A 72,089-nucleotide genomic window follows, 5' to 3' on the forward strand; every position below is an offset into this window, starting at 1 on the left:
ATTATATATTGTTGAAAACAACCACAAGTGTTGTTAGTTTAACGTTTAACTTTTACAAAATACTGGTCCCATAGTTGTCATCTGAGAAAAAAAGGATTCGGTGAATCCAAATGGATGATCTGTGATAGGAAATCCAACCTTCTACTTTCTTGTCAAACATTCAGATTTGAAGATAAAGGAGACTTGAATGCAAATGGTACACTTCAAAACATTTCCTGCACTACAGAGGTCCTTTCACTGACACCTGGCTTTAATTACAGTTTTCCTTCTTGCTAAGAACTGGGGGTGGTTAGCCTAGCTTAGCATACATTTAATTAATGTGTACACAAACAAAAATGTAAAAATGGACATTGCCAAGTTAGCTGTTCCCTTCAGCTTCAAGTCTTCGTGCTAATAGCTGAGCTAATCATCCATGGCTCTAGCTCCACACTTAACAAACCAACATGTCATATCAATCTTCTCATCAAATTCTCAGAAAGGAAAAAAAAAATCATACTATTCATTTCATTTAATAGTAGTGTTGTTTTTATCTATAACATTTTGTCTGATACAGTGCCTTGGTTGCAAAACTATGGAATAAGGAACCTATTCCTTTTTGTCCCAACATGCACATTCGTTGTCTTTGTTCTTAATTCAAAGTATAGATCCAGTATAATCCTCTGTCATTCCTGATGATACGGAGATTTTGGAAATCACTGACTCATGCCGGAGGATGTGTGCACATTACAGAGCTCTTTGTGAGCACTTTTCCCAGGGACACAAAGACTTTAGTGTATGTGAGGAGGAATATCAGACAGGGGGAGTACGTGTAGAAAGCATGAACCTCACACAGTGGTTTATAAAAGTAATGAGTTGGTTTAACAGCTCAACTCAAGGGTCGAGACAAAACCTGGAATTTGTGGATCCCATGACTAAGACCAGTTCTATCAGTGTCGAAGGCACTGGATAAAGAAGAGAAAATAAGCTGAGAGGCTTATACAAGATGTTCATGCAGCCATTCAGCTTCAGGGTGGTAGGAGGGTAGAGTGGTAGAGGAGGCAAACACGTGTCTGAGAGTCTCAGATGGCAGAAGATGGTACAAGCCTTCTTTGTCAAGGCCCAGTCCCAGTCCACGGTGTCCCTGACCACCCCTCACCTTGAAACATAACACGGCCGCATGGAGGAGGGGTTGTTCACGCCAAGGAGGCAAGTATGGCCACATTCGCAGGAAATCCAGCAGTTAGGTTGGCCCGAGTGCATGCATTTGGGTTTGTGAGTATGTGTTTGTGTGTGAGAGAGAGACTGATCCTCTGTACAGAAGAAGCAGGACTCAGTTATTACCATATCTGCACTTGCTGTCTATTTAGGAAACCAGATACAAGAGCACTGACCTCATATATCAGATAAAGTTACTGAGAGTTTTGGATGTGTTGAAACTTATGCAAATCATCACTGTTAAATCCTTTACTGGAAGTTAGAGGCAAAAAATTGACAAATGATCAGATCTGGAAGGTCTCGCAGATTGGTGATAATTCTTTAGTCTCATGATCAGCTGAATTATTGAAAGCCAGTAATGACTTTGAATTATTTTAAATTGGATTTTTATTACATTCCATGCAGAGGTCACAGAGTCACATATGAATTTAAATGGATGAAACTGATTTAATTAACTACTGGGAAAAAAACTGCCTTGAATGCCTTTAGGACAGGTTCAGTCACTACTGTATATATTCAAGATACCAGTTAATAAAAGTACTCAAATTTTTTCCAGACAGTTTTCATTGAACCACTCATGCTCATAGATGCTATTGGTGGGCATCCAGACAGCATCATAAAAACTCTGCATAAATCTCATCCTGGTTTACATGGACGTCTGGCCTGGTCACAAGTCCACAAGTCCAGCTCTTAATAATGTGCTTAAGTTGAAAACACAGCTACAGACACTTTTCACCAGACACCAAATACTCTCAACATTAAAACATAGAGAAACATGGACAAACACTTACACAAAAGCTCACAAGTCCTCAGCACACAAGAAGCTTTGTGGGGGCAAGCACATGCTGCAGCACCGTTGGGGGCGTGGGGGGGCATACAGTGTACATACAAGCCTCTTATTTGTCTTTTAATACTGGTCAAATTTATAGCTTGATGCTGATTGTTCTTTGGTGCAGTGCCAGAGGGAGTCTTTGCGAACAACCCCACCACCACCTCCTCAGGGAACAAGCCAGACAAACCCTAGACCTGTTTGATTCAGTACCAACTTCACCTCCAGAGATGTATATCGCTCCGAGCAACAAATCCAATCAAAACCATACACAGAAAGCACATGTGAGACAGACACAAAGAGAAAAGAGGGAGACACTGAGGGGGGGGAAAGCTATAGCGATAGCTGAACATCCTTTGTGTCAGAGAATAAAGCACTAAGCGTGGCAGCGCAGACTCCATCTGTAGCAGCACAGGAAAAAGAGGAAAAAAATCTTGATTTCCTCCTCTATCTGAAAACAAGGACCGCTTCTGAAAGCTAGACTGATCATCCAAAAGCCTGATAAATAAGGTTCACTTCACCGTGTGCAAATGTGTGTGAAACAGAGAGTGAGCAAGAGCTCCTGTCTCCTTTGTGTCTATCAGGAGTCGTCTCAGACTGCCAGACGTAAGCCTGTCTGCGCTGGTGTAGCACGCGTTCGCTTGCCGGCATCCACTCATCCATTCTACAAGCAGCAGCAGCAGAAGCAGCAGCAGCAGAGCACAGCCTCTTTCTTTCACTGTCCTCTCTTTACCTTAAGACACGCAAATTCTCAACTTGGCTCAAGATGGGAAAAAAAAAAAATCCAGACAATACTGTTTAGTCCTAAAATCTGGCAACAAAGCAAAATTGCCAGATGCTCAGCCTGGCACACTTTAGGCAGAATAAGGTAAAAAAAATAAAAATAAAAATAAAAAAGATCCACAAACAAAGAGCCATCCGCAGGGCGAAGGCATAGTCCCCTCACCTTGAAGTTGTTCTGACCTGGAGGAGGCCAGTAATCCAAAGGTGACCCCCAAGAGAAGCGTCCACATTCTGGGTAAACCGTCTGGCAAAGGCTGGGTGAGTATCTGGTAGTAAAGGTGTGTTACAGTTCTCCTGTGGTCCTGTCTTCTCTCTGCCAGGAGTGACGGGTGGTGTGCGTGTGTATATGTGTGTGTGTGTGTGTGTGTGTGTGTGAGAGAGAGAGAGAGAGAGATTGAGTGATAGAGCAGTCTAAAAAAAAAAGAGAGAGAGAAAAACTGGTACTGTGGTGGGAGTTGCTGTGAGTGTCTGCTAGCTGCTGGAGGTGACTCAGACTTTGCCCCAACTTTTCTGTCCTCTGCCTGAGAGACACTGAGGCTAGTGGCACACACGTAGGAGGAGGGGAAGAGTGGCTCATGTGAGCACACACCCTTCTGCCTCTCCCACACTTGCCCCACCTCCCCTCCCGCCCCACCTCATACAGCCTCTTTTTCTCTCTTGCCCCCCCGCCCCCCCACCCTCTCTCTTCCAGCCTCTACAGTTTGTAATAGCTAAGAAGAAGGTGATCTCTCCCCCCCCCCCCCGTTTCCTCATGTTTCTGACAGCAACAGTTTCTGAGAGCCCATCTGGTCTTTTGTTCAGTCCTCACTCTATTTTCAATTCATCCGATTTTCTTGTCTCTGCTCCCTCGCATACTTTGTCTTCCTCTCTTGCTGTATGTCTCAGTGTGAGCCTCTGTCACCAATTGAAAGAGGTCACATCCTCTTTCGGTTGGTACTGTCAGGAGAGGTCACATTCTCTTTCAGGAGGATGAGACATACCTCATCCTCAAGCTTTTATAGATTCAGAGGGCATTGATAGAAATCTCCAAAATGTTGCAGACATTTCTGTCAGCTTTTACCGGTCTTGATCTCATCACACTGACTGACCAAAGTAAATAAATTCATCAGAAGATATATGTTTGAGATGCAAAAGCAAGCACCAGTCCAGAGCTACTTATTCAAACCTTTGTTTGAATCAGGTTTAACTTTTCACTTCATCAGATGATGGCAGGAGTCATCTCAGGTTTCGGGAATCTCCCCAGCAACAACATGTCTACTGTTGTTTGCATGTGATTGTACAATACACAAACAACTGTGATAAGAAAGCATGACTGGTCTCTAATTGTGCGACTTCCTCACCAACCAACCATAAAGAATGTCAAATGGCTCAGCATGGCCAGTAACTTTGTAGTCATGGGAACAGCACTCAAATAAACTGATGTGACCTGGCTCTTTTTTTTTTCTTTTTTTTTTTTTTTTTTAGCAACATGCTGAACCTACTCCACTACTTTAGTGACATGACAGCATTACAGCTTATCTATGATACAGATAAAAGATCACATTTGATATTTTTTCTGGCTGCTATTTTTAGTTCTGCTTTAAAGACCACATTAATGAGCAATCATATGGGAAAGTGTTGATTTTGGGAACACAGATGCTGAAAGGTCTATATGTAGCTCAAATGGAAACTTACACACATAAGCAGTGAAGCACAGGAAGTGTGCATTGACAAGACTAAGAGTGTCATGTCAGTGAATATATGAGGCTGCACTGAAGCACAATAGTGCCATGAGCTAAATGCTAACAAGAACATGTTCAACATGCTCAAAATGACAATGCTAACAAGCTAATATTAAGCAAGTGTAATGTTAATTATGTTCACCACCTTCATTTAGTGTTTGGTATTTAGCGCTATACACAGCTGAGATGAGAGTAGTTCAGCAGGGATAGTTAAAAATCAAAGTAGCCTACTGATTTTGTTTTGGGCTTTGGAATTGACCTGGCAAAGTCGCCACATGAAAAGTTAAGGGTTTACTAAAATGATTGCAAGTCATCCAGAGTGGACCATGAATAACTGCATCACCTTTTATAGCAATCCATCCAGTAGTTGCTGAGATATTCGATACCACAAATGCCAGTACTACGGTAGTACAAGAGGAAAAATCAGGGGATTACCAAAACCTTTGGGATAAATTTCATAAACATTCGTAACAGATGTTGAGATATTTCAGTGTGGACCAAAGTGGTGGACCTAACATATACCAACCGATGGATGCTGCCATCCCCAGAGCCAGTCTGTTAGTATGGATAAAAATGTCAGAATAAACCTGAACACTGCCTGAATACTGCCATCAGAGCTGTAAACATAATCCTCATCACAAAGTTAATAATGATCTGTAAATAAACATGCAGGAAAAGGGATAAGTATACCTAAAACAATGCTAACACCACTGAGAACAATGCATTCCCAGTGGACAACTGGGACTAGCCCCTCAATTTCCTTTAGCCTTCACTGACCTCTGGTTTCGCAAACCACTGATTAGACTGGTCAAGTGGTCTCACAAGTGACTACGAAAAGCAGACAGATTGATGATCTTTGGCAAAATGCAAAGACCAAAATTTAATTGGAGAAATTTTTAGATTTAGTTGGCAGCCTATTATTACATAATGCAATTCATAATGTCACACCAGCTTTCTCACACTGATTCTAACAAATATATTTTCCTATGGCTGAAATCATCAACCCAGAGTTCACCCAAGAAATAAAGGTCATAAAGAGAAGAGAGCATCAAAATGATTCACACTTCCTGTCCTACAGATACAAGTCACTTCCTGTTTTAGCTGTTGCCATAGTGAAATTTGTTTACAGTTCATCTGAAGCAATAACAGCATGTTTACATCATATAGGAAAAAACATGTAAGACTGTATATAGTTCATGGTTTTGTTTTTCTCTGGTAAACCACGCTGAACTTTTGCCCAGCATATGAAATGTGTGACATGAAGTTTTCCTTGCCTTGCCAAGGTTGATTAATACATTTTCCATGATTTGAAGATGCATGTAAATGTGTAGAGATTAAAATGATTTATAGTCCAATCTAATAAGGTAATACTGAAAGTAAAAGAGTGAAACAGTGACAGTCAAATCCAGACAGATAAGGAAATGAAAAATGGAGGGTAAGAGACAGAGAATGAAACAGAGTGACAGACACACTCTGAAGACAAATGATTATCCAGCCTTCATTTCCCTCTCAGAACAATGTCTGTCCTAATTTCTCTCTCTGGAGAATCAACACTGACACAAACTACAAAGACAATCCACTCCTGTAATGAATGGTTGAGTCAATGCGTAACATTTGCTGTGATTGATAAATCACTTTTCAAACAGCTGAACATACACACACTGTCCCATGCAGGCTAAAAAAGACTAACTTGGTCAACACTTCAGCGCGATGGAATGCACAAAACTCTCAATCACTGTCAATCACACACACAATACACAAGTAAAATAAACTTCTTCACCCTAGCTGAACTCATGTTGTCATGTTTAACAGCTTGAACATGAATGTGCCCCAAAGTGGGTCATATAACTGTGGAGTGGCTTTGAAAGAAGATGGGGGAAAAAAAGACAGGAGGGATAAGGTCTATTTCTAACCAGACCAGTTACCAGCTTGAAGGTTGGTTAGAAAAATAAATAGTTAACCAAGGCTCCAGGGTTATTCTCTGGCTATCTTTGCTGTATGACGTCAGAGAAGGACAAAAAAGAAAAAACACCGGAGGTGAACAGCTGTATATGGAGCAGGACTGAACCCTAAATTAAACATCAGACTGCTGAGTCAGCGAGCACGCATCCAGCAATGAAAACAAAATTTCCATGATGGTTACTCAACGAGGACACACGTTCACTCTCATCAGACGCCCTTGTGGTCGGGAATCCTTGTGGTACTGGCTGACTAATGGCACCTCCTCAGCATTCCTCTCAGGCAACGTGCCTTTTTCCCCCAGACCAGTGCAGGAACTGGAATGTGAGTAGAAGAGATTTCCAGATGTCCATACACGTACAGAGCAGCGAGATGAAATCCTCCATTCACTGTCTAAACATGCACTGAATATGAGGGTTTCGACAGATGTGGTGTAATGATAAGAATTACATGGTGCACTGTAACTGGTGATTGGTATTATTTGTGTAAAATATCAGCTGGTGTCAAAGTTTCACAATTTTCAGTCTGATCCATCCAAAGAACATGTGAACCCTTGGGATTAATCAGACAGTTTTTCCTCTAACTACTTCCTGTTAAGTGAAGCTACTGAAGGCAATCAGAAGTCTGTCCATGTTGCAGCCTATGCTGGAGGTCTCTGAGGAGGTGAGAAAGGCTGTCAGCAGTGTGTCCTTACTGTGTATCTTTGGCCAATAGATGAGCACTGCAGTGTCTCTGACTGAATGAGCTACCCCGGCGTCATGGGAGCATGACTGGACTGCTTCAAAAGGCCAGGCTTTGTACAACAACAACAAAGCAAGGGCCTCGCTTGTGTTTGGGTGCCGGGACTGCAGCGCTGGCGTGTTTGGACAGTGAGCGTCACAGAGTACTGTATAGCCAACTGGAATGTCCTGTGTCATCCCCCATCTGGGTCGTACTTTCAGTCAGCACGGTGATGATAAGCCTCAGTAATCTCACAGGTAATATGTTTGCAGATGGCGCTCTGTTTGTGGGTAAATCACATGCCTTAACCTTCCAGAGCACACCGTACCCACCCATGGGACACTTTGACGTTGGTAGTTCTACTTTAGTTGTGTTTTGGTCTGTACCGGACTCCGTCTTCACACAACCTTGACAAATTATACATTGTTTAAAAGATCTGAGTCTCCTGATTCTATCTGTGCAAATCATTTTAGGATCCCCATATCACTGCCACAGCTGTTCACACAGAGTTGGGTCAGACTTGTGGCTATGGCTTTTAAGTGTTTTTCACACAAAAGGTACCAGAGTTATGACAGTAATCAAAAGGGTTGGACAACAGTAAGCTTATAATTTTTAGTGATTCTGCACAAAAGTAGGGGTTTTGGGTAACAGGATGGGCAAGGACCTTTTCCAAGAAATGACATAAAGGTGTAAATGTAGCAGACATTGAACTCAGACAGAAGAAGGAAGTGGAAGTGCAAGGTGGCCATTTTACGGTGGGCTTTGAAAGCAAAGTGTACAACCCAGTTAAAAGACGACTGAATAGGGAAGTGCTGGTAGTAAGGGAAAATGGAGAGACGAGAGGAAATCCTGTCAACAATGGTTGAACAAACTTGAGCGTGAGATAATGTGGATGAGAGCAAGCCACTCCCTAACCCTGGTGATCATTCACAAAGCCTATTCACACACAGAAATATGTGTCTCTGTGTGAGAGAGACCATAGAAAGAGAGGGATGGATTCCTGACTAGAATGGTTTATTATTGGATGATGCAGCCATCAAGAAGTATAATTGATCCTTATAATAATCCTCCAAAACACTACCTTCCTTGAGTATCCATTAAAAATCCATTTGATTTAATCTGAAAGCCTTAGAACTTTTAATAAATAAACAGTTCCAAGCTTTGATACAGCTCAGGACGACTGGGAGGGGCTGAGAAGAGGATTAAGGAAAAGGGAGGTTACAGACTTCGGCACTGCACCACTCCCTCCCACCCTGTGTTATTTTATTGTTAATCAAGAGGTGCTTCCAGCCCCTCATTGGATGTGCAGTTGAAACCCCTCAGACATGGAATTCAGTCATTCAGACCACTTCTGCTGTCTGGACCATCACATTCATCAGACAACATATCAGAAGGACGTCCAAATATCAGCACGACAGAAGTGCACACGGACCCACTTTGGTCTCCATAGCAACTGCCTCCATCACTCTGCACCATGTTGTGTGAGTCTGACCTACACGCCAGCCCAAACCCCCTCGCTATCTTTAAGACCCTGCATGCAGTTCATCAAAACCTCGGCGGGAACAAATCTGATTCCTTCTGTCTGGTGGCTCTCTCATCCAGCTGTTACACATAACCAGATTGGTGGGCAGCAGTCAGAGGAGTAAATGTCAGACTGTGACAGGAAAGCCAAAGAAATGTCAGAATCTGTTTTGCTGCATTTGCAGAGCTGATATTTGGAAGGGTACTGTTCAACTGCTCTGCTTAACAGCTCCAGCAGCTGTCAGGCTGACAGTAAAATGTGACATAGCACAAAGGTCTAATAAAGGAACATGATTTCATCGTCGGGACATGCAGTATTGTGCTAATAAAGGGCAAATAATAACAAAAAAAGGATAAAGCTTCAACAGCAAGAACAGCCAACTTCATCAAAAATATTAGATCTGAATAATATTGCATACCAGTGACACGGTGAGGCTTTGTCCCAACAAAAACATCTCATCAGGCTGGGACGTTTGGTAGTGCAAGAACATGAGACCATAGCATTTCAGAAAACATTAATCTGTGGTTATCAATAACTCTTTTTCATTTTTAACATGGTTTCCCTGTGGGCTGCTGGGGAAAGATCTGATATTCTATGGGTAAAAAAAACAAAACAAAATACCCTCTCACCACATTGGTTACACACTGGTTTCACTTGTTACAGAGCTGTGCATTTGACTTCTGATCTTGACTTACACAATACAGCGTTTAGATTATGAGCACTGCCTTATTTGACATTGTTTATAGTGATATTTCATGCTCAACAAATCACAACTATCACAAGAAAGATGATATAAAAAGCAAAAAATGTGTGCACATCAGCTGTGAGTCATAATCACCATTGTTGTATGGTGATTATGACTCAAGCTTAAATGTCAAAGGGCACCGTTTTTGTCCTCTCACTTTTTATTTGAGTGCACCTTCCATCGCCGTGGTAACTGGCACTGTGGAAGGTGTATGTGTGCGTGTCTGTAGAACAGTAGGCATGCTGTAGAAAACAGCTGGGTTGTGCCAATTGCCTGAGTGCCCCCTCCGTCCCCGTGCACCCTGCCTGTATGTCTCCACCAGAATGCACACATTTCTATCTGATACCACAGCAACCACAGAACAAAATGTTCTCGCTTCAGTCATTAAAAAGAGGTTATTACGTGTGTGAAGAGTTTCAGGAAAAGCAGAGTAGTAGAGAAAATGCTGTATTTAGAATTACTGTCACAGCTGTAACAGAATCATATAGGATATTAATACAGTTCCTGTGTCTGTTTTATTGCTGCCTGTATTGTCCACAACTCTTCTTAGGTAATGTGTAAACTAGTTAATGCTGTGCATAAAAAAAAAAAAAAAAACATGAATTCAGAGGTGTGTTTAGATCAGCGTCTCTCTCAAATGTCACACACCACCCATACTCTCATTTTTAGACACTTTGCTTAGAGCAATATGTGGTGTGTAAAATGGAAACCTAAGCTGGAGAAATAGAAAGTCTGTGATCACAGCTTTGCCCACTTCAGTACCTTTTTGTATAATCTCTAAAAGAAACCAGACTCTGCTTATGCATATCTAGGATAAGCTCTGCCTGACTGCTGCTGACACATATGTAAACAGCTGTTCTGCTCACGCTTACAGCAAAGATACACATCTGCCAATAGAGGCTGACCTGTATACTCACCCCAGCAAATTATCCTAATTGGCGTCTTTGAAATAATTATTATGTAATCTCTTTAGATTTTAATTAGATAGCAACACACACACACAGACACACATCTGTGGTTTCCCTGGTAGCTGTGCTACACCGTGTGGGTGGGGAGAAACATGTTTTAATGAGGCGCTCAGACATCTGAAGGTTGAATGGTGTGTTTTATTGGCATCTAAAGACACCAAAACCCAAATGATTTTATCTATTCCGTATACACATGGACTTGAACGTTTTCAGGGATGGCATGGCATCTATTTTAAATAAGTTAAAACATATTAACATGAAGAATTAATTAAGTGCTTTAGTTGTGTTAAAATTTCATAACAACAGGTACCAGTATGTGGGTCTAACCTTATTGTACGCTGTCTTGCCAATGATGTTCAGTAATAAATATCTCTGACAAATGTACATATGGGGGTTTTACAGTTCCATGGACTATTGCATGTGTGTTAATGAGACTGAATAGATGCAGTGGTACTGAAAAATAGAACTTGAACAGGAATTAAGAGTTCATATTTATATATAAACAATGGTGTGATAGAACGACCGTCCCTATTACAGTGCGTAGGAGGCACCCTGCTATGCCACTTCTGCCTTAGTAATATTTGGCACCACTGCTAGAATCCTGTACCACTCTAGCAGAAGCCCTCTTTAACTCCTCCATTACAAAGTCTGGTAATTATCTGTCAGAAGCAAGCAACAAACTGAAGTTTACAATATGTACAGGACTTCTTTGTCAGCCTTAATCCAAGCACCAACAGGAATCACCTTTTTAGCAGCGCTCTGCTTGCAAAAGCATGGGACAGGCTTTGTCATGGAGGTATTTCTTGCTTTGTCTTTCCGATTAATTTCATACCGCTATGTCTTTGTTTTTCAGGCGAGGGCCATGCGTTGGGGCTGTTCCAGGTTGGCGCGGAATTTATCAAGAAACCGTGAGGCTAATTCGTCATCCACTAGCCGTCCGTCACTGGACAATGTAACTGTCATCAGGTGCTGAGTGTGCAGGGTCTCATCATCCTCGCGTAGTCGCAGCTCGGCCCTGGAGGTCCCAACGGCGAGGATACAAGCCTGAGGAGGGTTGATCACAGCACTGAAGCCACTGATACCGAACATCCCTAGGTTAGATATACTGCCAAAGGAAGGGGGAAGAAAGAAGAGACAGGACACATATTACATCATTAGTCTCGAGCTCAAGCTCACAGGGGGGAAAATGCATAAAGATGAACTAAGTGGACATAATGGTGGTTCTAAAACCAGCTCCATGATGCAAAAAAAGAACATTACCACTCAGAGTGAGTCAATAAAAAATGAGAGGGTGAATTAAGTGTATAAATATAATTGGCTGTGAACATCTTATTACATAAAATGGAACACTGATCAGTAAAGATTAATACACCAGAGCCAGCCTCCAAATCTCTCCCTAAATGCTGTGTATGGTGAGTAAGACTGACCCGAGGGCAGTTTGCTGTTTGCCTTAATGAGAATTCTAGCTCAGGGGGAATGGAAAAATGAATAGAGGAAGGGCGTACACACATATCCTCAGGAGGACAAAGAGGGCTGCATCTCCATAGGAATTCATCGCTCCTGCCTGACACAGAAACCCCATTTATGTCTCAATGACACCATTAATTCTAATGAGCTGAAAAGCCTGCCTTCCACTTTTCTGCAGTTGATGGCACAGTAACTAATGGTCCCAGGACCACATTCAGTTCAGGACCACGTGAAATGCAGAATATGCATAATATATTGACTCTTTGTGAAACCAGATTTAAGCCATAATAGTGGAAATTTATGATGGCTATCTTATCACTGAGCTAGAGAGGAAACTGTGAGATAGAATTAGGCGTTACAGATAAAAGGGCCTTTGTTCCCACACATAAAGAAAAAGAATTCTGTTTATTGAATTTAGAAAATTGATAGTTACACAATAGAGGAAGGACTGGAGAATAACATTGAGTTTTATAATGTCATGACTTTCCATCCGCCTGTTCTTTACCTAAGAGATGATGTGTGTTTACCTGAATGAGCCTCCCTGGTACTCCTCAGGCAAAAGTTTCCCATCTCGAGCCTTCTGGGCCAATGCCTACAGAAAAAACACATCACTCATTTCTCATGTAAGACATCACCAGAGGTCCTGACTCTGAAAACTTATCAAAGAAGCAGAGATATTTCACAGGTTAAGTGAAAACCTTGACCTGGTGGTGACTCTACGGGAAAAACTAAGCAATCACCAAATTTATTAGAATTCACCCTCTGAGGACCATGGATATCTGTACATTATTTTATGGCAATTCAACTAATAGCTGTTTTGATGTGTTTGAAGTGAAAAGTTAAAAACTTTTTCCATGATATTCTATTGGTCCTGCTGTACTGACAGTGCATCAGATGTTGTCTGTTCCAACTAGTCAACAAGCCACAACAGACTTGTATTTTAGATAAATTTGTTACCCACACACATGAAAAAAGGGAACTGACAACACCCAGAAGGAAGATGAGGCATCTGATGAGGAAAACTAACACATTACCACAGGTCCATGTTCTATCAGAGCAGGGAAGAGAGTGAGTGACAGCCTCGGAAAGAACACAAGATATCTGTCAGATTAGTGTGATGATGATTTAGTGAATGTGTGCCTGCACTTGGTCCACTATACCTTCAACAATAATGATTCCTGTGATCCAAGAAACATTTACAGCATATCACAGATCAAGAATTATCTTTTGAATCTGATCAGGCTTGGTGAAAAGGTGTCGTCAAACTCTTTCAAGCTATTGCTGGGCTGAAACTGCTGGATGGCCCCCACATCTTTAATCAGCATGAACTTTCTTCAAGAGGAAGTGAACTTAAAGGTTAATGCAGGGATTCAACCAACACAGAATGTCAAGAATGAGTCACAGGATCTTTGAGACACAGAGGGATATGGTGGGCACGTTTGCGATAAGTGCTCTTAGTACAAAAAAGCAGACTGATGTTCCACTCCATCATCAATAGCTAGCAGCGGCCCCTCCATACTTCATCCAAACCACATGTTGATTTTAATTTGAGACCAATAAGGGCTTGTAAATGTAAACTGAACTCAAGGCAGCAGCATAACTAAACTGAATAGCAGTGGGTGGCACAGTACATTTTGAAAGCTTAAGTGGACTGAAATGGCTGTGGAGCTGTTGTGTGTGCGCACTTAGGATGTAACATTTCACACAGTGATTTGATCGGTAAGTACTAACAGACATTACATTATTTGACTTGAATCAGTCAAAACTGTTTAATAAAGACAACATACAAAAAGAAAAAAAGAAGAACCCTATTCACAGCTAGTTTTGCTAATAGTTGCAGTATAGTATAGCATTAATGTGCAAAAATATCTGTTCAGACAAACAGACAACACCTCGCGGACTGAAGTAATCACATCCATTGCAAAACCTGACTGCATGGACTTACACCATTACAACATGGTCATGCTGGAATTTGGTAATAGTATGTCTAAAACCTAATTACACACCCACCCACTCGCCCTCTCAACCCAACCTGCATCAACTCTCACTGATAGTCACAGACAAACTGTGTATTGGGCAAAAACCACCACACATATTCTCACCACTGCCAAGTTGAAATTGGTATTGTCACAACTACAAATACTCCTGTACTAATTCTACTTCAGCCACTGTCAGCATAATTACCACTGCAGCTACTACTGCTACTATTATTATGGCTGACACTGAAATGTGATGTCAACACTGTTCAGATAACACTGTGTCATTAGATTAAAAAAGAAAAAGTCTTCCAGTTTGACAACATTTTTTAATATGTTATGGAAGCAGTCAAGGGCCTTCCATGCTTTGTTGCAGATTAAAAGAATATGTTTACAGAGACATAACGTGTGGACATAGGCCCTGAACAGTTGGGGATTATTAGACCAGGTCACTGCTGGTGAGAAACATTGCCTTCATAACCCTCATCTTCAGAAATGCATCTATTTCATGTGTGTGTGTCTCTTTAATGAGAAAGACAGAGAAACTCAAATCATCAAGAGTGTTGTGTGCACATGTATATCAAATTGCGAGAGCATATTTGTGTGTGCTCATGAATAAATGTCTGTCCCCAGCTGCTCTCTGTGAGAAGGAGAAATAGCTGACCATTGTTGTTTTCTACCCCACCTGTGGCCACTGACAGCTGAGACCTGCAACCTAACAGCCCCAAAATCAAACTCTCAAACCTAATGATCTATCACGCTGATTTGAAACGACCATTTCTACAAAAAACATGATCATCCTAGATGAGCACAACTCTACAGATGCCCACAGAGTTCATTTTCCCATATAGCTGAGCCACAGTCAAACCTTAACTCCCTTATCTGTTCCCACATACAAACCAACAGCAAACCTCCATGTCTTCACCTTAAGTGGTACAGTGAACGCCCCCACAGCTTGAAGTTATGATCAACCCACAGCAAAGAATAATGAGGAACATTTCCATCCAAGAAGGCATTAGGAGACAACTCTCACAAGGTTACATGGGAACATACTGTAACAGAATGGTTTATAGTGCTGCCTTCTTTAATTCCTCTTACCCTTGCGATTTTTACCTTAGCGCTAGCTGAGATTTCCTGGACTCCTTTGTTCGCAGCGTCCTTGATGATGGGGGTAATGAGGCCTCTGTCAGTCGCCACAGCGATTGCAATGTGGATTGAATCGAGCGCACAAGGACCATCACCAGACCAGATCACGTTTACTTCTGGCATCTCCTAAGATAAAACGTCAGAGGTCAGCCCAGGTCCTGACAGGGAACAATAACTAAACAAAGAAAGATAAAAAGACTTCCTGCTTTGGCTCCATGGTGTTTCCATGCAGTTCGTAAGTATGGAAAAACGAATCTGATACAATACCAAAAAGAGAAAAATTTCCTCTGCATACAAAAAAATACAGGAGAACCTGTGCCAATGCACACCAATTTGTTAAAAAGTGACACAAAACTGGCCTCAGATGCCACTTGCTGATGTGCTTAGGTCAAATCAGGAGACAGCACGGTTGCTTTTTCCAATTTTCTGATGTTCCAGCATTACATAAGCGAATCACATAGTTTAGCGCAGAAGTCAAAGACTTCTGGGCCGTTCATGTACACATTTATGTGCCACATTCCTCACATTTAGTGTAACACCCACTCTCAGCTGCTGCTTCATATGACAGTGCTTCATACATGTCTTTCTACAGTCTGTATGGTGTAATGCAAAGTGCCCATGACGTCTGGTACTTGAAAATGCTTAAAGTTGACACATTCACTGAAGCAGATATAATATTCTATGATAAGTGATTAAAATAAATAGGTTGATAAGCAATGCTGTTCTTATCAACATTCCTTGCTGGAATAACTAAATTACCAGAGGAACGCATCTATTTTTAACCTGCATTTTCCTCCACACATTCCTCAAATAAAACCACAGCAGAGTTCATTCAGGAAAAAAAAAGTCAATGTAAACATGCATTTTTGAGATTTCTGTCTTTCACTTTGTGTTTTCTTAAACTACCCAGGAAGATGAATGGTTTAATAATTTCCTCAGAATTTCCATGATACTGGCAAGGCTACTGCTACCAGTTCCTGTTGCTAACTTACTCACTACCTGAATAAGCTAGCAACAGGGACAACAGTGACCGGTGTTGCCTAGGAAATTATTTACAGTATGCTCTGTGTCCACAGGCTCTGTTAAACACTGAAAGACATAAAATATCAGACGCTTGAAGGCACACAGTCATTTGAAAAGGATATTTAAATATACGCAGCATTAGGGGAAAAAAAAAAAGCTTGACTTGAAAATTACACAGGTTTATGGAACAAATGACAGCAAAAAAAGGAATCCAAACAGTACTTACTTTAAGTGTAACAGCAGCTGCCTTGATAATGAAATCATTAACAGACACTTTGATTTGCTCTGAAATGACAAAGAAGACACGATACGTGAGTCTGATTCAACCTTTAATGAGAATCAACACCAGAGTATTCCATCTTATTACCACGGACAGCTATAAAAGAGCTGGTGTGGGACGTACTGCCTTGGTAGGGCCACAGACAGATACGGGCAACAAAATGAACATCTGGGCATGTATTCTGTACAAGAACTGTGAGGTGTGATATTGCCCAAAGCAGCTTGTTTAGGGGTAAGGTTCTAATGGAGAATATAACCACAGCACTGATATAGGCCTCCATTTCACACACACTTTTGTAAATGAAGGATACTACGCTTGCATAGCACATTTTCTCATGTGGAAAAACCCCCCACAAAAACACAGATCCCATATCGTGCAGACCTGTGCTCCAGTTGATCAGGATCAGTCCCCGTCTATTTGACTCAGGCACTAGCATTTGCTCTGGTCCCCTCTCTGTGTGTGACACCAGCGGACCAAGCGGGTTTGGCCTGGCATCGCTGCCAACTTTTACTCGAGTCCATTAGTGCTGTACCAGACAGTTATGAATGCTGTGAGCGGGATGATTAACGAGCTAACCGTGAAATCGTGCTGCCCCGGAACAATGAGAGTCCGCAAAAACAACCGGAGAGTGAATCCCTCATACACACAACCTCGCTAATAGGTCTGGAATGGGCGTCCCATTTCCTCCATCAAAGTGACAGGACCCAGAGAGATTTACTGTTTGTTTGACAGCTAAGCAAAGTTAAGCTAAATAAACCCAATTATTTGTGTGTTGATCTAAATGTTTAAAAATAGGAAACTGATGAAGCACTCTTGCTATATCAACATGAAAAACGGTCCAAAGTAAGCATGGGTTATTTTTAAGGAATCTGTGAAAGGCAGCAGTGAAGGATAAATATAATCTTGGCTGAATAAGGCAAAATGCTGAACAGTAACTATTGTGACACACCTTAATCTTAAAAACAGCAAAAAAAACCCCCCAAAAGACACACATCCTGATGGGTGTAGCACAAGAAGTTGTGGTTTGCCCAATAACAGTTGCCAGAGGAGGATGTGAGGCTGAGAAAGTAAGAGAGCTGCTTATCAAAACATGGAGAAAACACTGCTAGGTTCAGGTAATATTTTATTTATTACTGAAGCCCTACCAGGCTCAGTCTATGCATATTGACAGTGTATGAATGGACAGAGCTATTTTCCTCTAGCACACATTGCCCTAAAGCATATCACTTTCTTTCTCCAGAGTCTTTTGATGCTCTTCTATATTATGAATTCTGTTGTTCATCATACAGGGTGCACCAAAGAGCCAAAACTCTAAAGAATCCATTTGAAATACTTTGAACCAGAGAGAAATGATTACTCTGGTAGAATACTTTACTCTCCTGTAAGCACAAAGAACATCTATAATGAATGAAACCTTATTCTCATGAATGAAAACAGCTTCCATTTCTACCATTTTATCAACTTGTTTTGTTGATATAATTTGCTTTGTCAGCTGGAGTGAGCCATTTCATGCTAGCAGAGGCAGCCACCCCGTTAGTCAAATTTGAGAAATTATGTATTAGAGCTATGTTCTATGACTAACAGTGGGCGTCTTATCAAGATATGATCAGCCTTACATTTTGATGTGTGTTATGAAAAAAAGAGCAGATCTGATCGGTGTCAGATATGGATGTTTCCAAGATCTCACAATGCACTTTTCAGTCCTCTGGAGGTGTTGGGCTTCTAGGTCTGATTCAGCCATTTACGCCCCATTTTTTTCACTTGATAACCCGTAAAGCATGTGAACTGTAAGCCACTGATACCGTGCAGGGTTGCTCTTAGACATAGGGGATATTATATGTATACATGTGCATCAATTTCCTCTGTATGAGAAAAAGAAAAGTCACAATTCTCTGTGGAAAGGGGAATGTGTTGTTTTGAACCAGAGGAACATGACTAACCTGACTCACGTACCACAGGTTCTTGCAATGACTGTCGTCTTTGTCGAACAAGTAGTCATGTGAAAACCCTGAAATCCACATCTTCATGGAAATGTTTCCTTACAAATTTTACACTAACATGTGCATGTACAGAATGGTGCTAATGCGTAAACACTCTAAAAGTCTCGTAAAAGTCTTGTGTTTTTACCTTTGGCCAAGTCTTTGCGGAGCTGCATGACGGCAGCCACGTCACAGTCCACTGAAGCATACGCATGGGGGATGGTGGTCTTCGATTGTGTTAGTCTTTGAGCAATCACACGGCGGACATTTGAGGCGGGGATCTCTGTGAAAGTGCCCTGAGGAAGATAAGTGGAGGGAAGGGGAAGCAAATAATTAAATGAGAAGAAGAGGGTGCTTGCTATTGACTAACTTGCTACAGTGAGTTTATGATTGGTTATGACTGACTGATGTTGTAAAAAGAAAATGTGTCCATCTGGTTATTTTTAGACCCTGTGTACTATAAGTCAAGCCACAAGGCTTGTGGAGCTCCATGAGAATACTAAAAGAAACTGAACCATCATTTACTAACAACCTCACTCTATGTGAACACAGGCAAACAAACACATACAGAGGCAAGACTACAAGAGTAAAGATGCCAGGTGTGCTCAAGATGATCATTCAACAATCCCTTTGCGGCCCTGACACAAAGCCAAAAGTTGGAAGATGGGTTGTTATTGAGCGCATGTTGCTGATTATATATAGTAGTTTCGCAGAACTACCACAAAACCGACACTGTGATGTGAAATTGTTTTGTGCGAGAGAGGAAGAGAGATGGTGCAAGAAGTACTCACAGGTGCTCCTGGTTTCCCTGGTATAGAGAGAGGAGGTATGTTGGGTCTGCTGCCTGGGGGTGGAGGGGTAGCTACGGGAGTAGGAACAGGACTCGGGGCAGCCGGAGCAGCCATAACTGGTGCTGCTTTGGGGGCAGGAGATGTCTTCAAAAGATTCAATGCATCTCTGTTAAACAAACAAAATAATAATACTGAGTAAATAACTTTGATATTTTTATACAATAAAATGTATAAAGTAATTTGGGTCCATCTCTGTTGACCTGCGCATGTACGCAGGCTGATTCCCAGGCAAACTTTTTCCTTTCATCATGTTTTTCTTGTTTCTGATCATTATTAATGGAAGCCTAATATTTACTGTGGAAAAACTAAATCAAACTATTTCCTTTTGTTTGACAAGTCCTGTCATTTCTTTATTGTCTTTTTCACTATTAAATGAAACTGCAAGAGTACAAAACATCACTGGCATAGCTAATGATGTACAATGATACATTATTAACCCATATGCTCCCACTTGGCAAGCTTATATGTAGCTCTCTTCCAGTTTTGTCTGGTTTCTATTTGAGTCAGGCTTGTAGAAAGAGAGGTAACTTTCGGTTATCCTCAAGCGGATGGGCGTCATGAGAATCATTTGCAAGTCACAAACAAACCCCATCAGGCCAGGAAGGATCAGGTGACAGCTGCAGCAAGGGACAGGGTTATTCAAAACCTTGGCTTCATTGTACTTTCCCAATGGTATGGTGAGCCATGAACATCACTTCTTTCCATACAGCATCTTTTTCCAAAATAAAATAGCACTGACTTTTTTGGTGCAGACACCTCAGGTAGAAGTGCATGTCTGTTTCATAACAGTTGTATGTATGATTATGTAGTGTATGTTTCAAGAGATCTGCCCCAGATTTCTTTTTTCACCCATTAATTTTAGTCTTAGCAGTGAAAGTAGTGGGAGGGGCAGGTATCAGGTGTGTCCACTTGAAGCCTCTGTGGTTCCAGTTCAATGCACTGGGGTCCACCTACCCACATGCATCCACTCTTTTGTCTGGACCAGCTGCCTCTGACCTAATCATGTAGTCTGGGCCCCACAGCTATTTTCTTCTTGTCTGTCTTTTGTTCTTTTATTTCCTCTATCATGCTAGTTGCTACTTCTCTCTCACAGATAGGACTATTTGTTTGTGGAAGGATTGAGGCAACTTGGAAATCCCCCACCTAACCTGAGAGGGCCATACTGAGTGTTAAATTAATATTTACAGACATCTATAAGACAAATTAATTAAACAACACAGAAGCTGTATATGACTTAAAATCTGAAAAAAGACAGTGCAAACAAATTAAAGATGATCCATATGAGGAAAAATGTGCAAGAATTGTGAGAATGCATAGGCAGATCATGTATATAAACTCACACAATGTTACTGTTATGACATGAGAGCAAGTCAAGTCAACAGCAGCCTACTGCGGTGGTCGCTGTTGGTGATGACACCATAGATAGCTTTTGTGTAGCTGGCTGGCATCTGCTTTTTACACCGACCATTTACAAATCTACTGACAGCCAAGGCAATGGAGCCTCTGAAAGGATGGGAGAGGGTGACTGGAATATTAAAAAGGGGACGAGGCATCACTCACTTGCACAAGGGCACACACACATACATAAATGAGCACCAAATGTACACAGAAACACATGGATAAACTTTGTCTTCTATTGCCACCTGACAGGCTGAGGTAGGAGAAAGGGTGCTGTAGTCATGAAACCTGCTCCACTTGACTGATGTTCAGCCAGACACGTTTTTTCATCCACATTAAAAAACACAATGAGTGAACCATCTTAAATAGAAAAATTGTGAAATTTAAACAACAACCTGAATGTTATGGCTAAAGTTGAGCCCAGTGTAGTAGAAGACTACTCTGTAGTCTGATGTTAACTTATTACTTCAGCATTAACACTAGAGAACCATCTCTCTCTCACACACACAAACATTTAGTAAAATTATAACTTTTTTGCACAGCAAGAAACAAAAGAAAGAGAAATGGGTCCAAATCAACACTTTCTCTTGAGGAAGGTCGCACAAAATGGGAGTTTTGCCACAGGAAGCGGAAGTGTTTTTGAAACGATGGAAAACTAAAGAGGCTATCATTGACATGCCACAAGGCAGTAACATTCTTTTATTAAGACTCCTTGTTTTTAAAACTAGGCCTTAGGAATAAGTCAATATTGCTACTTTGTGTTTTACCTACTGTGTCTCTGCTGTTGTGGTGGGTTTTTTGTGTTTTCTGAATAATGCAAAGTAAAGTTTTAGCCAGCCAGAGAACAAGCAGACCTCTCACTGTTAATGAATACCTGTGTTGGTCAAGGTCAAACATGTCCTTTAAAAAAAAAAAAAAAACTACTCTTTTGGCCAGCCCTCATTGCTATTAACCCCTTTTTGTGAGTGTTATGCTACCGGGAAGCAAAAAGTGAAATAAACAGAGACATCACAAGTGAGAGCTAAAGGACATCATTATATTTTAGAAATGGGCCCAAGCAGTCGACCAGTTGATACTTAACCTCTGAAAACTTAAACTACAGATGGACTATTTTAAACTGACTAGCACAGCGAAAACAATAGATTACAAAAACTTGTAAGCGAGGGAGCTGAGAGTTTGAATGTGCATGTGTGTCCTTTTGAATTAACATTCTGTGAAATCATAAGTGTTAAGACAAATGTACACTTCTACTAAAATGTGATATAAAAAAAGTTGTTCATAAAGTAACAGCTTCCTCTAACTGTAAGTAATAGTGTTCTTCCTGCATTTACACAGTGTATAGTCTTACAGTCATTCTGCCTATAGGAAAGTACAAACAAAGACCGGTATGGCCCATTACTGTGTTGCCTCTTGGCTAACTGCCATTTATGTCTATGATGACAGATAAGGGGAGAAAAGGTAGTGATACACATGTCTGTCTTTGCACACAATCTGTTTTTAAACCTTGCTGTGGATTATGTAACATGCTATGATCTCATCCCTGGGTTGCATGACCTCTCTTATTCATGCCCACTATAGGGGGCCTTCACTAGAGCAGTGGGTGGAATTGGAGGGGTACATTTCCCTGGTTTCAGTCTTATCTGATGTGCCAAAGGACAAAGGAAAGGAAATCGGGTCCATTCTGCCCTCTCCTGAAGGAGCTAAGCCGATGTGAAACTATTTGCACAAGGAGATTTGGTTTCTGACAAGAAGAGAACTGTTCAGTCTCACGACATACCTAGCTTATAGCCCATACTGCATACCTAGGTTCAGCCATTTTCACCTAAATTTTAAAGATACTGGCCAGAGAGAAAAAAGGAAAGAGAAAAGGAAGAAAAATTGACTTTCCATGCTTGAGCGAGCAGCCATCAGATACTGACCAATGATCAATGCATCCACAATTTGTGAATTATATATACCTATAATTACCCCTATACCCCTAGACTTGTCATCTGCAGAACAACTGTACAAAGGATGTTTGTTTTCTGTAATTATACTGGACGTCCTCCACATATCAAATTTGTGTTCCTAAAATTATGTTTTCAACAACCTGTTTCTCAAACAAAAAAAACTCATAAAAAAAGAGAATCAAATGCGCCATTCCAAGATAGGTAGTGCTTTAAAAGTGAGACTTTGTAGATTTCTTTTTTTTTTCTGTGGTTTGGCCAGCAAACTGTTTGGAGCAGCCCATCATTCAATTCAGGAAGGCTTCTTAGCTTCAGGAAGGCTTCTTACCAAACTTCAAAACACATTGTTTTTTTTCTTAAACCCCTTTACTTGCAGAGTCTCTACGCTCCTGCAGACCCTCTTCCTTTCTGAAGACTTTCTGAGCTAATTAGCCATCTTGGGTATCAATAAGTGAATAGGCAAGCCATTCATGCAAGTTTCAGCACACGGTTTAAGGAGAGAGAACAGACAAATCACGTCAGAGCAAATCATTGGAATATAATTAAAACCGCATAACTAAAACAATCCAAACTTCAAAACCTAGAAATCATGTTGACACCACAATAGCAAAGAGCATGCTAACCTAGAGAGTTAATTACAGCTATATACTGATGCGACTGCCTTCTCTCAAGTTTCCTTCTTGCTACTTGGTAAAGTTTGTTGCATAAGTTTTGATTTGTAATTTTCTGTTGGTAGAAAGGGGTAAAAACCTGGCACCAGACGTATGAATAAAAGACTAAATTGGCTAAATAAAAGGGCATATGATACACTCAACACATTTTGTTATTGATCAGACTGGTGTTTTTAAACATTTAAATTCGTTGTGAATGCACCATTACTCCAGCTTTAAAATAGCCTTTTTTTTGCTACATTTACACCTAGGTATGCATTAAGAGGAAAGGCTTTGCTGAATTTCTATGAGCTATCATTCTTCACAGTGTTTGGTTTATTAAGCTTCACGTGTACTTCTCTTTTACTGTAGACACATTTTCCCAAAAACATATGGTCTGTGTTTCTATGGGCACCGGTGGGTCCTGGAGAATAGGTTGCTATGACGACAGAAGTTGCTTAATGAGATTCCCCAGCAGGGTGTTAGGCGGGTAACGAGAGCATTCAATCAGGTCCCCACTGACAGCAGGTAGCCATTAGAGCTCTGGGTCTGCGTCTGTGTGTTCACAGCTTTCTTTAGTCTGAATTCACCACTCAACAGGATTAAAGCACCTTATATCTTAGTCACAGTTTTTTCACTCACCTAGACTCTCCCATGGTTTCATTTTCATTCACACTGCCCACACTGTGGCTGTGACCTGCCTTGCTCTGCCTGACATCCTTTCCCTTGATGACCACAAGGGGACCCTTCCAATCTGTTAGGCCCACTAAAATGCCAAACAAGCACCTACTCCTGACACATGGATCCAGTTTAAACAAACGACATAGTGTGTTGGCAAAATATGACACTCATTTCTTCATACTGAATTCTTTGACCTATTAAATGGATCTTCATCACTCATTATACTCTTATTAAAGCTGATTTTGTTTTTGCAGCAACAGAGAATTTATGTTAATAAAATCGATGATTCCACAGCCTACATTATAACGGGTTTGTTTGAGATTACTTCAATGTCACCAGGAATATAGACAAAACATTCACTTATACTCACTCCTTGGTGATAAGTCCTCTTGGTCCAGTAGGTGTGGCCAGTTTTGGGTCTAAACCATGGGTGTCCAGAATGTGTCTTGCTGCTGGACTCAGACGTAAGCTGGAGTAAGCATACGAAAGCATGAGACAACTGTACAAAATTTCTTGTGCACATTTCAAACTTTAAGACTTAACTTTGATCCAAAAGTTCTTAATTATGAAAAAAATCGCTTTATTTCTTAACTTTTAGAAATAACAGTAGATGACATGATATACATACTTGTATACAACATATAGCAATCTGTCACTGTTGTTTCTTTTCCTGTCTACAGTGAACAAAGTTAGTGTCAAACTGTCCATTTGTGGTATTAGTAGAGATTGAAAGCCTTAAATAGCTCATTTCTGCATCTGTTTCCTACTAATCATTCTTGCTCCACAAAACTTCCACCTTTTCATCTCTCACCCATCTCCCACCATGTAGACGGCCTCAGCGTAAAATGTTTGCATAACAAATAGGCCCTGTTTGTTCTGTGGCAGTTCCTTTGAGAATTTATTGTGTAAACAGGGACAGGTAGGATCTCACACATTTTGAAATGTGAACGGAGAAGAAACATCTTATTCAGCAAGTTAGATTGTAGTAGTACAGCGGCATCATATTTTCCAAAAAAATAAAAAATAAAAGAAGCCACTTAGGCTGTGTGAGTCAGGCTTGTTTGACGCGTGTCCATATACATACCTGATTAAAAGAATCCCATAGTCACTGTCGACTTCATTCATTCAGTTTAATCTTTGTTCCTTCTTATACAATGTCCATTTCAAAACTCATTATAATAACAAAAATTTATCAAACTACACGGTCAAAACTGCACGGTCAAAACGGCACGGTCAAAAACTTTTTTGGCGAGGCACCACACAGCCTTCGAACTAACTACCTAAGCGCACCTGTGCGCCTCACCTGACCTAAATAACTTTGGCTCCACCCAAAGACAAACGGGGCAGTCGACCACCTTGAGACTCATAATAACATAAATCCACAACTTGCACTTAAGTACATGAAATATAGCCTAACAAAAACATGAAGAAATACATAAAATAAATCACTCTCATTTTGGCATCTACACACCTGGCCCCTAATTATGGGGCAGCAGGACACATAATCACTTAACCTAAATGATTTAACCATTTTACCAATAACTAAAAAGCTCATGCCATCAATGCAGAGAAAATACATCATACAAAGTACAATCATGGACACTAATATTCAATACAATGTGCCTTTATGGGGCAGCGATCCGCCTACACCCCTTAGCTGGCATCACAGACCAGGCACAGCTTGGTAACAGGCCTTTCCAGGATACCTGATTTTGTCTTCACAAATACACTCCGCACCAGGCCCTTTGCATCCAGCCTAGTTTGCACTACTCTTCCCAACAGCCAGGAACTGCGTGGGGCCTTTTCATCAAGGATCATTACAATGTCACCAGGTTTGAGGTTTTGCTTGACCTGATTCCATTTCTGCCGCTCTTGCAAACTAGGCAGGTGCTCCCGCACCCACCTTTTCCAGAACAAATCTGAGAGATAATGAGTCTGTTTCCATTTCCTACGTCCATAACAGTCTTCTTTATTGAACAATCCAGGCGGCAGTAATGGCTGCTTCTTTAGTAGCAGTAGATGATTTGGGGTTAGCGCTTCAAGGTCGTTTGGGTCATCTGAAGATGTAGTGATTGGCCTATCATTGATTATTGCTTCCACTTCACAAAGCAGAGTTTGCAGACATTCATCATCCACTGTCTGTTCTTGGAGCACTGACCTTAAGACCTTTTTAACCAGCCTTACTTGCCTCTCCCACACACCACCAAAGTGTGATCCGGCAGGTGGATTAAACTCCCACTGAATTCCTCTTTCTGCAAGAGCGTCATGTACCTTGGCTTGATTCATCTTGAGTATGGAAGCACGCAGCTCTCTTTCAGCTCCGACTAGATTTGTACCATTATCAGACCTTATCAAAGACACTTGACCTCTTCTGCACATGAAACGTCGAAGAGCATTTATACATGAATCTGTGTCCAGTGTGTGGGAAACTTCTATGTGCAGGGCACGAGTTGTCAGACATGTAAACAACACACCATATCTTTTAACAATGCTACAACCTTGCTTTTGCGACTTCTTGTTTTTTCATGTATATCCAACAACAGCAATGTTGTTGCATGGTGATTTTTTGGCATGATAACAGGATGTTTGGCCTCTTCTGGCAGAGCACATCTACTTAATCGGCCACCGACTCTCAGTATGCTATCTTGAAGTACTGGGTCCAATTTGCGGATCGTGCTTTGTTTTCGAATTGGTAGTTTACCCTTTTTCAAAGCAACAACCTCATCCTTGAAGCTCTGGTGTTGACAGTGCCGAACAATCTCTGCTTCTGCTGCAGCAAGCTCTTTTACTGTCAGAGGACCTTGGCACAAAGGTTTGACCTTTTGACCCTGATTTTTGATGTTGGTGTTTTTGATGCGCCATTTTAGAATCAGAACCTCTTCCATGTGTCCGACTGGGCCCATGTGTCCATTACACATGGGCCTTCAGTTATCTTTGCATGATATACAACAACTGCTTTTCTCACTTCATCATCATCTTCAGATAGTTTGAAATCTTTGCAGCCATTTATTTCCATTTTGCTTGGGTCTTTTAGGAATGATGGTCCTTCTATCCAAGTCTTGTAGGCCAGAAACTTCTCTGCTGAGAGCCCACGTGAGGCACAATCTGCTGGGTTTTTACGGGTTTCAACATGATTCCACTGGTTGACACTCGTAGCTTCTCTGATAACCGCAACTCTGTTAGCAACAAATGTCTTCAGCCTCAGTGCATCATTTGCAATATATTTTAGCACCGCTGTACTATCCGTCCAGAAAGCTGAGGGCTGACGATCCAGCTGAAGTTCCTTTCTCAGCACTTTATCCATGCTTACAGCTACCACTGCTGCTGCTAGCTCCATTCTGGGAGTCGTAGTTTGCTTTAAGGGAGCTACTCGTGCCTTTGTCATCATAAAAGCGCAGTGCACCTGGTTCTTACTGTTTGTCAGCTTCAGATAGGAAACTGTCCCATACCCGAGTTCACTTGCATCAGAAAAATGATTTAACTCAGCTACCACAGCTTGTCCAAATCCTTCTGGCTTGATGCACCTGTTCATCTTAAAAGAGGACAGCAGAGGGAGCTGATTCTCCCAGGTAGTCCAAGCCTTTACATAACTTTGAGGGATTTCTTCATCCCAAGACAACTTTGCTTTTGAAAGTCTTTGCAGCAAGATTTTGGCAGGAAGAACAACAGGAGCTAGGAAACCAAGTGGATCATAGATGGAGCTTACAATAGACAAGGCACCTCTTCGTGTCAAAGGTTTCTCTTTGTTAATGACTTGAAGGTGTCAGTGTTTTCACACCAAAGCACACCTAAAGCTCGTTCAACTGGAAGGGCATCTTTTGTCAAGTCCAGATCTCTCACTTCTTTAGCCCTGTCATTTTCAGGCACAGCTTTTAACAGTGCACGGCTATTGGTAGTCCACTTTGTGAGATGGAATACACCTGAAGCACACAGCGCTGTGAGATCTTTCCTCAGAGCAATAGCATCCTCTTCACTGCTGACTGCTTTGAGGCAGTCATCCACATAAAAGTTCTTTAGAACAGTATCCATAGCTTCATTCCCTGAGTTGGATCGGTTATCTACAGCTGTTGTCTGCAAAGCAAAATTTGCGCAACTTGCAGAAGAAGTGGCACCAAATAAGTGAACCGCCATTTTATATTCAGCTATCTGCTGCGTCAGATCCCCTTCTGGCCACCAAAGGAAGCGTAAAAGGTCTGTGTCCTCCTCTGGTACTCTGACTTGATGATACATGGCTTCAATGTCAGCCATCATTGCCACTTGCTCTTGTCTAAAGCGAGTCAGCACACCTACAAGTGTGTTAGTCAAATCTGGGCCTTGAAGCAGCTCTTTATTCAGAGAAGTTCCTTGAAAACTAGCAGCACAGTCAAACACTATCCGCAGCTTCTTCTTCTGCGGGTGGTACACTCCATGGTGTGGGATGTACCACACTTTGCCGTCCTGTCGACTGAGCTGTGGTCCAGGCACCCTGACTGCATAACCCTTTTTTAGCATGTCTTCAATGCATTCTGTATACTCTCCATGAAATTCAGAATTTCTGCTCAGCTTCTTTTTTAGAGCAAGTGCACGTAGGACTGCTGCATCACGATTGTTTGGCATTCTGAGTCCAGCATTTTTCACCGGGAGCTTGATATGATAATGACCATCCTTATAGCTCACAGATTTAGACACAGAGTTCATGAACCTCTGGTCTTCCACTGACATTTCTGTCTCCTCTTTAAAGTGATGTTCAGGAAAGTCAACAATGTATTGCTGTTTAAGCAGTTTTTCCACAGTACTCACTGAAATACAATTCAGAGACAAGGTGCTGCTTACCATCCTTCTGTCCTCTCATGGGTCCATTGACAGTCCATCCTGGAATTGTTCTTACAGCATATGGGCCATTGTTTCTGCTGTGTATCACCTCCCATGGTTCAAAGGCTTCCGGCACATCATTACCAATGAGCAATCCCACGTTTGCATTTATGTGGGGCAGTTTCACCTGTTTGAGGTATGACCATCTGTCTATGTCCTTTTGTTGGGGAGTATTTTCCTTTCTCACGGGGATTTTTGCTTGCGTGAAAACCTTTGAAAGACTGATGTATGTTTTCTCTTCCAACCCACAGACTTCTAAATCTTCCATTATGCATCCTTTTATCTGTCTGACCGACCCCATCGTGCTTAAGATGAGCTCTGTCTCCTTGCCTTGCAGGTTTAACTGCATTGCCAGCGTGTCAGTGCAAAATGTGCCAGTACTTCCAGGGTCCAAAAAGGCATATGTTTCCACAATTTTTGTTCCTTTTTTTTGACTTGACACGAACTGGGAGTATGGACAAAATGCAGCCATCTCCGGCCCCATTAGAGGCAGTGGCAATGGATGTGAATATGTAACAAGTCAGGATGTTTCTGCGAACATATCTGACATGTAGCTCTCCTTTTGCACTGCTGGCTTACATGCCCTTTAGACAAGCAACCAAAACAAAGCCCAGTCTTTCTTAATATGTCCAGCTTCTCTTTGTGAGTTTTTTCTAAGATGTCATGGAATTCTACCATGGCATGATTTCTTTTGCAGAAAAGGCATGGCTTGCTGAAGGCAGAACTACTAGGCACACTTGTGGTCTTGGACTTATCATTTACATATTCTTTCGAGAGAGACACATTAGTGGCAAAGCTGCTCCTTTTTGATTTATCTTTCTTTGCCACCTTTTCCAACATGCTTAGTTTTCTCTCTTTCATTTCTCCAGAAGCAGGACAAGATCTCTGAAGAGTGGATCATTAATGATCTTTGCTTCTCTGTCAACAAATGTAACAAGGTCCACAAACTTTACTCTTGCTCCTTTTCTTTCCTTTAATTCAAAAGCCATAGTTCTCCACTTTTCCCTGATTTTATATGGCAACTTTGAAACAATGACTCTCACATTGGTCGGGTTATCCAGCTCATCCATATAATCCAAATCCTGTAAGGCGTTAGAACAACTCACAGGGAAAAGAGAAAAGCTACTGAGGGCTTTAGCATCTTCTGATTTCATTTGTGGCCATTGAAAAAGCTTCTCTTTCAGGGCTGCTGCAATCTTTAAGGGGTTTCCATAACAGTCTTCCAGTAGCCACATAGCTTCTCTATAGCCACGACTTGAGGGCATGTGCTGACAGCTTTTTACAAGGTCATGAGGCTCGCCTCTTGTAAACTGTTCCAAAAAATAAAGCTTGTCAACATCGTCATCTGTCTTAGAACTCACTGCATGCTCAAAGGCCTTCAGGAAAGATCTGAAATCAAGTGGGTCGCCACAGAAGACAGGAACATCAAGTTGGGGCAGGTAAGCTAATCGCTGATGTTTAGCAATCATTTCTGTGATGTCAGTCTGTTGCCTGAGGATGGCAAAAAGCTCATTTGCATTTGCTGGATTCTGCTGCTGCTTACTCTGTGGTGCCAGATTTGCCTCTTTGGATCTTTGCAATTGAGGTTTGTTGTGTGTAGGCCTACGAACCTTGGGTTTAGCTCCAAGAGCTGTGCTTGAGGGCTTGCCAAACATTTGAGCATGCTCTTGGATAACATGAATGGCCTCTGCTTGAGAACTTAACCCACCTTCATCAGCATTTTCATTGTCAGCATATTCATTCATTGCATCACCTATTTGAGGGTCTTCATATCCTTCATAAACCTTAATTTTGGCATTTGACACAGCTAAAGCTGTTTGAATCTCAAGTTGCTCCTTCTCTAGAGAGAGCTGGGCCTCTTTAAGAAGAAGAGCCTGTCTTTGCTTCAGTGCAGCTGCCTTTGCCTCTAGGGCTGCCCGCCTTGCCTCCTCTCTGCAGCGAGCAGAAGAGGCTGATGACCGACTGGAGCATTCACTACCAGACCTTGATCCACTATTCACTGATGCCATTGACACACTGTCCATATGTGTCGGCTCTTGAGCCGTTTCAGTGTTTTCAGCATGGATTTGTTTATCCTGGAGACACTTTTCAACACCTTGAATAAATGTTATGAATTTGACCAACTTAGGTTTAAACCATTCTTCCTGGTCAGAATTGAGATCATCCTTAGGCAGATACTGCACCCTTCTCCGTGAGCTTGGGCACCCTCTTTTGGACACCGTTCGCAGGTGCAGTGCCATCTGGAACTTCCTCCATTGTTACCAAGCACTCCGCATTACAGTCCAGGTAGCCCACAGGAACCCCCAAGGTGTACTTTAAGCCGATCGACCATGCAGACTGCTCCTATGCGGTAAAGAGTCCAATGGCATCCAAATTGTTCGATGATCAGTCTCAGCAGCGAGGTGCATTCATAGCAGGGCGCTCATCTGGCCGACATCCGACAGTCTTTCAATCAGACACCGCTAAAGTTTTTGACTTATAGCGGCATCATATTTTCCAAAAAAATAAAAAATAAAAGAAGCCACTTAGGCTGTGTGAGTCAGGCTTGTTTGACGGGTGTCCATATACAAATCTGATTGAAAGAATCCCATAGTCAGCGTCGACTCATTCAGTTTAATCGTTGTTCCTTCTTATACAATGTCTATTTTAAAACTCATTATAATAACAAAAATTTATCAAACTACACGGTCAAAACTGCACGCTCAAAAACCACACAGCCTTCGAACTAACTACCTAAGCGCACCTGTGCGCCTCACCTGACCTAAATAACTTTGGCTCCACCCAAAGACAAACGGGGCGGCCGACCACCTTGAGACTCATAATAACATCCAAAATCAAAATCCACAATTTGCATTTAAGTACATGAAATATAGCCTAACAAAAACAAGAAGAAATACATAAAATAAATCACTCTCATTTTGGCATCTACAAGTAGCATTCTTCTTATATCTTTATGCAGTTACTCTGTTCTGACAACAGAGAGGTATAATTTAAGAACTAAGTTTAAAGTGAACTAGCTTCAGCTGATGTTAATGCTGACGCTGCACTAGTCTCTAGTTTTAGATGTTAAACAACACTAGGACAATGAGCTGACTCACACTGTGGGTGCTTCAACAACACACTGACAAATGTCAGCTGATTAATAAAAAAAATCTATGCAGTAGAAGGGTAGCACTCACGGTCCTGACGTGGCTGGTTTTGGTGGAGGAGGTGGAGTGGGAGCATCAGGGGGCACGACTGGAGCAGTGGCTGCCTGTGTAGCAGGTGGAGCTGCAGATGGAGTTGCAACATCTGGAGGGGGGATCTCAACCTGCTTCCAGTCCTGCCCTTCCTCCACCATGAGGGCAATGAGAGTGCCAAGGCGCACATTGCGACTGCCCTCCTCCATCTGTAAAGAGGGTGAGAGAGGTACTTATACAGTAAAGGGGGAGAATTAGCAGGGTTCAGTCACTTCAAGTGTGACTGAGATCCCTGGAATAAAGATGAAGGTCTCTTGCTGTATAGTTTTGAAGCAAAGGATAAAAGACAACAAAGTGATACTGAAGTCAATCAGTTAACCAGTGGTCACCGAACAGACGAATCTTTTCACAGCCATTATTAGTGAACCTCATGAAAAATGACACTGCCTTCTCATCCACATCAATTTCCATCACTCAGTTTCTCCCTTTGTTAACATGACACGAAAACTGTGCTGGAATAGGTTCTTGGAGTGCAATAGATGTGTTTTCATTCTGCTCAAAGCTGTCAACCACTGATTCACTGTCTTGTTATGGAGTAATCCAAATCCACTGCAAGGCTTTCGCTACTCTCCCAGAGGTCTACAAGGTGTTGTTCCTCAGTCAATATTGATCAGTCTAAATGAAAGGCCAGGAACAATACTAGGGCTAGGGCTGCTGCACTTCATCTCTATCCACTTAGCTGTCTCTTAAAGATGAAGCTCAATACAAGGGAAGAAGAAGAAAGAAAGAAAGGAAGACCCTCCAAAAATGGCAGAGAGACATCTGATTCTAGCACTAATTCAATCAACCAACATCACCACTGATCAGCCAAAAGGTGATAACTTGTAATTCTTAACAACTGAACAAATGAAAAAGAAAGATATAATTTTACAATGCAAACTGGTGCACACTGAAAGCACCATTAGTAAATCCACAGTAACCAACACACACCACTCCCACCCCCCACCTTCTAGTAGGCTTGTAAAATCAAAAGCAGCTTCCAATAATCATATCCATCTAACTGGAAAGAGCAGCCGAACATATGAACACCTGCACTCACTGGTAGAAAGACCTGCACTTCCATGCTTATTCTGTGCTACTTTAGTTCAATGTCGATCTAAATGTCCATCAGCAAGGTTACGGAAATAAACACACAAAGATGAACCTGTAAATCAACTTACAGGTTGAGACAGTAAGTAATACTGTTACACTGCGGTACTAATATTTAACATTTAACAGCAGCTGATTTCATAAATAAAATTAAATAACTTCTAATAGACACCTGATGATGATGGATTATACTTGGCTACACTGGCATTTACAATAAAATAATCATTTCTGTGCAGCACTAGCATCAACAAATGAAATGACGATGATGAGCTATTCTAACCTATTGGTACAAGATACCAATCAATACAATAACAATATGCTCTAGGTTGTAAAACATATTAATGACAAAACCTTTAGATAAAAGTTTAAATTTTAAATAATGGGTCTGGTGTGTGACTAACAAAGTCCATTTCTTTGTGTTTTTTTGGTTTTGTTTCTTGTATTAGTCATTGTATGTGTTCTTTAACTTTGTTTAATTGCTATTTATTTAAAGTTTTCATATGCATGCCTGATTTGGGGGTGTTCAGCCTGTCTTATGCCAAGTTCTTCATGTTTAATGTCTCCTCTCTTGGCCAGTGGGAGGTGATGAATGAGGGTTAAGTTTGAGGGCTAATCAGGGAAATCCAGACTTGAGTAAATTTCCACAGAAAGTCCCTTTCTTCAGGGATTTCTTAGGGATTTTTCCACATGGCAGAGACTAGAGACGCAACAAGTTTCCCACACAAGTCATCAAGATATGTTTCACTGTGGAAGAAAACATGCCCCTTAAGAGACAGACCCACCAAAAAATGGGTACTTAATCTACTAACTGTATTAACTGCTGTGTGAAGTGCTTATAAGTACACACACATACACACTCACAATAGCATGTGCTCATGTGTCATCATTAAACAGCCAGCAAAAGGTCATAAGAGAATGTATCATAATTCTGTTGTCAGTTTATCAACACAATAGATCAAAAAATGACATTTCATGGTATATAGAATTTATAATTTATAGCCACCCAATAAGATTTGCACCCACCCTGTGTTTCTGTAATTTGCTTGTAAAGTTTATGAGGAAATACACTTGCAAATACAGAGAGACTGGCAATGCTGTTTGCAGCTGCAGAGTACTGACAGTCAGAAAGCTGAAGAAGAAAAGTGTTCCCAAGCGGAACAGTACTAGTGCCTGCAAGGTAACTGTGTTCTCAGAGAAGTGGGAGTTTTAAAAAACAAAATATATGCCACATTTTAAACATAAACTGCAGAGAGAGACCTTGAGTGGTTTCATGGTTCATTGGTTTTGAGGTTGTCACACACTACACATGCACTACACATGCACCACACACACACACACACACACACACACACACACACACACACACACACACACACACACACACACACACACACACACACACACACACACACACTATAAATACTGTAAATACTTACTGTATACCGTACACACGGAGGGTAGTTGCATAAACAGATGCTTAGTACAATGTAGTGGTGTGGGGCTCAACACTGCCATCAAATGGTTATAGAACACAGTGAAACCTATGGGAAATGTAAATGATGTTCACACCTCAGCTTTTGCAGGATTGGTTCAGTTCTCCACTGTGTTTGTCAAGTTTGGTTTCACTTACACTGCTGCTGTCCGAGAAAAAAGCTGACAGTAAAATCCCTTTACTGTTAGCATGTCAAATTAGAAGAAACAATTCATCTTCACTGCCAGTCTGTACTCATGTCTGGACAGGTACACTGTGAAAACTTAGACTATGCATGCTAATCTATGCATTGCAGAATATGCACATTTGGTAATTAAATTTACACTGTTCTACACGTGGAGTGGGTGGGCACTTCTGAATAAAATAACTGGGTAATTTGTGACCTCTGATCTTCATGCCGTGTCCCCACAGCCACTTTTTCTCTGATGCTCAACATAAATGGGCTCATGCCTGTAAAGAAAGACAGTCTGTTTGCCTGATCCAGTCGTTAGCCATTTCAATGGCAACGTTCTCTCTGTGCAAAGTCTAACAAATCTCAAATAGGGCTCTTTAGGGACCTCTTCAGAGCCCATCAGCAGGGCCAATGATGTTACAAAGTCAGAGTAGACCATTTATGAGGTTTAACCTACTTATCACTAAACTGTTGTCATACAACCAGCGCCCCCACTGGGAGCCTAAACAGCTCAGTTACAATAAGCTTAGCCTCAACAGTACTTCTAACTTCAACAGAGTGCTGGACACTAGAGCAGTGAAGCTTTTGATATGTTCTATAAAACTTGATAATTTCAGGCCTGTAAGTCAGTTCTCACACACAGGACAAAAGCTCATGGTCAAACTGCACAGTGGAAGGTTGTATAGCATGTGAGTAGGTTTATTTGTAACAGGAACACAGGTTTTGAATGAGCATACACATAAACAGAGAAAAACATAAGAGGGATGTTATTCGGGGAGTGAGGCACGGTTTATCTCTGATCAATAGACCGTGACAGATATTGCACAAAGAGGATTGCAGCAACATTCTTCGTCTTAGCGACTATAGTCTGCCAGTCCAACGTACTGTAAAAACACAAAGACACAATCCATGCCAGAACTACAGACTCAAGTCATTTCTTTAAGACTCACTTTTCGTAAAAGTAACGTGTCACCTCACCGCTTTTCCCCCAGACAGTGCTTTGAGGCACTTGAAGAAAAACATGGATTGTACATTACAAGAGTACAGGTTATGTACAAGAGTACAGGTTATGTACTCTTGTTTTGAAATGTGTTTGGTCAGATATTCTGGAACAGACAAAAGACACGGGCTTTCACCCTTTTTGACCTCAAAAGGTTAGAGAGTGATTTATACTAACTATTGATTTAGAGGACACATAGCTGTTTAAATTGATGTTCTGGCTGACAGTGTGTGGAGATGAAGAGAGGAGGGGAAAGGCAATGATAAATGGGAAAATGACAGTTTAGTGTCACAGGATGTGTTGGATATCTTCATCATTATATCCATCTATTCAACAATCTATCTATCAGTCCTATCTGTGACGTAATTCGTTAAATCAATCACCCATTGATCCAGTTTCATGTATCTATAAATCCATTTTTTATCCGGTGTTCTCCATTTCAAGCTCAGCAGCATTCATCTTTTAATACATCTGAACACAGTGGAGCTACTGTATGTGCATTTATGCATTCGCAAACACCTGTGTAATTTCCTACAGGCTATGATTGATTGTACAGAAGGCAGAGTTTAAGATTGCAGCCCCCAGGTCAGGGTAGAGCAACACAGTAAGAGTGTGATGAGATACAGTAATCTGTGCTTATGGTGCTGGTGCTCCTACCCCCAACTCCTACATCCCAATATGAGCAGGATTTCTCCCCCATTCTCTCACCCCCAAGAGCCATGGTAGAAATAGGAAATTGGTAGAGGGCCACAGCAGTACTTGACCCCCATAAATAACCCCTGTGGAGCACAGGAAGTTCCACGTCTACTGCAGCCTGTCCAGGCATTTGGCCACAGGCGGGTAATTACGGTAGCCTTTAAATTAGAAACCTACTGGGTGCTTGGAGAACCATAATTACACCACTAAGGGCTAATGTACTCTGACCCAGACAAAGTGGATGGCACATTGTCCATGCCATGAAAAGGGAGTGTACAAATCTCTGAATTATTGTCACAAGCTGCTGTTTTTCTTATTAACTATACACATAGTCTCTATCAACGAGAGAAAGAGAGAGAGCTAGGGGGCTTATCTAATGCAGACCATCTTTCTCTGCCAGCCTCAGCTCTAAAGCCCTTACCCCCAGTTCTTGGGTGGTTGCTATGGAAACTACTTCATCCCCACAGTAGCTGAAACAAGGATGGAGTAAGGGAATGTGGAAGAATGAAAGCAAGGGAAGGGAAAGGCAGGAAAAATGAAGTACGCCTATGGTTAATAACTGACACTCATCCTTCTGATTAGTTATTCTTTAATTTAACCACTTCTATGTTAATGACAGCGCATATTAAAGCACCATATATTCTTCAAGGATAATGTATCTGGGCGGGAATTTGTTATGTGCATGTGCTGATGCAGACAGGCTGTGTATTTGTCTTTTTTTTGTTGAGGTTGCGCAAACAGACACATTGCTTGCTAAACCCTGCTCCACTTAGGCTCTACCAGAACCTGAGCATGTGCAAAATTACACAGTCAAGGAACATGTAGTGTTATTAGATAAGGCACCCTCCATTACCTCCCACTTACTCATACTGTATTAAGATCTCTTGTAAATCAGTCGAAAAGAAAAAGAAGATAAAACATCTTTCTGTTCAGGGGAACAAACATGTGGTGGAGTACTGATGAAAGAAAACTGATCGCTCTGGCAACCTATTAAAAATTCAAACAACAAACAGCTCAATGGGGGGATGGAAAGAGAGAAATATTTGTCACTGAAGACACCTTGTCAAAGCTTTTCTGTCACTGTGCAGGGAAAAAGATTTAACAAGCGTAGCCAATTAGCATAGGCATTCAAAGGATCTTGAAAGACTCACAACTATTAACAGGACTATACTCTATGTGAACATAAACTGAATTTACAAACATAACCATAACTACTGCAAATTGCTGTCTTCCCATACTTTGAAAGCAAGAACTGAAAACTGAGGAACAGTCTTGTAGATTGTGTAGACACATACTTAACAGAATTTAAACACACCCTCAACCCTCTACTTTCAGAGTTAACGCACCACTCAAGGCTTTAGCATGACCGTCATTTGCAAATAAATGACCTTATCTAATCACCTCCTGCAGAAGAGGTGTGTGTGTGTTTTTGCTCACTCACCAAGATCTTTGCCAAGATGCCGTCGTCATTAGACTCCATGGTAACAACAGCCTTGTCAGTCTCAATCTCACAAAGAGCGTCGCCCGCTGCTACTGCCTCACCTGAAGAGGTAAAGAAACACATCTGTGAACTTTCAATATAACATCAACATTTATTTGGCATTTTAGGCACTGGATTCCCAAACAGTCTTCGCTTTACGAAAAGTGGTTTTAAGTGCAAGTGATTTGTTCCAGCTGTGTTTGTAAATGCATGAATCATAATCACTGGCAGCATGTTCAAAACAACTGCTCTTTCACTGGGACTTTTCACACACACAGAACAAATCAATTTCCACAAAAAGGAAAGAATTCCATCGAAGGGACCAAAAGGTTATGCGGGAAAAAATCTGTTCTGGCTTTGGGCTTTCACCAACATATCAAATGAAGAGCCTAATCAATATGTCATGGGAAAGAATGTGAAATATGGAAACGCAGTTCTTCTTGCCTATCCTTAGAATCCAAGTAGATTCCCACTGGTCTACCACATGAGAGAGCTGGAATATATTAGCATCTGTTTAGCAGTGAAAGAGGATAGCAATTAGGAGCCACTGCTGCAGTTCTTCGATGCTCAGACATCCATTTTGAGCTACACTTGTTTGTGCAACAGCTCAAATGGGCTTCCAATAGAAAAATACAGAGACAAATGGACCTTACTGTGTCTGTGGACGGAAGGAAGAGCAGTAGAAAAACGACTGTTGTCAGCTGTACAGCTCATTTGTAAGGGTAATGCTTGCTGGAATCAATAGTTTAATGTTGAAGTTAAAGACCATTCTAGCCCCCAGCACTTGATAATTTCCAGACAGTCAAGACAATGCACAGGATGATTGAATCCTCTTTGTGACACGTGTCTGTATTAAGATGTGAGGAGGAGGTGGTAAGGTATATGGGATAAAGGTCAAGGGTTATCCTGATCTGACATCTGGTCACGTTTCTATCTTCTGGCAGAACAAGCTGTATGAGAGGTGCATCATCTGGGAATATGGCAAAGGGCAGGAAAATCAAGGGCAGTGCAATGACAAAAGCAAAAAAAGTATCTTGTATACCCTCAAATTAATACCTAAATTGAAAAAGACTTGAGTTTGTTGGCTGTGTTTAAGGTAGGGAGATGTGTGGGATGTAAAATGGGTGGGTCAAGGGAAGAGTAGATGGGGATGGGTGAGGGGAAGGTTGAAAGAGCAGTGGCAGTATTGACGTTGGAAGCCCCTGAGAGCAAGCAGTAGTGGAGTCAAGATTGGATTTGTATGAGACTTTAACACCATATGACCCCAGGGGTTAGGTGTGATGTGCAATATTAAAGATTAAACAGACGACCCCAGGCCTTTTCACCTCTGCTCTACCAGAGAGGTGGTGGGGAAAACAACAAAAAAGATACTTAGACTACACAGTTACACAGGCCAGTTTTTTTTCCCCAAGTGAATCTACTAAATCAACATGCTGATCTTGTTTCAATGGAAACTCAAAAATTGGTAGCTGAAAGTAGGAAAAACAGCTTTTTCTAATATTCCAGAGAAAGTGTTTTCTTTTATCTTAACATCTAAATCATGAAGCTAGAAAATAGGTTTTCCACATTACACAAAACACTCCTTCACACAAGATTCCATTGTTGAACAGTTAATCATATTATCATCCTACAAATTAGGTGATTTTTGTAAGCTGTCTCAAAAATCCTGTGATGTATTTGGGGGCAGAAAGTAGCATCCCGGATGTGTTTGGTTTGTCACTGAGAATTTATCTTGCCTTTTTTCGCTTACACACACACACACACACACACACACACACACACACACACACACGTACATATCTCAGCCCAAGTCACAGAAGCACATGGCAACACAGCAGAGCGGCCAATCAGAATTCAGTGTGCTGCCTCCTGATAAATGAGAGTGTGGCTGAGGCGCATGGCTGAGCAGAGTTGCTAAGCAGTGATGAATAGTGACTGCTGTGCTTCCTTGAGCCAATTAGCCACCAGAGGCCCTCAGGTGCTCCACTGCTCAGGCCTCTGTCTTACAAAGTGATGTCATACAGCAAATGATTAGTGCTACTGTTGGTCTATCATTGCAGGAAGAAGAAATGTTGAGCTTTTTGATCTGATGAACACAGATGCAAAGCATGTTATTGTTAGAATTACATATATTTTGACTGGGAGGAAGCACTCAAATTTAGGTAGCGTCAACGAGAAGTAAATTATAACATTTAGAAGTACAGGGAGCCATCCATCCCTTCAGATGACAAATTATAACACACATAGTTTTAGAAGGTTAGTTAAAAGAAGTCAAGTAGAAGGCTGGAGTAAAGAGAGCAAGAAAATAAAGTGTTATGTCATATGTTTCTTTTACCTTCCTTCTTCAGCCATTTGACTATGTTTCCCTCCTCCATGGTGGGGGAGAGAGCAGGCATCTGCACTTTGAGTGGGCTGACACCTAGAGGATAGAAAGAGAATAGCATAACTTTATAACTGCATAACTCAAGCAGCAAGCAATGTCAAGGGTCACCGGGCTTAAAAGTAAAGCAAAAATATTTCCATAACAATATTCAGAACCCTCCTACAGCCAGGTCTTTCAACTTCAACTACACTATGTGAATGTCAAACTAAATCAAGTAACATGGCCAGAAGCAGCAGTGTTTGGCTGCAACTATAGGCCTCGGGGGGTTGAACATATTCAGCTCAGCAGCAGAGCGCGGGAAGAGACAGTGCCACCATGACAGAGGAATGCTGGCAGGTCACTTATGTAATTGTGATTCTGGCTGACACGGCACCAGAGGCTGCAGAGGCAGTTGTACTCTTGCAGGCCTTTGAGCTACCATCAAAGACCCCTACTGTCAACAGCTGCAGCCACTCAGAAGGCCAGAGTTCAACTGGCTCACAGCACTGTGTCGGACACTGGGTCTTCAGGCAGCACAAATCCAAGCTGCAGTGGCATCACTGCTTTGCTACAACTAGCCTACAGTGCTGCAGATGAAAAAGTGGCCTGTGTAATTGTTCAAACATGACACAAGTCAAAAGGTACAATCCCTTGTTTAGTGTGTTCTATATGCTCACAGAACCGCACAGATAAAACATCTATGATTTATAGAAAGAGAACGTGATATACTGAGTTTTCCCTCAGGTTCTGGAAGGATTAGGCACACACTGGCAAAACAAGCCTTATGGTGCATGGATCTGAATTGCAATTCTCTCATCCTCCCATAGCCATTTTACAATGTAACAGCATTTGGCAACTTCCAAAAATTTCCGTTCAGTTGGACATCTGCAGGTAGGTCACTTTCACAGTGGATGGAGTCACTTGCCAGCTGACTGAGTTATTGTAGCGACTCAGTTCTTCTCTCATTCTCATTCCTCTCTCAGACTCATTTTCTCTGACAGTTAGCATTTTTCAGGCGGTCTTTTAGAGCTCATTATCTGTGACAGCTGTAGGTTTTGGCTGTTTGACAGATTTCCTCTCCGGTTTATTTCTGCAGTAAAGATGTCGGGAGATGCTATAAACTTGTTTTTAGTCATGGCCTCCAGCAGGTTAAGACACTTCTAGGGTTGACTAACTCTGAAGGCTCACTATAGATGGACTCAAAACTTGCTAGGCTCTCAATATTGAGGCTACAAACTCCCACAATGCAACACCTTTGTTACAAGAACAGGCAGATATTTCGTAAATATTCACCATAGAAAATGAATAAAATCACTCAAAGAAATATAAGGTCAAGAGCAATTGTGAGCTATGTTTACATGTCAGTTTTACAGTGCAAATCTTTATTAATCCAAAACTAAAAATTAAGAATCAAAAATCTTGGCATGTGGAATAAATACAAGTATCACTTATACCTTTGTTTATCTATCCAGCTATGTGAAATCAAATAAATTATAAATAAGTAATTCTGTCAAAAAATAAAAATGTCACGCAGTATGTCAGGTGTTAGAGGGCTTGTAGCGTTTGCTGCCTTTGCCTCAGCCCAATAAATTCAACTTTCCATAACAATGTATGTGGTTTTGGGCCTTGTTGTGTGACGCTGCCATCTGCTGGATATGTGGCAATGTCACAAAGCTTAGGTGTGTATAAAGAAGGTCAGTATATTTCTTTAGTAATTTTTTAGTAACAAGTAACTTTTTTTACCTCACTTATAACATTTTCCTTCATTATCTGAAAATTAAGAATTTCAATAACCGTTAAACATGTTCTGTTAACATTTTAAACAAACATTACTTATGGATCTATTCATCAGCTGGTGTGTTGAAAGTTTGTGGTGTCTATCACTTCCTAAACCTGACTGTGACAATTCACCTACATCATTTAAACACTTTAATTAATACAGTAATGAGATACAGCTTGGTGTTAGACCACAGAAGACAACAGGTGAAATGACTAAATGATCTGACTTGAACCTCATCAACATTATCCATCTCAATTAAGCTGTAATGGTCAGCATAGTCTCATAAATATTCAAGACATGGTGGACTCTCTTCACAGCAGACATTTTGGCTCATCAAATCATATAATTAAAAATGGCTTTGTTCCAGTAAGCCATGATAGCCCTGAAACGGATTCCCTAAATGGGACGCAGCCATCATTAACGTTTTTAAATCCAGTGTGCTGTTCCTGCTTTGACAAGTCAAAACGTCTTCCATGGTCAGCCTTTCCTCGTGGAAGAAAATTAGACATGTCACAGTAGGAAAAGCACAGGTTTAAGTAATAAAACTAATAATAGCTGATTTCTATGTAGTTGCTTTGGTTTCAATGTTGGGCTCACTGTTGACCTGTCATGTCTTACTGGCACACTTGAAAAGAACTCTAAAACGCTTTACAGAAAATAGATTAGTTGTATCTGAAGTACAATCAAGCAGACCAAAAGTGACCACACCATCACAAGATCAATACATTAAATTTAGTATTCCCGAGAGATAGAAAAGCAACTTCATCACAGATACAGATACCAGCATTTCACAATGAATGACTGAAAAACATCCGATTTACTGTTTACTCCCAGCTTGAGATTTACGGCAGTAACAGAAGGGTGTATGTAAGAAGACAAACAGGAGAGCGTTTGAAACAGTGTGAATCAGTGACATTGAAACATGGTGAGAATGTTCGAGTCTTGCCTTCTCTGGAGCTGGATGCCTGCATCGAACTGACTACAGACCAATGACTCCATTCTTCAGAGACATGCTACACACATCTGTGTGGAGATGGATTCATACTGCAGCAGGATAATGTCTTAAAGACCTAAGAAGACTACTGGTCTAAGACCTTTGGGCATCACTGCAGATTTTACAGTCGAAGCTATGGCAGACGGCTGTACCTACTGTTGTAAATGAGGGAAACAACCGGTGGTATCAAATAATGCTAGGCCACCACACTGACAGATGTGAGAGAGGGAGATTCATGCATTGCTAAACGACACTGGCTGCAGCCTTGACCGATAAAACTCTTTGCCGGCAATTTAAGGTACTTACCTTACTGCTAGCTAGAGGAACATGTCACTTACAGTTTACTATCAAAGCTGAGAAATTTCGATCGAACACAGCTTCACGCTGCTGTTCGGTAACAATTTATTTGAAGTTGCCTTCGACGAGGTTTAATTAGGTATCGCCTCTCCTAACACGCAAAACCGGAATTTAAAAACGGTTCAGACTGGGACACAACACACCAATTTCTCCACTTAAAAACTCAGTTGTTCGGCAAATTATGTTATGAAAAACTATGGCGAAGTAACGATTAACCGACATAGAAAATGATGATAGCAAATGTCATCGATGAAAAGGACAAAAGCTATCTTTATATTAGACAGTCAGCACTCACCGAGTAACCATGGTGACTGAAAGAAGTGTCTGGCTTGCTCCTGCCATGGGGTTGTGGCCCACAAACATTTATTAAACTGAGACAATCTAAGGCCAAATAAAATTCCTTGACGACCCAGACGCAAGGAGGCCGCCATGTTGTCGTCCTCCCTGTCAGTGAAAAGTGTCCGTACAAATGCCTGACGGTTAAAGAGCGGTGAGGGCGGGAGGACCGCCTGATTTACAAAATAGTATCGATCTTGTAAGAATAGTCAAGTCCAGAAAATTTTGAAACACTTTTAGGGAATTATTATTATTTTTTGTTTGCAAAGAAAATATGTTACGTTATTTAGATATACACGAGTAGGCTAAAAAGTAGTGACACTTTTGGGGTCCTTCGAGGACGTTGACACCGCTCTTCTTCTGCGCTCAAGTGCTTGAAATCCCCAGCGCTCAGTGACATATTGCCCCCTGCTGGCAAAACGACGTAGGCTCCCGTGGAAAGAAATCGTGTTCAAAATGTCTAAATTAAAATTAATTTCTGAACATTATATGTGGAAAAGGCCAATGTTCATAATTAACCTACCATTAGTCACCCAAACCCCATTTCTCAATGCGTAATATGAATGCATTCATTTACTGTGCACTGTGCATATTGTTGAAAGTGAAAACCATGTAGGTAAAGTCTGTTACATATTTAAATATGTGATAATATGAAATTACATATAGTAATTTCATTGTTTAAACGCTGCGTCTTTTAGCACTGCAGATTACAGCTAAACCTGAATTATAAACATAGAGATTTATGTTTCATTTATATATTCATTTACATAACCACATACATCTATGCTCATATATTCCTAAGTGTCAGATGTCCTTCAGTTGGTTTTGAAGAAAAAGCAATATTTTTAGAGTCTCTGTCACAAGACAGAGATGTATGTAAAATGAACATTTTATATGTAAAATAAATCAGTCAACTAACAAACAAGAATAAAATAAGGAAAACCCAAATTTCTAGTCTCTAATTAAACAGAGTAAATCAAATCAGCTTTGCACTGACACCATGAAAGACCATGTAATAATCCACTATGACGGAAACAAGACCAGAAGACAAAAATGAGAAATCTGTATGTGTGGGTAGGGAGAGGTTTATATCTTCACTCAAGAACAGTGAAACAAAAGAAATCTTCACCACACTGTGTATTTTGTAATGTTATCTTGTATCTTTATATCCAATCCATGAATCTCTATCCTTCTGAAAACATGCATGAACAATAATAAAATAACTGTGATTTTGAATGTTTTCTTTCTTTGTTGGTAAAGTGGGAAGTTATTTCACATAAATACACATGCAGCAAATTTTAGATGTCCAAAGACACTTTTCACACACAGTATCATCTCCTATTTTCTCACCTGTGGAAGAACACCTGTGAAACAACCACATGAAACGTGTGACGTACGAAACCATGAAATCATGTGTGACATGTACATCTTAAACATGATATATATATTTTTTTATTTTTTGCGTTGTATGCCAACAAGGAAATTATTGGGTGAGTTAATTCACAAAAGTAAAAGGGGAAACAAAATGTTATTGTAATTTACAATAATCTGAGGAGGAAATTGGCCTCGTAACACACTGGCATAACAAAACATCCTTGCATTATCATGAATACTTCCTCAAGTTTTGGTCTCATCAGAAATGCAGTGAAGAAAGACCAGACTGTAAATGACACTTTTAATTTCAACTGTTCATGTGAGCACTGTGACTCCAGGGCTGGTATTTAATTCATGTAAATGTGGAATAAGATGTTCAGTTCTCAACTGCTGATCAACTGCATCACCAGTGCATCTAAATTTTGGGAATTCGGTTAGTTTTACCCTTATACCTCCACTCATGTGTTTACATATTTCTTTGATAAGATTATAAAGTAGTGTGGTGTTTCTATATGGGCAGTGGAGCAGTGAACCCTCACACACACACACTCAAAAAAATAAAAAGTAAAGCTGGATCATTGACGCACCTCTAATCTGTCCAACTCACAGTTTGGCCGAAATGCCTCAGAGGTCCATTTGAGTGTGAAGAGAAAATGATAAGGGGGCATGATAAGCTGGGCCTGTATATCTGCTGAGAGAACACAATAGCTCCACTGAGCGGGCATGGGACAGACACAAAATCCCAGCTGGCTGTCTTTATGCTCATACTTAGGCTATCTTTCATCACTTCCCTGTTCTTCCTCTGGCATCTATCTGATTGAATTAATGCTTCCCTTTTAAATAATAAAACAGCCCTTGTGTGGCTCATTCAAATCTGAAAATTATTTTCTGACAATAAAAGATAAAGGCACTTGTGCACTGATATTGCATATTGTTTTTGGCAAAACAAAGGCAGCCATTGTTTCATCTGAGCAGCCTGGTGTAACACACAGTGCAGAAGGCCAATAGATAATTTTACATGACCATACATTTTTTGTGGTTATCTTCCTCGACAGTTGTCTGTTCTATTCACATTATAATGCTGTTTTTGTGCTATGAATACACTCATCACTAAAGTGAGACACATGAGTAAGACACATGGAACATGGATTAAATATCTCAGTTGCACATGGGTGTTTTTCTTCCTTCCCAGATCTATTACAACCGGTTTGGGTGCATGTTTGCCTACGTGCCATCTGTATCTGCTGCCAGTACTCTGCAACCAAGGGTTGTAAATACTTGTTTTGCTGGTTTAACGGTACTTTCCCAAATTTCTTAGGTATATCATTCTCTTTTGCTTACAGGTAATTCCTGAGAAACATGTGAAAACCACAGGCCTCAGAAAATCACACACAAAACTTGTTGGATACAGTGTTATGTATATCAAGGTCTCACGATTTGAATCAAATGTCAACGGCTGACTTGGATCCTCTCATGCTGTGGGTGTACAAAATTAGGGTTTGCGTTCACTGGGCAGTGATCTGTTAGGAAAATCAAGCTCCTGTCTCTTTGTGCTGCAGAGGTCAGATCAGTCGACACGATTTGCCTAACTGTTCACTTATCTTCAGTGAGTCACATTATACGTGCTCTCATATCACAGCTCACAGAGGCATCCACATTATTCAAAAATGAAACTGAGACCAGATTTCAGATGTTCATGCCTTCCTGCGCTTCTGATCATTCAATGGAAACTAAAATTATTTTCCATGTTCACCTCTTTGTGGTTTAAGGTTCATATACAGTACCAGTCAAACTCCTTCAAGACTGTTGGAAAACCATTCCAGGTGACTACCTCACGAAACTGATTGAGAGAATGCCAAGAGTTCAAAGCTGTCATTAAAGCAAAGGTGGCTACTTTAAAAAATCTAAAATCTAAAACATATTCTGGTTGGTTTAACACTTGTTGTTAACTACATAATTCCATATGTGTTCCTTCATAGTTTTGATGTCTTCAGTGTGAATCTACAATGTAGAAAGTAATAAAAATAAAGGAAAACCACTGAATGAGAAGGTGTGTCCAAACTTTTGACTGGTACTGTATGTGGACAGTGTTGGAACGCTATGGTAATAAAATACACTGAGGCATTTCAAGCAAAGGTTAAATAATACACAGATCCTATTCATAATGCCTCATCTCATTTGTTTGTGGCTGCCTGACAGTTGCACCATGCTTCATAGCTTTCACACAGAATCTCATTCTCGCTGTCATTATTTAAGCATTTAAAATATATACAACATATAGTCATAATTCTTATTTTAATAAAATATTAATCACATGTGGATCATGACAAATGCTATTGCTCCACGTAAATAATGTAACAACTCAGAATCCAAACAATGGGATATGATGGATATGCACTTTAAATTGAATTGCAATTCTTGCTTGTTTGATGTAATGTAACAATATGGCAATCAGTAGTTATTATGTCAGTACAATCAGGAGCAGTCATTGACTACATCGTCTCTGTATGCAATTTTATTTGTTTCTTCCAATCATCATCAGCAAACAAAATTATAGCAAACTCCTCTAATCAGAAATGGTTTCCTGCCACCAGGAAGAAATTATCTGTTATAATCTTTCAGAAATTCCCTTAGGTCTGATACTAGAAGATTGATGTTTAGTTTTTAATAATAATGTGTGATGCAATTTCCTTCAGCTCACATATTGACAGTGCTGGTTTGCGACGCTAATGTGTGAGAGAGCAGAGCTACGAAATTGAGAGGGATGCTCTGACGCAGTGGGCAAATTTAGAAGCCATCAGGAAAGATAATAACAGAACGTGGTGTCAATCAACGCCACGCTATGTAAAGAAGGGTCACAAAAATGAGATAGTGAAGATTAGACACAGATTTGCTTGTGAACACAGGTTGAAGAGAAGAGCCTTTTATTGACATTACTTTAATCTTGCTGGGCCATCGAGACCCAGTCATTCACCTGCTGCCTGCAGGAACCAGTGTGGCAGCGGTGGCACGCACTGCCGAACAATTAACTGTGTGGCATTTCACGCCGTCATGATAAAACGTAAACGACCTGCATTATCTCTGAGTGCATGGGGACATGATTTACTGGGAACAGGGCCTACGGCTGCAGATCTAAGTCACACTATATGTTGTCAGTCAACTCAATAATAATCAAGTCTGGGAAAGAACAGCTGCAGTTTGGGTCGTAGATCAAAACCAAAATGCTGACTGATATAACATCAGAATAATATCTCTTGGTCTCATAACAATTAAAACTCTCAGGAGTTGTCCTTTTCTTGACAATGACACCTAAACATACAAGGTCGGAAAAATGGCTTCATTAAATAAAAACAGTCCCAAACTTTATTTGTATTAAACATCAACAAATGTTTTCACAATTTATTTACAGCTCAATGAATGCAAACTATGAAATGAACCAAATAAGACAAACCATACTGTTGATTTACTGTAAATATTTATACATTGTCACTTGCCCTTCATTGCTGCATTGTGCTTGTGTCATTTTATTTCACTATTGTTATTTTTGTTTTGTTTTGTTTTTATGCAGTGATCAAGCATTCTTCCCAAAGAACACTTCATAGTATCAGTGTCAAAACACTAAGCACACATCTGTTTGCCACATGTGTTTCAATTCTATATCAACATGCGCTCCTTTGGGACTTGAACAGTAGAAAATATCTGATTTGTAAAAAAAAAAAAAAATGCGAGAAAGCCAGCATTCATCATGTTTTATGTTTTTGTCTGTTTTGATATCTGTTTCGTCCTTTCTAAGCGTGTGTGTGTGAGGTTTGACTGCTGGCGTGCTGGTAAAATAAGCAAAGGCTTTTTTTTTCAATAAAGCAGAACTAAAAAACATCTCAGTGCAGTGTCACAACAAAGGAATGAATTTAAAGAAAAAAGTAATGAGGCAAACATACAATCATCAACAATGTGTAAACAGTTCAAACATATCTTTATCAAAAACAGTCAGTTGAAACAATAATAAAACACCACATTTGCATTCAACATCAAACAAAATATAAATTAATGAAATTGTCACTTCTCTGACTCCCTCCATCCTCTTGCATTCCTTCCAAACTTGTAAACCAGTCTGCGTCCGTCTACTCGTTCTAGGATTTCTCTTTTGTAGTAATATCTGTAACAGAGGACAGAAGCACTGACTAGTACATTAAATTTAAAATGAATTCATTGCAGATCATCTTAAGCGTGTTTCAGTTTTCAGCTGCTTTCATGTTTTACGTTTCAACTGACAGTTCAACTGCTTTAAGTTCTTATCGGTCAAATGACATTTCGGCTGCTTTTAGTTTGAACTGTCTGTGTGTATTTACACACATAGTCTACTGACATTTCAGCTGCTTGCTGGGTTGACACTAAACAGTAGGCCTACATACACTCTGATTTCAGCTGCCTTCAGTTCTTACAATTCAAGTGACACATCAACTCCTTTCACTATAGTGCTGCAAGTTTCTATGTAAGTGAGCACACTTAAAGTTTCTTCAGCTTTAATGGCTTTTTTAAGCAAGTGAATCTGTTTATAGCTACTGCTTTTATCACAAAACTGTAATCCGCTGATGTTTCCTTCAGAATCAGAAACATAGTACTAATCTTAAAATTTCATATCTTATCCTGGTTTGATCCTTAAAACAAAACAAGCAGCCCCAGTTTCTCTGTCAGTTAAATTCTCACCTTTTCTCTAACGTGTTTTAAACTTCCTGTAAAGATAAAGGAATGTGTCAAATAATGCACTCAAGGTGCACATTGTATGAGTTATTCAAACGAAAGGAATAGTTTGAAACAAAGTCAGTTTGGGTGTTATTTCTTTGCTTTTGTTGTTTGCAAAGGACAGGACCAAGCTGTTTGGTGATGCCATCAAGCTGCAAATCCTTCTGCTGCACTGCAGTAAATAGAAAATCAGCTTTGCGGTCACAGTGACAATACCTGTGGGCACATTTTGTAGTTCCCACTGGTTTGCACTACAATGAAATTAAGCTCATTAGATTAGCTCATTTGAATGTAAAGCTGTGACTACTGCAGCAGCCAGGAAGACTTTCTGAGCAGAGGGCCATTTCAGTTCATTTGGGGAAAAAAGTGAAACATGTAGCAGTTCAAAAATGAGTCCATTCTAGGTAATCAGCGATGGGGGATGGTAAATATGTGCTTTAAAGGGTTGAGTTCACTGGTTTTAGATGTGTAACTCTTAATGATGTCACCAATGAGCGCCTATTAAGCAAATTGAATTAGGAACAATGCAGTGTGAAATTTCTTCCTCATCACAGATTTTCTGAGCTACTGCCAAACTAAAGAAAACCCTTGTGTAAATGTAGGAAGTAGACTGTATTGAAAAGGGCTGGGAGTTTTTTTTTTCCAGAGTTCCTCTGTCTTGGAGGGAAAAGGTACACAAAGAAAATGCTAAGTCACAACCAGTATGAAAACATTTGGGAGCCACAGTCTCTACTGAAAGCTTTTACCCACAATGCTTTGTTTAAGTACTGTACGGCATGTGCGTGAGTATGTGTTTCTGCTATGCAAACATGAGGTTTTGTATTTTGTCTAACTACATGTACTATATGATAGCTGTGCAGGTCTACCTCATCGCCCGACTTAGTTTCTCGTAGGTCATGCTGCTGTTATTCTTCTTTTTGCCCCATAACTGTGCCACTGCCTCTGACTTCAGGAAGCGGAAAACCCCCTCTGTTCGATCCTCCCACTTGATCAGCCCTGGGTTTCGCTCTGGGTTCAATAGAATGTCCCTGATGAACTCCCACAAGTGGGTGCCCCGTGGGTCTGTGGCGGAGGGGAGGGGGGAGTAGATTGAGTGAAAGGAAAAAACATATATGTTCTAAAAAAAAGAAAAGATCATATATAAGATCATATAAGTATATATTTATCTTTACTTACTGTGTTTTTTGACCTGATGAGAGCGATTGTGGGTTCTTTTTATGTCTGAGGAACAGAAATGACATTATTGATGAATACTTTTGTTGAATTCCATCTGATCTGAAGCTGATTTGAAGTGTGAACATGTGGTGTGGTCTGCTCTCAGTGTGATGGCACAGAGGAGAAGGGTTGTTTTGAGTTTAGGTAAAAGTCATTTATGTTGGATATATTGTGAATTCCTCACCAGGACTAGAAGGGGTGGGAGAGACAACGGGTGCGAGGGGGTGAATCGAGGGATCATAGATTTCTAAGTTAACAGAAGAAAAAAGAGTTTATTTGATATATGATCTATTCTGAACATGACATTAGTGGTAGCAGTGAAGCAGATATTTATAATACCTCCAGGTGGATAGCTGACATCTGGAAATGGACAGGAGAAATCTACTGTAAAAAAGAAAAAGGTAAGTGGAAGCAGAATTAATATTTTTATTTTCATTTTATTCTATTTTATTTGCTTATAACGTATTTGAGAAACTCTTACGCTCTGGTTTGAGTTCCATTTGCCCTATTTCCACATGGTACTGACCTGTGCAGGGATGAGAAGAAAAAAAGGAATTGAATTACCAGCACAAATCAGGATATAAAATTTGCCATTGTTGAGTAATATTTGAAGATTGATTATTCACTTTCACATTCATGGTGAGACATCAAAAATCAATGAGCCAAGTCATTGAACGAAGCACTGAAAAAGTGAAAGTAACTGAAAAATGACTTCTTGCTCTCGTCTCTTTTTGTAGCACATACTTGGCAAAAAAAAACATTTTTCAACTGGAAATGTTGAAAAATGACAATGATAATGACAAATGATAACAAAATTTTGATAACCACTTCACACTAACAATTCCAACAGTCTCACCCACCACAATGGTGTGGTAATCATACCCAGCCATGACAATTCAGGACAAATGATATTTGATGTATGAAAATCTTTGTCCCGAGATACTGAGATGATTCTTACAGGCAGAGATAACAATAACAGCATTGTGTTCTAGTTTGGTTTAACTTGATTTTTTTCCCCTTAACCTAGAGGTTAAACCTGTTGTACCTGGTCTTCCGTACTGTTGTTTTGAAATACCATGAAGTTTAGACGCAAGATAAAATATAATGTGCTGATGTCATTTACTAGATTTTCATTGCTTCAAGTTCCTCTAAGCTTTATTTACACACGATGGTTATAGTTAAAAGACCAAAAGTGAAGTTTCTTTGCAACAACCCTCAGACTCTAATTAAAAAACAGGGGATGATCCAGTACTCAGCTTGTTTCTCAGCTTCTCACCCCCTCTGTGCTTTGTTAGAAGACCCATTCTAGCGAGAGCAAACAACAAATCCATCATCTCCTTCGCTTTAAGCAGTCCTTCACCCCTCTACAGCACCATGCCGTCCGACCCCTGACCGGCTCTGTGATCCCTTCTCAGCATCACTTCATCAAGACTGCTTCAGACCCAGCTCGAATCACCCAGCTCCTCTTTTATTTGGACTAATCATCTGCCTATTTTTTTTCCCCCTTCAGCCTTCCCCCCTCAGACTTTCAGACGCACCGCTCCACTTGAGCTCTGTGATGGTGTGGAAGAGAATGGGTCCCATGCTGCCGGCAGCACGGATGAAGTCCTGGTAGCTCATGCTGCAGAGCTGATGGCCATCCATGTCAAAGTTTTGGAAGGGAATGCTGGAGGCATCGATTTGGTGCATGTCCATGACTTGCTGCAGCCACTCCCACACCTGGTACTTAGTCCAGAACTGAGGCTGGGAGTCGTGAGGCCACAGGCGACTTGTGTAACCAGACATCACCATTGGCACTGGGGCACAGATATGAGTGGTTAGCACCGTATGAAAACACTCTAAAAACCACATTTGTCTACATCAGTGAATTAATTTTGTTTTAATGCAAATATGCATCTGATTAGGGAAACATGAATTTCCGCTACCAAAGGTATTTGTCAATAATTAATTTGCAGAGCAGTTTACTGAAAGAGCTGCTGTGCCACTTCTCAGTCGGGAATCCTTAATTCATGCCTTGTGTTTCTGAGCTCTGGGCTCACCAGGTGAGCAATACATCAGTTGCTAATTGTTGAATGGTTTTCATTTTGTTTTGCAGTTTCATAACCAGTTTGAGAGCTGGGTTGTTGAATATAGAGCAATCTGAATCCTTCAGAGGAACAAATTAGCATATTTTTCTTGAGGCATTTTAGGATATTATTCAGACAATTTAATTAACTTACTCAGTGAAGAGTGCATACATAATGACAGGAAGGCATACAGTCGGATTCATCATGAGTGTGTTTGTGTGGGCCATAAGCCTCACCATCAGGGTAGGAGTTAGTTGGGCCCCAGGTAGTGGTCAGCTGGCTGTCCAGGGTGGTGGTTGGAGTTACGCTCATATTGTAGCTTCTACACTCTGATGTACCATGGCCCAGGGGCTGAGGCAGGAGAGGAGTCATTTATTATATGGATAGATTTTAAGATTAAACAATAATCTTTACAGATTCTTACAGGGCATCCAATAACACAACAAACAGCTACACTTGAAACATTCTAATGGTGATATTGATTTTACTTCAAATATGATCAAAACATCCTGGTAACACATTGAATATTTTAATGCATACTTGTTTAATTCAGCTGAATGTTTATGTACACAAGATATTATCTTTAAGGTTTACAAACCCAGTTTTTGATACAATTGATTCGATGAATTTATGTTTGGTAATATTCTCTCTCTCTGTGTGGTTATTTTCATTGCTAGTGGTGGAGTCTGCCATTCCCATGCTAGATTCAGATTACATTTTGGATTCACAGGAACACAATGCATGTACTCCAATGCAATTTTATGTCGTACTATCACTGCTTCAGATCAAAAGTATTGCGAAGCAGCCACAGTAAATACACTGTATCAGAATAATCGCCTGAGTAAGCGTGAAACACGTTTGTAAAGTAGCTGCTGAACAAGTGTTTTCTGTATTCTTTCACTTTTCTTTCTGTTAGAGGCCTGAAATCTTCAGGATTACAACATTAAACTCCATAAATAAACAGACTTATTCAACTAAAAACATTTATCTAGCTATGCTTCATAAGCCATCCAAGGGCACAGAATTGTCTTAATTCAAAGGAAATCTATGGCAGCATAGTTTATGGGTTGAGCTGTCCACTGGGGAATGGATCATTTGAGTTTTATGTCTTAATGGATTTGTTTTTACTCAGTGTAAAACTTCCATTCCCATCTGCTTGTCAGTTTTGTAATCATACTTGCTATTTGTATTTGTGCTGCTTGTAAAGTCTTCAGTACAATAAATGTTCAAAATGCATTCAGTATCAGAAACTGGCAGTACACGTTTCTGATGGTATTTTATGCACACTTAATGATTTAGGCATTCACAGCTGCTTATTCCTTTGTGAGTTTATTTAGTGTTTAGTATTGGCCACACTGCCTCTCATGCTTCACATTTGTAATTACTACTGAGGGGTGTTGTACACATATAGAAAATAAAGGCATGTTTCAGACTCAACCACAAATATATTTGCATATCATGTAAATAAAGCCTATCAGAATTTCAGCAGCTCCACTGTTTTGCCCAACAAGACTCGGAAAAGTGTTGCACACGCACGCACACGCACACACACACACACACACACACACACACACACACACACACACACACACACACACACACACACACACACACACACACACACACACACACACACACACACACACACACACACACACACTGCAGCTGAGTCATGTTTGATAGTGTACACTGCCAATTTCTGGTTTTATGTTTCTTTGTTAAGTTACATGGAATTTGATTCTGAATGTTTGAGGCCTGCCAGACTTCTTTTAGTTTAGTTTTTAAGACTGCTGCCAAAATAAACTGCCTCTCTACATTCTACCATCTATGTTGTAAGTTTTGCATCATATGAGTCAAACCCTTTCAAATGAAAACATTTTCCAACCAGCTTAATGCCTTTAAGAGGCTAACTTAACTTAATTTTGGCATTAATTCTAACATGAGAAATGTGACAGTTAAGACTTGTTGAGTTTTCATATCATAATCAAGCCTCAAAGGTCAACATGATGAGTGACTCCTGTTTCAAATAGCTGCACAATGAAACCAATTCTTTACACAGTGACCCATAATTCACCTGTTCACTAGAAGGTCTTTGTCACACCTTTATGGCAGGTCATAAACAAAATTACGCCAAGCCTTGTCACACAAGCAACAGAAACAAATACCGTGCTGCTAGCTGAACACATCCATGACATACTAACAGGCAACTGAATCTCTTAAAAGATCTGGTAAATCAGTTTTACAACAACCCAAAGTCAAGATCCCTGAACAAGATTTCCCCTGAAGATACATGACACATGCTGTCATGCCAAAGTAGATCAACTCATCTGCCAAGTCTGCTCAAACACTGTATGCTGTGTTAACCCTCGACACTCTCTACTTCTGCCAAACAGGTATCTTATCAGCAAGGTAAGAAAGGTGACAAAGAGATGGTTACAGATCAACATCCTGTTAGCTGAGTCACAGTGAAAAAAAAAAAAAACCAACAACACAATCTTTGTCGTGACGTAAGGAAAACTTCTAAGGAAGTTCACAAACATTTGGCACAAAAGCACAAAAACTCTTCAGAACACTATTTTGTTTCTGTCATACAGGTTTCATGATAGCTTTGAACCCAATCTTACTAGTAGTTCTATTTTAATTCCCTCAGTTTTTGCTTAGTTTTTTTTTAATTTGCCTTTTCACTGTACACCTTACATTTAAACCTATTATTTAAAACTATTATTTAATTGAAATAAAACACTCTTAAAACTGAGGTTGGTACAACGGTATTAGACATGCAACCTTCTGGCGACACCAGCAGAGTCAGGGGGTGCAGTGTTGGTAATGTGAAAGTGTGCTGAAAAAATCAGGAGTAGCACAGGGAAATGTGTTAAAGTCAGTGCATTATTCTGCACAGAATTAAGGAAAAAACTTGATTTTAGGAATCTGACAGTCTCAGTGAATGTGAGTAAATTTCTCCACTGTTGTTAAAAGTTTCCAATTCTGTGATGATACTAATAAATTGAAGATTATTGTTGTAGTCTGAGGCCTAAACCCACTGAAAAAAGAAAAAGAAATCCTTTTTTTATGATTAAAAAAAAAAAATCTTTCTTCCAAATATTTTCCAGAATTTCAACACCTGCACAGGAACTGCAAAAAAAACATGGCAATGAAAGCATTGTATTTTAGAATTAAATGGCATGAAAACGTACTGAGCCTATTAGACCAGCCTTCAGTTTGATTATACTATGTTCAGTTCTTTTGAAAAACAGTGCTGCAGCTTCCCTGCACCAGTATGATAGCTTACCAGAGCAGTAGAATGGGGTCCGACCAGGCCTGATAGAAGTTTCACGTAGATCCACTCTCAACACAGCTGAATAGAGGTCAGTTCTGGAGATTCCAGTACTCTAGAGGACTAGATTTTACAGTGACACGAGTTGAGTCCTTTTGCTTCCCAAATCTTTGAATTAACAGATGAAAGTATGCAGACACACTAGGTGCTACCCCACCACAATGGGTGTTTTATCCTCCTAACTTCCTTATCCTGCTCCAATTGGCTACCTGTCCAGGCTCATACCAGGTGAGTATTTGCATGATGCACACCCACACACCAACAATCACCACCTCCCACACACACACACAGACATAAAACACATCCACACACACCTGACATAACTTTTTTTATTACCTGTTGGCACGGTTCCCTCTCACTTACTCTCTCAAACACACAAACACACACTCACTGAAGCAGAAAAGCACATACTTGTGAGGAGCCATATACACAGGCATGGATCCAAACACACTGAAAAGCCCACAGAGGGAGCTTAAATTGCTTAAAGTCATTGTTCATATAGTTGCTTAAAATAGTGGTTAACCTTTAAAGAAAATTTCCCTTGTGTTATTATATAGCACAACATTTGTTTTCCTTATTTCACCATGATGAACGAGGTGCTGACAGTTTGGGTAAGGGGACCTGAGAGAATTAGTTCCTTTTTGAAAGTCACTGGAACTGGCAGAAAAAAATAACATTGGTGGCTGTGTGCCCAAAAAGACTGTAAAAAAATACCTTCAGTGGGTTTACACATTCACACGTCTAATTTTTCAGTTGTTGTCTCACGCACTGGCCTCTTTGAGCTTGGAATTAGCAACTTAGATTCACCCCGTGCATCTGTTTGAGAACTGATCACTATTTAAGACAAACTTTTTTTCACCTATGAGCTGGGGATGACCTCACTTCATCGCAATCTCATTAAACTTTGCTGAACTCTTTAATTAGCTTCCACTGACATGCGGTGATCCACAGGTATCTGAGTCGAGAATGACAGTTGACAATCAGCTTTGGTGTGCGTCCTACAAATCGCGTGCGTCACACTATAATGACAGGAGCAGGAGAATCAAAAATGGCTTTGTTATCTGTGAATTCTTTGGCAATGTTCATATATGCTGAACTGTTTTCCTGTCAGGTACCATATATTTCCTTTTGTGACGATCACAAGATGTGCCTATCTTTGAAGAGGAAGTCAAATAATACTATAAATGACATGTTACATTGAGCTAAGTCAGTGCAAATACTGACATCTACAATATAAAATCATGTTTCTGTTCAAGCCACTGTGAATGTGACAGTGACTGTTTTTTTTTTTTTTCAAATTCCTCAAAACATGTTTGTCCTGTTTTGTTTGTATTTTTTTTCTTTTTTTTTGACAGTCAAAGTCCCCAGTCAAATGCAGAGCATGTATTTCCAAATCAAAACCGGACAGATTAAACACTATCCAAGCAGACGTAAATGTGCCAAAAAAGCATTTTTACTGAACTTTGCCACCCCTTATATCTGCTGTTGCGCTATACTGACAATGATCAGAGGGAGTTCAAACATTCTATTTTTGCTTGACGCCAATTAGGGTTTGGGCAAAATGTAGCAACTTTGATCTGAGATCTAAATCTGATCTGCTGCATTGTACCACTACAATACCTCTTGGGACCAGAGGCACTAACAGTATCATGTTGATAACTGAAGTGACTTTGAGCAGGGTTGAATTGTATAATAGGCTGAAGCAAGGAGAAGTCTGTGAGGAAAGTATGCCAGGTTTCAGAGCTTCTTCGGCAGAGTCGTGTGAAGGGAAAACGAGAGGTGATGCTGAACAGATAAACTCAGTTAATTTGTTCTTAAATAATGTGAATATATGAAGCCATGTAATCATATAAAGCCAATTCCAAGTCCTCATGTTTAATCATCTCAAGAAAACTAGACTAAAACATCGCTATTTTATTATCCCAGTAGACTGACCTTAAAGATCTTTCCTCACTCCATAGATCCCAATGATCAACATACTGGCTTCTGTACTCTCCACAGTTCACACTGAGCTCACTTTGGAAGCTCACACTCTCTGTCTGAGTGTGTGTGACTTGGACTCCTGCCCACAGCTCAGCCTCAGAGGTAATGAGGGAATTCAGTGTTAGCATGATTATCACTGAGAGTTCTTCTCATCTCCCCATGCATGCTGGATCGCTACAGTCCTAATGGTAAAACCCACCACTCCTGATCTCCCTGCAACTCTCTGACACCATCCAACCTGCACGGGTTAGGGATAACTCGCCTGTAGCCTTCCCTGCAGCCCGTCTGCTTCCTATTTGTAACACAGGTGCTATTTTCTGTTTTTTTTTTTCTTTTTTTTGCAGTAGTTTCTCATCCTATTTCTAAAGGGTAAATCGCCTCCAGGGTGTAATTTGGGACCTAAGCCGCGTTCTGTGCTGTCCCAATGTGAATGCCTGACCAGATTTTATTGCAGTAAGATTAATATGCCTATCAGCAGTGAACTAAAGTCACACACTTCTCATTATGGCCAACAGTTTCGCTTGCTTCTCAGCTTCTTCTTCTTCTTTTTTTTTGTTCACCTTTTTTTTCTTGCCATTTCACAAGGAGAGTCTCATATTTGGCATCTCATTTCATGGATCTTCGTTCTGCTTTTTCAGGGTGGATGTGGGTCGACATATGCAGAAGTCCACTGGGGGAATAGCAAAAGGGAGAGACAGAGTGGGAGAGATCAAAGTCTGTCATATCAACTCCACTCTATGTGAGTCAGCCTACCAACATCGCAAGAGGCAGCGAAGACGTCGTCCCAGACACAAGAAAATGTCATCAAAATGCTGGCATTATAGACAGTGTCATCTATTTTTAAGTAAAGAGTCAAGTAGAGGCTTATGTCACCCTCCAATAATAGTACACTACTGATCCATTTATAAAGAGGCTTATAACTTGCTTAGTGGTACTGTGAAATATTAATGCTTTATTTGAGGATGCGGTCAAAAGTTTCCGTTTGACAGGAAAGGCTGTCAAAGCTGTCAGTCAGAAGAAACAGACAAGACAGGAGGAGGGTACAGTTTGCATGCTCTAATGAACAGGAACTTATTAGCGGGAGTATGTCTATTACTGTCCCACTTGCCTCCCCTCTTTCATTAGCTGCTTATCACGCCCGTTAGTGTCATCTTTAATACTTCACATTTTGATTAGCATATGATCCACAGGGAAAGAAGGAAAATCATTTTATTAGTGTCAATTACTGCTACAAATGACAATTTCACTGCCTAAATTGTAATTTTACGTTTCCTCCCTGTCAAAGAACAATGGCAGTGTAATTACTGTAATGAGAAGTGCAACAGAAAAATGAATTATTCACAATCCTCTTCCTTTCTTGTTCTTTTGAACTCCTCCATTTCTATTTATTGGCATCTGGCTGGCTGTGTTAATCATTCTGCATGGAGAACACAAGTTCTTTATGTCTCACAAGTGATATCTTCAGGTGCAGGAGAGCTAGAGTGTGGCATGAATGATGTAAAAATACCTTTTCACCTTTACAGTGTCCAGGAGCTTGACTGCACTTGACAAGGTAGGGTGTAGATTTGTCCTCGGCCAATAGGTGACACTATTGTCCCACATACTGCTGGGCATCTCTGAAAGCAAGGATATGTGAGGAGTGAATAACACAGATGTGATATGAGAATGTGTAGGCAGCGAAACACGCTTCCTGACAGTTATTGACTACCATATCTATGGATGGTGCTACTCATATGGGTTACAGTAAGGTACATACATTATCAGCTCTTACACATAGGTGTAAGAAGGATACACGAGAGAGAGAAAGTGGAGAAGGGGGGGCAGAGCTGACTCCAAGGGGAGCAGGACCAGTTTGTTGGCTTAGCTATACTGTACTATGGGTTTGCCACAGAGGCAAACAGAGGCCCCCTTGTGTTTTCACAGAGATGGACCACCAACACAGTTCTTCCTACACATCAATGACTGCTTGTCTGCCAGTGTCCAAACTGCTGCAGGTAAAATACACCAAAGAAACACCCTAAAACAAGACAGTGAAACCTACACTGAGGCTGTAACCTGTAACCAGCATGAATGCACAATGTCATGTTATATTAACATCCAGTGGACCCTGGTCAAATGCTAAGAATGTATTCTTGTTAATGGGGAAAAACTGATGACTGTTCCACTAAGTAATAATGAATAACACTTGCAACATGCACAGAGACAAACCCATAGATATTATCATTCAAATTTGCCTTTTCCCTCAGCTCTGTTAACGATCTAACTCATTGCTTTGGTTTTATGGACCCTAACTTTACTGTTGCTAGTTCCCTCTCGCTGCTGTCATCACCGCCATTTGCAGATGCAACATCCACATCAAACAGCGCAAAAGAGAGAGACTGAACACTTGTAAAAGCATTGATTTTATGTGGAAAACATACTTATTTGTTATCTTGTTGAGAAGACGGATATGACTTTCATGTCTACCTGTCAAATATGAATTGTGAAATTTAAAAATATGACACCGTCAGAGGACTATTAGCTTATCTTAGCATAAATACTGGAACAGCTTTTTGTGGGGGCTTGTGTGAAAACAAAAAATATAGTCCTTAAGCAATTAGACTCTCAGGGCAATCAAAGACATTACGTCAAATGACTCTACAACTTGAAAACTTGACATAATGATTCCATTTATGTAAATGAGTTTAAAGAGATCATTGAGTGAGAGTGATCGTTAATACAAATGTACGGAGCCATTAATCATTTGACCAATAAAAAAAGCTTTGTATTAACTGCTAATACTGTATCAGTATATCATCATGGTAATGGTGTTTATTTCATACACATTTATCAGTTTTTCCCTTTTGTTCAAATACTTTGCTTATTAGTAAGATTTTATTTTAAATAATCAACAGAGATATTTTACTCATGATGATTTTGATATTTGTTGGGATGATTGATTAACGGATTAACTGACTGATAGATGACTGATAAATGCAACAGACATAAGGACATCATGCAGTGGAATGGACATAAAAGTACAAGAGCTTGTGTAATTACCTTGGTGAGGCTTATGGGTATAGCAGTTGCCATGGAAACACACCGTATGCATCTCATCTTTGTCCACCCCTTGTAACGTAGCACCCCTACTTTGTACAGGTTGTCAGTAATCAAGAACTGAAATATGATAAGTGGCGAAATATGGACAGATAAGTTGTAGAACCAGAATATCATCTGACTTACTAGCTCTGAAGTTTGAACCGTACTGTCAGCTAACCAACTGTGTAAGCAGGGTGCTGATATTCTGGTCTTAGTGAATTAGCTGTAGTGCCTTCAGAGCTGTCAACCTTTTCCTGAAATTATTAGATACCCCTTACTGAGTGCATATGATTCTGGTAGTATGATAATTCAGCGAAACCGCATGTTGCAGGGCAGATTAATCAATTTTGACCCTCCCCTGCTGAGTTAAAGCTGCCATCATACTTCAGGATAATGCTAATATATTTCAGTTTCACACACTTAAAAAGTACTTTACATACAACAGAAATCAAAAAGAAGCAGGCTTCCATGATAATGAGGTATAATATTAGTATTTTGTCATATTTTACTGGTGAAGCAAGTGGGGAGCATTATTTTTGGTTTCTGTGTGAGTAGTACTGGTATTTCTCATATTGTGGGAAATCTGTTCACACAGTTGGGCCAGAAAGCTTAACGCTTCATATTAAGAGATAAGTTCAAAATTTTCTTGCAGCTACATTAAAGTACTCACATGTTCATTTTTACATTGTAAAAGTTTGGGTGTTGTGGCTATGAAATGATCCCTTCCTAGGGTGACTCCACGTTCAATGCAATGATGCTATGCAATTCAATAGTGTGAGTTAGCCAAATCAAATATCTTGCAAAGTTCTCTTTCTGTTACTATCCAACTGATTCAGTTAGGCTGCATTACCCAGTGCAATTTTAATTCAGACTACTAAAACCTCATATTAGCTTTAGTAGATATTTTTTTACAGGGAAAGAATTTCAGATTTGACTCACCGTCTCTCACTTTAGATTCATGCTAGGAAAAGATCTCTTCACCAGTGAGTTTAAACAGTGCAGAAAAAAGAAAAGAAAACAAAACAAAAAAACAAAACAAAACAAAACAAAACAAAAACAAAAACAGAACTTATCCTATAATCATTTATTTAATACGTTAGATTTTGTTAAAGTTAAAGTAAAACTTATGATTTGATGTATGGTTAGATAAACTTTTTCAGTGAAACTGAGCAATTTAACCTGTTTGGAAAGTGTGGCACACTTTGAATGAGTTTTGCTGTTTAGCAGTTTAGCTTAGAAGCTTATGACTCACAGATAAATGCTGTAATGTGCTTATTCTGATCTAAATACATGTCACATATTACTCAGGTGCTAATATGACATTTTTCAATCAAGTATAAACATTCCCTAGTCTCTATTTAGAGTAGTTAACTCTTTGTTATAATGTTACATACACTTGAACATGTAGTTGTTGAAATACAGCTTGGCTCTTTGGTTTAGGGCATTTTACAACAGACAAAAGTGTGGATAGAGTTCTTCTGTGAAACAGTGCTCTATAAATGCTACACATCTCCCAGCTAAAAACAGCATTATTCCCCCCAAAATAGAACCATGTTTTGCTCCTGGTCTATGTTACAGTAATATAGTTCATTGTAGTTCATTAAGAATCAATTAATAGATATGGCAAGGGTGGCTGCAGACAGCACCGAGCATGGATTTTGGAGACAAACAAACAAACAATAGATGCATAAATGAGTCCACAGCTCGTTTTCCCATTCACTATTACTTAATGATGCATTTCCAGGCTCTGCTGCTTCATTATGATTCACAGCAAACTTTTAGCTTTTTCTGGCTTCAAAAGCAAAAGAAGTAAGATCATTTCCATACAGGAACTGACCCATGAGTAATGGCAAACATTCAAAAGACTAAGGAGCCCTGGTGACCCTCTCCCCTGACTGTCACCTCATCAGCATACACTTTTTGCTGACCTGTTCCCCTAAACGAGCACAAAGCAATAGATGATGGAGTATGGGGGAGAAACAAAGTGGGGGGAGGGATGAATGGAGGGTTGTTCCAGGACATGGGAATAACACATCTGGATTCTAGAAGTGATTTATGTCTAAGCCCTCCAGCCTGCCATCCGTACCTTTCCTTTCCTTTTTGTCTCAGTCTCCCTCTCTGTCTCTCTCTCTGTCTCCATTAAGAGTTAATAGGTTCTCAGCAGGGAAATTTAAACTGTAATTTGAAAGCTTTTCTGAACAACTTTGACAGTCTAAAAGTGTCACACTATGCCACCTGCAGAGCAAACAAACGAGAGGAAAGAAGGAGGATGTGAGAAACTGTACAGAAAGAAATGAGCAAGTGAGGGGAGGAGAGCAACAATTAGCATTCCTGGGGCTGCATGTGTAACTAATTATGTGTGAGCATTGTGACAGGGAGGCTGTTGAGTGCAGTAATGGGAGCCCTGCTGCTTAATGAACATGTCACAAGCTTTTGTCTGAGCTGAAGGAAAGAGACAGTGCTTGATGACCACAGGCTATCCTGCGGACACTGTGTGCGTTGCGTGTGTTTTTGTCTTGTTTGTGTTTTGCTATGGGGGATTGCAAACACCAAACACATTCTGATGGAGGGAACAGTCATTCTCTCTTGCTAAAGTTATTGACATTTGACATATTGTTTGAGTGTTCCATAGCAGCCTGGTCTCACCAAGTGGCAAATGAATAACACACCAGTTTTCCTCAAGTCATTTTGCATGTTATCACTGTGTTTTTTGCTTTTCGCGTGGCATTTCTCGCCACATCATTTTTCTACTGACTAACCCCTTTCCCTTTCCCCAACTCTAACCAAGACTGCGCAACATGACAAACGGGATTATGTGACATTAAATGACCCGCAAAAAGCTTGAAATGCATAGAAATAACACACGAAATATCATGGGAGGTGGTATTTAAAGGCAGTTCCATGAGATCACATTATCAATAGTTACACATCTATTGTTCATTGGGCCTCTTATATGTTCATACTATGAATTAATTACCCATGACAAAGTCTTTTAGATTCATGTGGCTGTGTATAAATCAACTCTTCTCTCAATGATCAGCATTATATGGATGCACTGGATCACTGTAACTTTTTCTGAAAAAACAAAGCATGCAAGCTTCTTTAAGGATGTTGTGAATGAAGTATGTGAGATAATGGGTATATTGCTGAGCCTGTGAGAGAGGTGTCGATAGAAGCTGTGAATGGGTCTAAAACAAAACAGGATTGGTAAAATTTGTAAACTGGTAATAATTTTAGCCATGCTAAGGGCATTGGTGGTTGGTCCACCACTTTGGTCCAAACTGAAATATCTAAACAACTATTAAATTGTCATGAAATATTTTACAGATATTCAAGTTCAAGCTACAAATCCAACTGACTTGAGTGCTCCCCTGACTTTTCCTATAGTGCCAGCAGCAGGTCAAGGTTTTCATGGTGACATACCTAATAATAGCATTTACTTAGTGTATTAGGAGGGGGGGGCGGTCTACAGGCAGTCACTGTACCCAAGCAATTTATCCTATAATGTTTCCTCTAGCACTACCATGGCGTGCCATGGCAGACACCTCAGGATGACCTATAATCACCTTGGTATTGTCCTGGCTTTTATCCAGCACCATCAGCAGATCAAAATTGTCATACCTTGTGAAATTATGTTAAGTTATGCCTTTGTCTCGTGTTTATGTTGTCTCGTGGTTTCCTGTTTTATTTTGAAATCATTGTCCTTATGTTCTTTATCCCACTTTACTTCCTGCCTTTGTCTGGTTTCCCGCCTTTGTGATTGTCTTCCCCGCCCTAATTGTTTCCACCTGTTTCCCCTTACCTGTTGTGTATATATAGTCTGCGTCTCCCCCTGTTCCGTGCCAGTTCGTCTTGTCTTCAAGTCAAATGAACCAGCGTCTGCATCTAGCTCTTGTATCCCACGTCAAGTTTGGTAATTCTTTTGTACTTTGTTTGTTCTTGTTCTGATCAGTGCTATTGCCTTTAGTTTTCATTATTCCTCTGAAAGAGTGATTTTTTGTTTCCTCGTCCGAGTGATTTTTTGTTTGTTTAGATCCTTTGCCTTTTTGAGCCTTTTTCCCCAGTTGGGTGATTCTTGTTTTGTGACTTTGTTTATTAAAGACTTTTGCTACTCAGCATTACGTTTTGGAGTTGTGCATTTGGGTTCTGTCTAAGTTCAGTCGTGACAGAACGAACTGGCCACATCCAAGATCTTTTAATTCCCCTTGACCTGCCTGACGATCTTGACTCCCTAATCTCCCTAGCTATTAGAACCGATCATCGGCTGCAGGAGCGCAAAAAAAGCTCCAAAATGGCACCTACCCTCCGCCATTCACACCAGACTGTCACTCCCAGATTCGGCTGGCGGAGACCCAACCAATCTACGCCTGCAGGTCAGTGTGAGCAGCCCTCCTCCGAGAAGGAGGAGGAACCCATGCAGCTGGGCAGGGCCAAGCTGTCACCAGAGGAGCGTCGACGGCGGCTACAGGAAGGAAGGTGCTTCTACTGTGGGAAATTGGGCCATCTTCTTTCTGGGTGTCCGTTAAAAGGGAAGGCTCACCAGTAAAGGAGAGGGTCCTGGTGAGCCGGCTCTCTTCGTCCAAATTCCCTCTCCGTGCTCTCACAGAGGTTGAACTCAAGCACCAGGACATCTCGCTATCTCTTGGGGGGCTTATTGACTCTGGGGCCGACGAAAGCCTCATGGACTGGGGCTTAGTCATGAGACTTCAGCTGAAAACCAATCGACTGCCTCAGCCCTTGGAGGCTAGCGCTCTCGATGGGAGCTCTATTTTCAGGGTGACACATAAGACTGAGCCGCTGAAGGTTTCGATTGGGGAACACACTGAAATTATGGACTTTCATGTATTCAGTTCCAGCCAGCATCCCCTCATTTTAGGGTTCCCTTGGTTACTGAAGCACAACCCAAGTATTGAGTGGAGTACGGGGAGGGTTTTGAACTGGTCCCGAGTGTGTCAAACTGCTTGTAATCTTGTCAATAAAAATGGGGTAAACCTAGATGAAGGTTCTGATAATCCTGATCTCTCTACTGTACCTGAGTGTTACCATGACTTAGGAGAGGTTTTTAGCAAAAGCAAAGCTACCTCCCTTCCGCCTCATCGCCCTTATGATTGCCCCATTGATCTTATTCCTGGTGCTCCCATTCCTAAGGGGAGAGTGTACTCCATCTCAGGTCCTGAGAGGGAGGCCATGAATGAATATATTGAAGCATCCCTTAAGGCGGGTCTGATCCGTCCTTCCTCCTCTCCCGCTGGGGCAGGGTTCTTCTTTGTGGGAAAAAAAGATGGATCCCTCAGACCTTGTATTGACTATGGCCCCCTCAATGACATAACAATCAAGAATCGTTATCCCCTACCCCTCATGTCATCTGCATTCGACCAGTTGCAGCAGGCCAAAATTTTTACTAAACTTGACCTGCGTAATGCCTATCATCTGGTACGAATTAGGGAGGGGGATGAATGGAAGACAGGGTTTAATACCCCTCATGGACATTATGAGTATTTAGTGATGCCGTTTGGACTGACGAATGCTCCCGCTGTCTTTCAAAGCATGGTCAATGATGTGTTAAGAGACTTTCTGGGTCATTTTGTTTTCGTGTACATTGATGACATTTTGATCTTCTCTCCTGATGGTGAAACCCATGTCTGTCATGTCCGCCAGGTCCTCCAGCGCCTGCTGGAGAACAAACTTTATGTCAAGGCCGAAAAGAGTGAATTTCATGCCGACACTGTGTCTTTCCTGGGCTTCATTGTAGCCCCTGGGAAGATACAAATGGATCCGGCTAAAGTTAGCGCTGTAGATCAGTGGCCCACACCTGATAGCCGTAAGAAGGTGCAGCAATTCTTGGGATTTGCTAACTTCTACAGACGGTTTATCAGAAACTTCAGCGCCATAGCTGCTCCCCTCCATGCTCTCACGTCCCCGCAGGTTCCCTTCCAGTGGTCCTCCCAGGCTGAGGAAGCATTCCAGCGGCTCAAGACCCTCTTCACATCTGCTCCCATCCTCACGGTTCCTGACCCCACCCGACAGTTCGTAGTGGAAGTGGACGCCTCCAATGAAGGAGTGGGCGCGGTCCTCTCACAGCGATCCACCAAAGACAACAAGTTGCATCCCTGTGCCTTCTTATCACGAAGGTTATCACCCGCAGAGAGGAACTATGATGTTGGGAACCGTGAGTTGTTGGCAGTCAAAATCGCTCTTGAAGAGTGGAGGCACTGGCTAGAGGGGGCTCAGCACCCGTTTGTTGTCTGGACTGATCACAAGAACTTAGAGTATATTCGCTCTGCTAAGAGACTTAACTCACGCCAAGCCAGATGGGCCCTGTTTTTTAACCGTTTCAACTTTGCATTGTCTTACAGGCCGGGGTCCAGGAACGCCAAACCGGATGCCTTGTCCCGTCTATTTGACCCCGAGCCCACTGCCAAAGACCCTGAACCAATCCTTCCACTGAACCGTGTGGTAGGAGGAGTGTCATGGCAAATAGAAACTGAGGTGAAGCGTGCCATAGGTGAGGGCCCGACACCTAGTGGATGCCCAGAGAATCGTTTGTTTGTTCCGGTTGCCATGCGTCCACAGGTGATCCACTGGGCTCACACCTCTTTGCTCACCTGCCACCCGGGAGTCAAAAGGACTATGCATGTTATCTCACAGAGGTTCTGGTGGCCTTCCATGGAGCGGGAGGTTCGAGAATACGTGGAGGCTTGCACCATCTGTGCCCGCAACAAGACGTCCTCCAGGGCGCGGATGGGGTTACTGCAGCCACTTCCTGTTCCCTCTCGTCCTTGGTCGGATATCTCCTTGGACTTTGTCTCGGGGCTCCCGGTCTCGGAAGGTAATACCACCATTCTCACAGTGGTGGACCGCTTCTCTAAAATGTGTCATTTCATTGCCTTGCCTAAACTGCCGTCTGCTAAGGAAACGGCAGAGGTTATGATGAAACATGTTTTCCGTATCCATGGCTTTCCAAAAGACATTGTTTCAGACCGGGGGCCCCAGTTCGTGTCCCGCTTCTGGAAGGAGTTCTGCAAACTTATTGGCGCCACGGTCAGCCTAACGTCTGGCTACCATCCTGAGGCCAACGGGCAGTCTGAACGTCTGAACCAGGAGCTGGAGACGTGTCTTCGCTGCCTGGTGTCCCAGAACCCTGCTTCCTGGAGCCAACATCTAGTGTGGGTGGAATACGCCCACAACGCACTCCCCACTTCAGCCACTGGTATGTCCCCGTTCCAGTGCGTCTTTGGGTATCAGCCTCCTGTGTTTACTGAGACTGAGAAGGAGGTCGTGGTGCCGTCAGCTCATGCCATGGTCAGGCGTTGCCGGCGCATATGGTCAGCTGCCCGTAAGGTCCTCGTCAGGAGTGTGGACCGTATGAAGAGGGCGGCCGATCGACGGCGCCGACCAGCTCCAGAGTATCAGCCGGGCCAGAAGGTCTGGCTCTCCACCCGCGACTTACCGCTACACGTGGAGTCCAGAAAGCTGGCTCCTCGGTTTGTGGGTCCTTTCCCTGTCTCCAAGGTCATTGGACCGTCCTCTGTCCGGTTAAGACTGCCCCGGTCTCTCAGGGTCCATCCCACGTTCCACGTCAGCCGGGTCAAGCCGGTCAGGGAGAGCCCTATGGTTCCCGCAGCCAAGCCCCCCCCACCCCCCCAGCTGATCGACGGAGGACCTGTTTACTCCGTCAAGTCCCTCCTGGCGGTTCGCAACAGGGGCCGGGGTAGACAGTTTTTGGTGGACTGGGAGGGTTATGGTCCTGAGGAACGGTCATGGATTCCGGCCAGCTTCGTCATGGACCCAACTCTTATTACAGACTTTTATAAACGTCACCCTGAGCTGCCTGGTCCGTCAGGAGCCGTCCCTTGAGGGGGGGGTATTGTCATACCTTGTGAAATTATGTTAAGTTATGCCTTTGTCTCGTGTTTATGTTGTCTCGTGGTTTCCTGTTTTATTTTGAAATCATTGTCCTTATGTTCTTTATCCCACTTTACTTCCTGCCTTTGTCTGGTTTCCCGCCTTTGTGATTGTCTTCCCCGCCCTAATTGTTTCCACCTGTTTCCCCTTACCTGTTGTGTATATATAGTCTGCGTCTCCCCCTGTTCCGTGCCAGTTCGTCTTGTCTTCAAGTCAAATGAACCAGCGTCTGCATCTAGCTCTTGTATCCCACGTCAAGTTTGGTAATTCTTTTGTACTTTGTTTGTTCTTGTTCTGATCAGTGCTATTGCCTTTAGTTTTCATTATTCCTCTGAAAGAGTGATTTTTTGTTTCCTCGTCCGAGTGATTTTTTGTTTGTTTAGATCCTTTGCCTTTTTGAGCCTTTTTCCCCAGTTGGGTGATTCTTGTTTTGTGACTTTGTTTATTAAAGACTTTTGCTACTCAGCATTACGTTTTGGAGTTGTGCATTTGGGTTCTGTCTAAGTTCAGTCGTGACAAAAATGTGATGTGAGCTGTACTTTGTGTTTAGTGCTAATTAGCTAATGCTGCCACACAAAAATTAAGCATTATTCCTTTCACATCAGCATGTTCTCATTATCACTGTGAGCATGTTAACATTCTGATGTTAGCATTTAGCTTTAGCCTGTGGCTGTAGACTCTCGTAACCTTGTATGTTGCTCATACTTATAGAGGGGTTGTTAAAACCTACAGAGCTTTGTAATGACTTTCAGTTGGTTGTGTAGCTGTGCAACCTGTGACTTTACTGTTTTGGTTCCCTCTCATTACTCTCATAACATTTCCTCTAGTGCCACTATGAGGTTGAAATTTGTCAATTTGACGTCTGGACATATCTGTACGCATATTCAGCAGCATATATTGACATATGTTATTGATTCCTTGCAGCTACCAAATGAAGATTTAAAAAATCTATTTTTCTATGTTATTATTCATGGGGTAACATCCTGAACGACGTACTGTAATGCCATTGCTGTTTCAAATGCCATGCTCAAAGTCTGAAGCAGCCCAGGAGAAATGATGCCAATCTAGTTTTCCAAAGTTTGACAAGTTCTCTTATAGGGTAAAATACATACCATGTAGAGAAACTCCTCAAATACAATTAAGTCACCATAATCACTTTCTTGAGACGACAGCGAGAAGAGAAAGATTAATGGTTTGGAAGAGCTGAGAGGGAGGGGACGTATTCTTCACCATCTTGGCCTTCTCGCTCACTTCCTTTCAGCCCCCATCCTTTTTGAACAGCTGAAAAGTCTGAGATACATTATTGGAGCTAATCAGAGTCGAATGAGGAAAGCGCTGAGGTGAGACAGCAGAAATTACCTCTCTCCTCAGCCTGCCTGTTCTCTATGCCCTCTTTCACTGAGCCTCTGTCCACATGTTCTCTGATAGAGGTGGAGGGATAAAGGTGGAGAGAGATGATGATGGTGGGGGGCGCAGCTAAGGTGTAGTCACAGAGCTGCAGCTATTGCACTCCGAAGTGAAGAAGGTGATGAAATGATTCTCTAATACAATGAAGTGAGAATGAAGAGAAATGAAGGTTATGGTAGGGGGTGATTAAGACTTAATGTAATTTAATTTTTCCTCTTTGTTGTCCACATGGTGGTAGCAAACCCAACCTACCAGTGAATTAACAGAATTTACTTTAACAAATGATCTAGAACAACATCCCCTCTCGTAATGATCAAACATGACATAGCGGACTTGATAGTAGCTTCAGTTGTCAATTAGGCTTTTGTTTGGTTATGTGGGTGTCATGTCTGTCTGTGCAGTGCTGAAAATGGATCACAGCTTCCTCTGGTTTGGGGGTGGATGTCCAGAGGTAGTATATATGACAGGTGGAAAATAATTGAGCCTGTGCCCTGGCAGATTCCCTAAATCGACGTTTGGCACCAGCCAGAGTCAGCAACCTCCCACTTGCTTACAGTTAAAACATTGCAAGATTTCTTTAGCATATCCATCATATCAGCAGTGACAGAAAATCTTTACTTCTTCATTCCCTCCTCTAACAACTCTTTTCCGCCAAATTAGTTCTGGTTCCTGAACCGGTTTTGTTCAGGAATCTTGAAACCTTAGTGCTATCTAGCCAACCAGCCACTGTTTCCACCAGTTTTGAGTGGAAACATAGTAATCAAGGATATGCCATCAGTGGAAGATGTTGGACAAAGCACAATGTCACAGTTCACACTTCAGGACCAGGAAAACCTATTTTACCTAAAAGAGGTATAAGATGTGTTTCCTCACTCCCTTGAGTTGTGTGTTGCTGTCTTTTCTCTCAACAGAGGCTTTCTGATGCTCAGGGAATAACAAGCACAGAGACGCTGGAGCAGTAAGAGTGGAGAAGCTACATTTAAGGTCTGAAAGCTGATCATAAAGAGGTTAGATAAAAGCAGTTTGTGGAAATTTGCTAATTTGAAGTTTTTATGCTGACAGAAACTTTCAAGGGGCTGTCTGAACCCTCCAAATAAAAAAATAAAAAATGAATCGACTTCAAACAATTGTTTGCCACATTCATGAATCATCTGTGGTTTATTGACTGGCCATTTTATAACTAGGGGCTATGGGTGTTTGTTTAATATGAGTTTGAGAGTAGATACAGAAGTCGACACACCCACCCACACATTCATGCTCACACAAACACACAGGCATTGCCCTGTGATATGTGCACC

General features: G+C 41.1%; 3 protein-coding genes across 6 annotated transcripts in view; all 3 read right to left on the reverse strand.

The window, feature by feature from the left end:
• Positions 1 to 3,353, reverse strand: part of cd44b (CD44 molecule (Indian blood group) b) — a 13,683-nt gene extending 10,330 nt beyond the window's left edge. For 2 of the 3 annotated variants that reach the window (XM_041038894.1, XM_041038892.1), the window contains exon 1: positions 2,970 to 3,173. In XM_041038894.1, coding sequence (XP_040894828.1) covers positions 2,970 to 3,036 — 67 coding nt within the window. In that variant the 5' untranslated portion in view covers positions 3,037 to 3,173. Of the gene's footprint in view, positions 1 to 2,969 lie in introns of all 3 variants that reach the window. The other variant, XM_041038895.1, reaches the window with a different exon arrangement.
• Positions 3,354 to 10,559: 7,206 nt separating this feature from the next.
• Positions 10,560 to 43,792, reverse strand: pdhx (pyruvate dehydrogenase complex component X). Its single transcript, XM_041039078.1, has 11 exons — positions 43,646 to 43,792; positions 40,193 to 40,276; positions 37,819 to 37,919; positions 31,869 to 32,077; positions 24,209 to 24,307; positions 19,104 to 19,269; positions 18,461 to 18,608; positions 16,280 to 16,338; positions 14,998 to 15,156; positions 12,436 to 12,500; positions 10,560 to 11,546 (listed from the first exon to the last, which is right to left on the reverse strand). The coding sequence occupies exons 1-11, from the start codon at positions 43,779 to 43,781 to the stop codon at positions 11,291 to 11,293; spliced, it is 1,482 nt and encodes a 493-aa protein (XP_040895012.1). The 5' UTR covers positions 43,782 to 43,792; the 3' UTR covers positions 10,560 to 11,290.
• A 4,175-nt stretch (positions 43,793 to 47,967) lies between these two features.
• ehf (ets homologous factor) lies at positions 47,968 to 56,585 on the reverse strand. Of its 2 annotated transcripts, none has more exons than XM_041039056.1 (9): positions 56,374 to 56,585; positions 53,321 to 53,435; positions 52,557 to 52,814; positions 51,500 to 51,544; positions 51,358 to 51,399; positions 51,203 to 51,265; positions 50,980 to 51,024; positions 50,670 to 50,865; positions 47,968 to 49,216 (listed from the first exon to the last, which is right to left on the reverse strand). In XM_041039056.1, the coding sequence occupies exons 2-9, from the start codon at positions 53,394 to 53,396 to the stop codon at positions 49,117 to 49,119; spliced, it is 825 nt and encodes a 274-aa protein (XP_040894990.1). In that variant the 5' UTR covers positions 53,397 to 53,435; positions 56,374 to 56,585; the 3' UTR covers positions 47,968 to 49,116. The 2 variants fall into 2 exon arrangements, with proteins under 2 accessions (XP_040894990.1, XP_040894989.1); XM_041039055.1 differs by having other exon boundaries at positions 51,358 to 51,402; positions 56,374 to 56,582.
• Between the last annotated feature and the right edge of the window lie 15,504 nt (positions 56,586 to 72,089).

Source organism: Toxotes jaculatrix, chromosome 5 (genome assembly GCF_017976425.1).
Source record: "Toxotes jaculatrix isolate fToxJac2 chromosome 5, fToxJac2.pri, whole genome shotgun sequence".
Lineage (NCBI taxonomy): Eukaryota > Metazoa > Chordata > Actinopteri > Toxotidae > Toxotes > Toxotes jaculatrix.

What these genes read in the sequence shown, in the direction of transcription:
- pdhx (XM_041039078.1), bottom strand. Translation starts at nt 43,781, where the DNA reads ATGGCGGCCTCCTTGCGTCTGGGTCGTCAAGGAATTTTATTTGGCCTT. An exon ending in GCATCTTGGCAAAGATCTTG is followed by an intron (nt 32,078 to 37,818) that starts GTGAGTGAGCAA and finishes CCCTCTTTACAG; the next exon opens with ATGGAGGAGGGCAGTCGCAA. An exon ending in AAATCTCAGCTAGCGCTAAG is followed by an intron (nt 12,501 to 14,997) that starts GTAAAAATCGCA and finishes TTTTTTCTGTAG; the next exon opens with GCATTGGCCCAGAAGGCTCG.
- ehf (XM_041039055.1), bottom strand. Translation starts at nt 53,396, where the DNA reads ATGAGCGTAACTCCAACCACCACCCTGGACAGCCAGCTGACCACTACC. An exon ending in AATGGAACTCAAACCAGAGC is followed by an intron (nt 51,403 to 51,499) that starts GTAAGAGTTTCT and finishes TCTTTTTTACAG; the next exon opens with TAGATTTCTCCTGTCCATTT. An exon ending in TCCCACCCCTTCTAGTCCTG is followed by an intron (nt 51,025 to 51,202) that starts GTGAGGAATTCA and finishes TCTGTTCCTCAG; the next exon opens with ACATAAAAAGAACCCACAAT.